Genomic DNA, 72,089 nt, shown 5'->3' on the forward strand with positions numbered 1-72,089 from the left:
CAACAATCGAAACCACTGTTTTCAAAATACATTTGAACTAAACTCAATGTACTAAGACTTGATTTCACAGGGAGCCCCATTTAGGCATTCTGGGGTTTTCTCTCATGTAATTTTTACAAATGGTGAGACGTTTGTTCTGGATTCAGTGGGTGACATGGAGTAACAGTGGCATTCAATGGAATGCATATGTAAAATGATGTTAAAGACATTCGAGTGTGGGGAGCGTATCTGGGTGTCTCTGTTTCCGTCTGGAGCATGGCAGAGGAAAGCAAATCCCTTTGACTTTGCTCTTTTAGGAACCACAGTGACAGGGTCACGTCCAGCACATCCCCTTGTGTCCTTCCCTGGCCGTCAGAAACAACACCGTCCATACACCTTTCTGTGGTGTTCTACATCTGCACTTCCCGATATAGCATTGCCACCAGTGCCTGGCAGCCATGGAGTGTTGAAATACGACCAGTGAGACTGAGCAGCTGAGGTTTCTATTTTATTTAATATTTTAAATTTAAATTCGAATTCTAATATCCATGTACAACTAGTGGCTATCTGTCTTAATTCATTCTCATGCTGCTAATAATTACCTGAGCCTGGGTAATTTATAAAGGAAAGAGGTTTAACTGACTCACAGTTCACCATGGCTGGGGAAGCCTCAGGAAACTTACAATCATGCTGGAAGAGGAGCAAACATGTCCTTCTTCAAATGGTGGCAGCAAGGAGAAGGAGTGCCCAGGGAAGGGGGAAGCCCCTTATAAAACCTTCAGATCTTGTGAGAACTAACTCACTGTAACAGGAGTAGGATGAGAGAAACCACTACCACTATTCAGTTTTCTCCATCTGGTCCCTCCCCTGACACTTGGGGTTTATAATAACTACAATTCAAGATGAGATTTGGGTGGGGACACAGCCAAACCATATTACTCTTATTTTGGGCAGTGGAGTCTAGACGCATCAGCCACTCTGAGCCCAGTCATTCTTTGCTGTGTCTCCATTGAACACTCTCTGATTTCTCCAGACCACTAATGTCTCTCTCTCTCTTTTTTTTTTTTTTTTTGAGACGGGGTTTCACTCTTGTTACCCAGGCTGGAGTGCAATGGCGCCATCTTGGCTCACCACAACTTCCGCCTCCTGGGTTCAAGCAATTCTCCTGCCTCAGCCTCCCGAGTAGCTGGGACTACAGGTGCGTGCCACCATGCCCAACTACTTTTTGTATTTTTAGTAGAGACGGGGTTTCACCTTGTTGACCAGGATGGTCTCGATCTCTTGACCTCATGATCCACCCACCTCGGCCTCCCAAAGTGCTGGGATTATAGGCGTGAGCCACTGCGCCCAGCCTAATGTCTCTTATCTACACACTCCTTCAACAGAACAAATTACACCACTGGCCCCAAACTATTGACTGCTGTGCCCAGTCCATAGTGTGTTTCGGGAATCATGGTGCTCAAGTTCAACGGCCACTACATGTTTTCGGGCACACTTGAGGTTTACAGAGAGTACTTAATCAGAACTTTCTTGCCTGCAAGTTTTGCGTCAATTGAGACACGCTCCAGCGAGGTAGGAAGATATCGACTAAACTGTGGGAGAACATAGCTTGCATCTGCAGCCAAAGTCAGCATTCTGATACATTCCCCTCAAGCTGACAACCTGCGAGTGCTTATCCAGCCTACTGCATGGAGAATTGTGACCTATTTTTCAAGAGAGGCTGGTTACAGAGAGCACATAAGGGCAGTTTCTTTAACACATGAATCCTACCTGAGAGAAAAATACTGACCAGTGAGAGTCCAACTCTTCCTGTTCCTATCAGACAGGCCTCGCTCCTTTATGAAGGGGAGAGGAGGACGAAGATCCCCTGAATTTCGTGAGTACAGGATTCTTTTTTGTCTCCATCCCGTTGCTAAACTGCCTTCTCCTTTATTTTTTTCATCTCTTCTCCAACATCCAGTGAACGATGTCTCCTCTTTCGCCTGTGACCACCAGAAAAATAAAAATATTTATTGCCTTGAAAGTTACATCCAATCTGATCCTGAGTTACTGTTATACCTTAAAGGAATTCTTGTAAAATATGTTGAAGAAATTCTTCCATATTTCATTAGTAAAAACAAAAAATATAATTTATACACACACACACACACACACACACACAGATATAATTTTAACCAAAAAGCCTATTGTATTTCTTTATTCTGGTGCATAAAAACACCTTTCTAAAAAAGATGCAACAAAGATGAAAAAACTTATAAAAATGACTCTAGTGCAAAAATAAACCCCAAAGATTCAGGGTATGAGAAAGGCGCAAGTGAACTACTGATAATATTCCGTAAGTGAGACTTTGTGTAAGAGACAAATTAAAATAACAGACTAAAGGACAAAAACCACTCTGTTCTAACTTCCCTAAAATAATAGAAGAATATTTTAAAACAAAATTAATAGAGAATAAGTACATATGGACAGTGCAAAACAAGAAAATGTGGATCAGCAGACCAGAACATGTGAGGAATTCCTAGAAGACAGAAACCAGATGGGATTAGAGTGACAAGAGTAGATGAATCTATAGCCAAAAATCATATGCAGCATGCAGGATGAATCCCCACATGGCCTTGGCTCACCCAGCTCTTCCCCCTTTCTCACTTGTAGTTCTCAAAAATAACTATAGAATGTGCCGGGAATGTAACATCCTGAGATAACGAGGAACTGGCTAGAACGGAGCCCGGGCTGTTCCTGCTCGTCCTAGAACACGATGTCCTTCAGTGCGTTAGCCCAGAAACTCAACTCTGCCTAGGCATAAAATCCAGGCAGAGTGGCCTTTTGGGGTCCATCAGTTCCAGGGCAATGTAATGTGAGACACTGAGATAAGACTACATTTGCCCCAGGAGCAAGCCCTGGGGCACTGGCTCACCTTGATATCTATAGGTAATAAAGTTGCTTTGCTTGATTTGCTATGTTAGCCTTCTGCCTCCCTAGACTTATACAAGTGATAGAATAACCAGTGACTTGCGAATGTGCTAGAGAAACCAGGGCTCACATGGTGAACCCTGCTTCACACACCCCACAGTGACTTTGAAGCTAAAAACGAATGCTAGGCGTGGTGGCGCACACCTGTAGTCCCAGCTACTCAGGAGGCTGAGGCAAGAATATCACTTGAACCCAGGGGGCAGAGGTTGCAGTGAGCTGCGATCGTGCCACTGTACTCCAAAAGAATAAGACTTCATCTCAAAAAACAGTTAGAAAAAGCAATAAATACTATTAATGTCAAAACATGTGGGATATAACCAAAATAGGACTCAGAAAAACAGTTATAACTGAATTTTTTAGAACCTGAAACAAAAATTAAACAAAGGCTAGGTATATACAACAAAGTGTTTTAAAAAAAGAACAGCAAGGTAAGCTCTAAGAAAGTAATTTAAAAAAAAAGAAAAATGGAGGAAAATAATTAAATAGAACAGCAATATGAAAAGCACACCCTATCAGTGAATCCAAAAGCCAGATCTTTCTAGGACAACACTGAGGACAACAGTAGGAAAGTGGACGGGACCTGGACTGTTCCTCCAAAGGCCCCTGGAGTGATTTCCTTGATGTAACTCATGTCACCATTTTCACTATCAATGTGGGTGCCTCATGATGTGTGCCATTTATGCGAAACTAATTCTGTGTCCTTATCATGTTGCTCTCCTCCATTGAATTACCTTAGCACCTTTGCCAAAAAATCGACTTCACATATGTTACGTGTGGCTCTATTTTTGGCTATTTCCTATTTTGAAACTCTGTTATCAATTTAAAATTACTTCTTCTTGGTGAATTCACTCCTTTATGATTTTGCAGTGTCTTTCTTTGCCACTGACAGAAGTACTCTTTGTTTCAAATTCTGCTGTATCTGCTATTAAGGTACTCACACCAGTTTTCTTATGATGAATGTGGGCATGGCAAAGCCTTTTCCCATTCTTTTATTTTTAATCATCTATGCCTTTCTATTTGAAGTAGTTCTCTTGTAGACAGCATGTATCTGTTTTTAGTAGTAGTGCTTTTTATATAATCTGACAGTTTATTCTGCCTTTTAATTGGGGTATTTAAGTCCATTATATTTATTGCAATTATAGATAAGGTTGGATTTAATAGTACCATTTTGTTAGCTCTGTTCTTTTTGTTTCATCTGGTTTTTTTCTTCATTATGTCTACTTTTGAATTCAGTAATTTTATGATTTCATTTTATCTTCACTATTTGCATATTAGTTATGCATTTTCTTAAAATTTTTACTCTATGGTTTCAATATACATCTTGAATTTCTCACCTTCAAAAAATGTTATACCATCTCATGTATAATGTAAGACACTTATGATAATATTTTCATAATTGCTTTTTCCTTCTTTGTGCTGTTATTGTGGTGCATTTTCCTTTTACATAAATTCCATAATACATTGTTACTATTTTTGCTTTAGATAGATAATTATATTTTAGAGTGATGAAAATAAGAAAAAAATATGCCATTTTTATATTTACTTCATGTTTACTGTTTCTAGAAATCTTCATTTATATGTAGATCCAAGTTTCTATCTGATACTACATTTCTTTTGCCTGAAGAACATTAACATATTTTGTACTGGCTCCTGTTGGTTAACTGTGCATTCTCTCAGGTTTGTTTCTTTCTTTCCTGTCTAGAAAGTGTTTATCTCACTTTTATTTTTGAAAGATATTTTAGCTGGATATAGAATTTTGAGTTAATAGTATTGTTTCCAGTACTTTAAAAATGCCTTCCCATTGTCTTCTAGCGTCCATAGTTACTGAAAAGAATGCTGCTATAGTTTTCTTCTTCTCTTTCTTTCTCTTTGAAAAGAGTCTTTTCTTTCTTTGCTGCCTTCAACATTTCTCTCTCTCTCTTTTTTTTTTTTTTTTTTTTTTGCAGTTTTATAGTGATGTATGTAGAAGGGCATTTTTGTCCTTATCTTTTGTAATTTATACTGATTCTCTGAAATTCTTGGGGTTTTGATTTGGTGTTCACCACTAATCTTTAAAAAAGTGACCATTATTTCAATAAACACTTTTTTTAGTGCACCTTCTGTCTTCTGTGGCATTCCAACGACATTCCATTCAAATGTTTATTTAACAGTTTGATATTGTCCCACAGCCTTTGGATGCTTCGTTCTGGTTTACTTTTCACTCTTTTCTCTTTCTTTTTGTGTTTTGGTTTGTCTAATTTTATTGAATTATCTTCAAATTCACTGATTCTTCTTTCAGTTGTGTTGAGTCTACCGATGTTCATTAAAGGACTTTGTTTCTGGTATCATGTATTTAAAAAAAAACATCTAGTATATCCATTTGACTTTTTCTTTTTTTTTTTTTTTTTTTGTTTGAGACGGAGTTTCGCTGTTGTTACCCAGGTTGGAGTGCAATGGCGCGACGCTGGCTCACCGCAACCTCCGCCTCCTGGGTTCAGGCAATTCTCCCACCTCAGCCTCCTGAGCAGCTGGGATTATAGGCACACGCCACCATGCCCAGCTAAGTTTTATATTTTTAGTAGAGATGGGGTTTCACCATGTTGACCAGGATGGTCTCGATCGCTTGACCTCGTGATCCACCCGCCTCTGCCTCCCAAAGTGCTGGGATTACAGGCTTGAGCCACTGCACCCGGCCCCCATTTGACTTTTTCTTATGGCTTCCCCTGACTGTGGAAATTTCTCCATATAATTATAGATATGTTCATTTTCTCCCACTGGATCTTTTACAAGTTAATCATTGTTATTGGTAAATTGTTATTTGATGGTTTCTACACTGGTTTTTTATGGCTCTGACGAGGAGTTGTATTTTTGTTTTCTATTGTGTTTTTTTGGGACTGTGTGTGTGTGTGTGTGTGTGTGTTGATCTTTTACATATCTTGTAATTTTTGACTGAATGCTAGCATCGTGTGTAGACCAGAACTGCTGAGATATATAGCATTTATTCCTCAATATTTACATTTTTCTTTTTTTGTTTGGCTGCTAGTATGGTTTGAGTCAATCTAGTCAGAAATTGGTTTTATTGTTGCCATGGTTACTCTCCATGCAGAGTCTTTAACTTCCATTAGTAATGGGTTGTTATTATTTTGTGCTTGGGTGCAGGCTGATGAGCCTAAATATACTTCTCAGAATTACTGCTACAGCCTCAGATTTTAAATGATCTTTGCTCATCTGCACTGCAGGAGGAGTCTCTCACCATGCTTTTGCCTGTTCTCCAGTGGTAGAGTGCTGTTGCTTCTTTTGGTGCTTGATAGATAAGTAGTAATTGTCAACAAGGCTTCTCTCTTGTCCTTTTCCAGCCATAATCTTATAAAGGACTTGGGACAAAATGGCAAAAAAAGATGTAAAACTACACCCAACTTTATTAGTCATTAGAGAAATGCAATTTAAAACCACAATGCGATACCATTACATGCATGACTAAAATTTAAAAGCCTGAAAATACCGAAAGTTGACCAGTATGCAGAGTTACTGGAACCCTCGCACACTGATGCTGACGATACAAAATGGTACATTCACTCTGAAAAAACAGTTTGGGACTTCCTTATAAAGCTAAACACAAAATGACCATATACTGGAAAAGTCTCTTTTAGATATTTTACTGAGAGAAATGAAAATATACTTTCACACAAAGACTTGTTTCATGTATGTTCATAGTAGCATTATTCCTAATAGCCCCAAACTGGAAACAACTCAAATGTCAAATGGGTGAACAAATTGTAGGATAGTCATACAAGAGGATATTACTCATCAATAAAAAAGAAATTACTACTCCCCATAATATGGATGAATCTCAGAAGTATTATGTGGAATGAAATAAGTCAGACCAATAAAACTTCTTCATATGATATAATTCAGTTGATACAAAATTACAGAAGAAATAAAAACGAATGAAGGCTGTTGTTTTTGTGATCACGGTAGGAAAAGAGGACTGACTATAAAGGAGCCTGAAGACATTTTTGGAGTCATGGAAATATTCCACATCTTGATAGTGGTGGTAGTTACAAACCATGTGCATTTGTCAAAGTGTATCAAACTGATATTCTTGGAATTGGTGAATTTCATTGTATATAAATTACACCCAGTGATTAAAAGTAAAAGGTGAATAATTGTTCCAGTTAAGTAAGATAAGCAAGTATAGGCTAGGGGAAGTTCTATGCCCTTGAACCCTTCTTCAGCTGAAGCACTTCTCAGGAACCACTAAACTTCCACACATCTCAGTCTGAAAACCAGTGGCTTAGTTTTCCCAATTTGTGTGCACTTGAAAATTAGAGCCAGAGGTGATGTGAATTTCCCAGATCATATAGTTTAATAATCTCAGCTCTAGGATTTTAACCAGAATTATATAAGGAACCAACAGATTTTTAAGGAAATAATCAATTATCTTTTATTCATTGCTTTCATCTTCCAAATAATTTTTGACGACCAACTATATATATGACATAAAGCTGCTATTGGAGTGATATACCAAGAGAGTTCACAAATCTGGCACTCTGCATACCTTCCTTTGAGAAATGAAATTCACATAGGATTTATTTCTCTTTCTCAGGACTGATCCAGACTGCCTACAAAAGTACATCTTTTACTGCAATTATAACAGAAAAAACACATAGAATTTCAGTTATGAATTTGACCAGCTTCCCACCGGTCAAACCTCCTCTGTGCACAACACATTCAGATCGTCACTGATGAAGCTCCCTGGGTGATGTGCTTTCCTAAGAGCTGCTGTGAAAAGAAAGGGTCCAGGGAGGTTCTGGGATGCAGGCAATCCTTTGGGACCGGTAGGTGGGTAAGTCCAGTGGAATTTGAGACTAGGGAAGCCCATTCACTGCTTCTTCCAGGAGGGACCACCTCTTTTCTGGAGCTTCAAGTTTACCCAGGAAGAATATCACAGGTTTCAGAAAATTGATTTTAAAAAACGGCTATTTTGGGATCTACTTGCCTTTTCCTCTTTCCAAAGAGGAATCATTCTTGGAGGCTCTGACATCAACACCACTCCCACTGCTCCAGCATGGCCATTAATCACCCATCAAATTCCTGCCTTATTTCCTTTTGGCCTTGAAAATTATATGTCTTTCCTTTTGGCCTTGGAGATTATATGTCTCAAACTCTCTTGGTTGCTCCTTTTTTTCCCCCCATTTTTTTTTGCCTTTTTTTTTTCTTTTATGCTTTTATTTTTTCTTTCTGAGGGATGAGGACTGAGGAGGAGAAAGCCATTGTCAATTAATAGAGAGACATTTTCTCCAGGTGTTTCTCAATTATCACACTGGCAGCAAGCCCCTTCTGTGTAAATTGTATTGAGAAAAAAAAGAAAAAATACCTCTCTGTGCAGACATCCTCCCTGGGATTGTAACCAGCTCCGTGCCTTCTTTCCTCAGAAGGACAGTCCTCCTCTGGGAACAGCCCTGCTTAGAGCTATAAGCAAAGCCAAGGTTGCTGTCTCCTGAAATATCATGATTTGAATGTGTTAAAGTGTGTGATTATTATTAGATCTTAAACACTCTAGATTTGCTCCCTCATTCCACACAAGTTTCAGAAATAAACCCGCGACCAGTCTTCAGGAGAGATTGATGCTTATTCTGTGTCAGAGGCCTGGTCCCCAGACGTCTCCATAAATTTGTCTGCTGGAAGACCATAAACATAATTCTGAGCATGGAAGTTATTTAGATTTGAATTAATTGCTTTTTCAGTTGTTTTCAAATATGCAAATCGAAATAGCCAAAAAGAAAAAAAAAACCACATCTATATATAAAACGGAAAAAAAAAGCAGTCCATTCTCTTGGAGAGATTCTAGAATGTCCTTTGCCAAGGTGATCTGCTTTTTGTCAACAAAATGGCAAAGGTGCATTTTTTGTTAAAATGACCCGTGTCTGTGTGGGTATTTCCTCTTTCTCTGACATTTTCTTAGTGGAGTGATCAAGTATTTCCTGTTGGTCAGAGCCTCTTTGACTTCAGCAAGCTACCACACAAAAAAAGAAGGTTATTAAATCAACTGTGGATAGTAAAAGTGCCTTGGCCAGTCCTTAGAATCTGTAGGAAAATGATTTTGTAGAGAAGGCTGAAGGCGAATGTAGGAAGACGCATTTTATTGTCATTAAAAGTCACCTAATGACACAAGCTAGGCAGTCGGTGTTCATCTCATCAGTTAGGTCAGAAGCGTCTCTGCTTACCGCTGTTATGACCCAGCATGTTGACTTCGATGGAGACCTTGAGAGACCTCTTGGGGGGAAACATGGTGGTTTATCTGGGGACACAACTTGTAAACATCTCTCATCTAGGAATTTCCATGAATCCTCCTGAGCTTGGAGAGATGCCCAGCTCGTGCCAACTCCTGTATAACAAGCTCCAGATGCTTTCTCTACTCCGTGCCAGGTGGGATTCCCCAAGGTTTGCCCTTAACCCATCTCCTCAAAGCCCAAAGTCAGAGACGGGGCAGTTCTGGGGTCAGACACTTGCACACAGCTGGATTGCCTTCACCTTTACTGGTTCTCAAGAACCACTAAACATCCATGCATTTCAGTCTGAAAACCAGTGGCTTAGTTTTCCCCACTTGTGTGCACTTGAAAATGAGAGTCAGAGGGGATGTGAGTTTCCCATGTCCCATGCCCTGCTCCAGTGAGCGTTCAGCCTTTAGTTATGTCCATTCATAGTCTGCCCAGACAAGGTCAAGTTCAGCCAGGAGGTAAAACTCCCTCTCTCTCCATGACATCACTGGTCAGTAGTCACAGGTCAGCTAGTCACATGAAGACTCAGTTTTCGAGCAGATTTGAGTACAAGTCCTGAGCTAGGAAATACAGAAGTCAGAGAAAAATGTAATCTTAAGCTCCTCTCTTTGCCTTAGGCCAGTTCCACAGAAGCACAGCTTAAGATGGAATTCTGGGGCTAATGACTTACTAGGGAGGTTCTCTCAGGAGAAGCCAGTGAGAGGTGCAGTTTGGGGCAAAAGAAGAGTCAGGCCAAGGACTGGTCGTAGCTGAAGCCTAGCCTCAACTTGAGTGCACTGGAAATTCCGGGAGGGTGCACAGTCCCAGGTTACTCTGGGTTGTAGGGGGAGAGTGAGCTTCACAGGTTTATTTCTGACTGTCACGGGCTACAGATGGCCTGCAGCAAGGAGAGCATGATCTCCCTGTGTCTCTGCTCAAGGTAGCTCCTGAGGGCAGGTCTCCTGGAGGTGGAGTGCATCTGGGGAGCACCTACGCTTTTAGCACTGAACTGTGGGTGCTTAGGCTCATCGATGGGCATCTGGGCAAAACATTAAGATTGTGCAGATGCAGCTGTAGTGGAAAACAATATGAATGCATGGTCACATGGACTTCCTAATATACTCCCAGGTCTCAGCCTTCGACCATGCAAGGAGGGAAGAGGTGTTGCCCACACAGCAGGTGTTGTCCACAGAGCAAGTGTTTCCCCAGCCATGGGACATAGGGTCAGGGCTACAGCCAGGCTCATCCCAGTGTCAAGGATGTCTGTCCCGCATCCCTGCCATGAAGCAGTAAAACAGCAACTCTTCTCGCACAGAGGGAAAAAGCCAGGATCAAGGTCCCACCTTTCAGCACCACTTACCTGCTAGGGTCTTTGGGCATCATGCCAAGCCCTCCCTGAAGGCTGGCTGTGACTTTCTCATAGGGTGTTTACTCTCTAGTTTGTCGGCTTCCTGGCCCCTGAAAGTGTCTGTGAATGTAACCTCAGAAAATATGTGTGGAGACTCGAGATTGACAGAGGGGCCAGGCGTGGTGGCTCATGCCTGTAATCCCAGCACTTTGGGAGGCCAAAGTGGGTGGATTAATTGAGGTCAAGAGTTTGAGATCAGCCTGTCCAACATGGTGAAATCCATGTTGCTCACCTGTAATCCCAGTTCCTTGGGAGGCTGAGGCAGGAGAATAGCTTGAACCTGGGAAGCAGACATTGCAGTGAGCCGAGATTGTGTCACTGTACTTCAGCCTGGGCTCTGTCAAAAAAAAAAAAAAAAAAAGATTGAAAGTGGGACACACACTGACTCTTGCAAGGGCAGATCATCAGAGAAATGAAGAGCAGCCCAGGCATCAGGGCCTTAGGGTCACAGGCAGAGGTGGGCCTCCCCAGGAGAAGGCATAGCCAAAAGGTAAGGCTTGGTTCCAGATTAGATGGTCAAAATCCAGAATACAGGCCCATGTCCTCAAGTTGTCCTTGTTACTCTGACCCTTTGACACGTGGTTCTTGTGCTGGGCCAGGACCATTGGGTTTGTCTTCCACAGAGTCACTCACTGTGTGACCTCAAGTCCCTGCCAACTGTTTTTCCTTGCTCTTGTCCCATTGGGACCAATGCTCTTGCTCCATCTGCCCTCAGCAGCCCACTTCTTCCCACCTCCGGCATCTACCCCTGAACTATCCTAACCTCCACAGCAATATGGTTTCAGCTGAGATCATATTCCTTCCTTAAACATTTTTTAGGTGCCCCCAAAGCCTGGGGTGGGTCCTCTGGCCATCACCAGGGGAATGTGGCCCATGGGTCATCCATGTGAAAGGGCAGTCCTGAGGTATCGGGAGGCTGCTTCTTAGAAAACTTCGGGTTCAGAGTTATCACAGCAAAGTAAAAGCTGTCAGCCCAGCCAACGCTCTGCTCAGGACCTGTCTAAGGACACCAGAAGCTCTGGAAGGAAGAAGGCTCAAGGGCCCCTCATGGAGGAAGTGCATCCTTGGCCCACATACTCTGCACCAGAGCTGTCAAGCAGGGAAGGCAGGCAGCTGGAGAAGCTGGGGAAGATGCTGGAGACCCATCCTGGGAAGGCCCTCCATCCCTCTACCCAAATGGCCTGCACTAGAATTGACTTGTGCTCTACTGGGGCACCCGAGCCCAGACTGCACCTGCACATACTCAGTCAAAGACAGTGAAGCAAGAGGAACACACGTTTGAGCTCTGACACACACCTAAGGAGACATTTCCTCCAAGCACATATCCATTATGGTGACTGCAACAGTGATATCATCCAAAGAACAGAATACTAAAAGGCACATTATGCAAATGTGGGTTCCCAGTTATGGATTGATCTGGAAGCTTTCAAAACTTCCAAGACCTCATTCCAGGCTTAGCCAACAACCAGTACTACCTCAGTGATTGAGTGAACATTATTTCCGGGATAAATTATATTTCCGGGAACATTATATGCCAGGTCCCTCTCTCGTCAAATGAGGGACCCTAAGGTACACGCCCTGCCCAAGGTCATGTTGCCAGTTGGGCTGAAGGGCAGAGAGAACCTCTCTGTGAGGTATGGTTTCTTCCTGGAAGCTCTCTGGGGAGCCCTGAAACTCAGGTGGCCCAGGGACAACACTTTTGAATCTGGGGTACTGGCAAGTACTTACATTGATGATTGATAGATGATGAAGCTGAAGATCAGGGATTTTTCAGAAATCTGTGCAGGTTCAGGAAGCTAAACTTCAATGTATCCATTCAATCTATTCTAAGAAAGAAATTTTTTTTGGAAACTGATTATTATAAAGTCTGCTTGCAAGAATAAACATCAGAAGCTGTAATGACAATCACAAAATTAACCAAACCTACAGTAATAGCAGAGGAAACAAAAAAGAAAAGAACGACAAGCTTGCTGTTTCAATCAGTAAATTACAAGATAAAGCTGCAGTCATTAAACAGGGTGAAGTGCATTTCACAGGTTAACACAGTGCTTTCGATTGTAGGTTGGAGTCACCCGAGAGTTTAAGAAAAATACAAATTCACAGGCCTCTCTCAGAGATGCTGATCTCATTGGTGTAGATGAAGTGTGGCCTGTAGATGAAGTAAGTGCTCTTTAGATTATTATAACCAGCAGCCAACAGTTAAGAACCACTGGATTAATGGAAGGAAATCAACTGGAGAGATTGTTAAAAATGCAGGTTCCTGTATCTGGATTCAGGCTCTAAGAAGGGGTCTATGAGAAACAAGGTATGCCAACACATATCAACGTTTTGGAAGCTTTGGAAAAGAGAGTTCTTACACAGTTCCACATACAGGCGGGCATTCAGTAGATTCTAAAGGTGACATCTCAAAACACCGAAGGAGCGTTGTAGCAAGGGCGTTGGTGGAATCCACTGGCCATTTGAAGATCAAGTTGGATCTCGAGTTCACTTCTTCCAACTAAAACCATAAGGAAATAGGATTAACTAACTAACTTCTAAGATTGTGCTGGAGAAAGGCTTTCTAAGGAAGACAGAAACTTTATATAAAGAAAAAATGTAATAGATTTCACTTCCTAAAAATGAAACTAAGTCATGAACCGCAAGATACATAAACTAGAAGCCGCAAACTGCAAAAAAGGAAAGTCGCCACACGTATTACAGATAAAAGCTTAGTAATCTTAATTTGCCAAAAAATAAAATGTTAAATGAACTTTCATAAGCCGAAAGAAAAACCAGTATTCAGTAAAAAATTAAGCAGTAAACACAAAGAGGTGAATTACAAAACAAAATATTCAGTCAATACATACTAAAAAAGATGTTCTACCTCATAAGTAATCAAAAGTGCTAAATAAAAATCAAAATGACTCATTTTTTTTCACCCATCGTATTGGAAAGGATTAAAAGTTTGACAAAAATCAAAAATAGCAGGGATGTGGGAAAATTGACATTCTCATGCACTGTTGTTGGAAATGTAAATTGGTATTCCTTTCTGGAAGGCAGTTTGTCAACTGAAATTAACTTTTTTAAAAAATAAGAAGCATGCCTTTAGCCTAGTAATCACATGCTCGGGAATTTATCCTAAGGAGATAATTGCTAAGTGAGGCAAAGATATAGATACAATAGCATTCATTAATGATTTTAATAGTGAAATTTTAGGAGCAACATAAATATCTGTAAATAAATGATTGGTTAAATAATCTATTATATATATATATACATAAAACAAAAGCCCCCCACATTTGAAATAGTGTATTTCTGTAGATTTCCTTTTTTTTTTTTTTGAGATGGAGTTTCACTCTGATTACCCGGGCTGGAGTGCAATGGCGCAATCTCGGCTCATCGCAACCTCTGCCTCCTGGGTTCAGGCAATTCTCCTGCCTCAGCCTCCTGAATAGCTGGGATTACAGGCACAAGCCACCATGCCCAGCTAATTTTTTGTATTTTTAGTAGAGATGGGGTTTCACCATATTGACCAGGATGGTCTCGATCTCTTGACCTCATGATCCACCCTCCTTGGCCTCCCAAAGTGCTGGGATTACAGGCGTGAGCCACCGTGCCCGGCCTCTGTAGATTTCTAGTTACTGAAATGATGTGGCTCTTTTACACCTCCTCCTTTTGTACACATTTTTTCTTTTCCCTGGGCCGACCATTCCCCCATGCCTTCATAAGTGGTTCTCTCCTGGGAGTGCCCAACCAGCTCAAATTGCCCCTTCTTCTGTGAAGTTGTCCCTCCCTTCTGAGCCACATAAGAAGTCACCACTCTTACTACCCAAAACATTCCTTTACCATTCCCATGGCAGTATTTGTTCACTCATTTATTCAATACATGTTTTTACTGAACACCTATTATGTATCAGGCTCTCTACAGGGCTCTTACCACCCTCTAAAGTAGTTGACTTTTTTGTGGCCATCTTTCCCACTGGATTGCAAACCTCTGCAGAGTAATAAAGTGCATGATTTATTCTGTTATCCCAGATTTCAACTTGGTACTTGGCATATGAGCAATACTAGCTTATTGAATAAAAGGAAGAATTAATGAAAGGGTGAGTGGATGAATGGATGGGTGAATGGATAGGTGGATGAATGAAGGAAGGATGGGTAGATAAATAAATAAGTGGGTGGTTTAATAAACAGAAAAAAATTATGGGTGGATGAATGGGTGGGTGGATGGATGAGTGAACAGAAGAACACATGGATGGATGTTTGAATGGATGGATGGATGAAGGAACAGAAGGAAAGATGAACAGATGAATGGATGGATAGACGGTTGATTGGTAGGTGAATGGATGAATGAGTGAATATAAGGAAGGATGGATAGATGAAAAGATGGGTGAGTATATGAATAGATGGATGGGTGAATGGATGTATGGATGAATGAATAGAAGAAAGGATAGCTATAGGAATTGGTGGATAGGTGGATGGATGAGTGAATGGATGGTGGATAGATGGAGACTAGATAGATGAATGAGTAAGTGAGTGATTGAGTGGTAGGGAAGACAGACAGATGAATGTGAAAGGATTGGGTGGTTGAGGAGATGGAGTAGATGCATAGGTTAGTAGAAGGATAATCAGATAAGTAGGTGAGCAAATGGAAAGGATGCCATGTTCCTCAGTCCATCTTATTGCCATCTTGCCTCAGGAAGGACATTCAGAGAACTTAATCATTAAACATTCTTTCCAAAGCTATGTATGGGATCTGCAAAGTGTTAAAAATTATCAAAGCTATGGAACTGTTTGAGAAAATGGGCTCTACTATGACAAAATAGAACAGAAAAAAAAAACCTATGTAAAACAAAAAGCAACAAGTTTGTTTCACAGACATTGGACATGTTGAGAAACCAACAGAGGAGAGAGAAGCAACTTAGAGATTATTGACAGTAGGAACCCACTTCCATGCCCAGGCCTGAGTGAGAAATCAGTTACCAGATCCAGGAGCAGCCCATGTGTTGGCATCTGAGACTATCCCGATAGTCTCCGCCAGTGGGAGGCAGTTGCAGAGAAAGTGGAATCAGTACCCAAGTGAGAGGGCAACACCCTTGCTTCTCTTTTCCTCCTCCCCTAACTCACCCATCTGTGCCACCCACTGGCCAAACCCAATGGGGAAGCAGCTGGCAGGGGAACCTGGAATCGTGGGGTCCAGGTATCAGCAGAGCAGGGCGGAGTGATAAATGCATTTGAGGACAAACGGGCCAACAATTGCACACCCGACAAAATTGAAATCAATAAATATTTAAATGTGTCCACAATGTCACATTATTTGTCAGCCAAGCAACTGCAAATGAACTCTTACATATGTTATGAATAAATTATGTTGGGTGTGTGTACATTTTAATACAGCTGATGTGGAGGGGAGGAGCGCCTGAGGACAATGAGGCCTTCAAGTGACCCTCCGGACACTCTTCTTGTGGTGCGAGTCTCAAGGCTCAGCTTCCTGTTCTCTAATAGAGTAACTTTGGGCAAATCACTCAGTTTCCCCCTCTTTAAAGTCTATGTCAATTTTTCAAGATCCCTGTGAAGTGAAAGTAAAATCATGTTTGTAAAAGTACCCAGGACCCCATCTGACCTGATGGAAGCCATCATTATCATTGCTTCTAAGAGGCACTCAGCCAACCAGAGGAGACAGGCACAGGTGCCCTTCAGCAGAGCACTTTGTCATGACGACATAACAAAAACCTGAAGAAGTGCAACTTCCTAAAATGAAAAATCTCACGTCCATCAACTCAGGCGAGGACACCATGGTGGACGTGGGCAACGATTTAATGACAAGGACACATCCCAGCCTATTTATATTAGTGCACATATTATATTCCTAAATGTTGAGCAGGAAGGGGTAAATTAAATGAGAGGGTATCAACACAGTGGAACATGGAGAACATATGTGTTCATGTATGCAAATGTCTACAAATTTGCTTTCAGCTATAGTCTCTGAAATGAAATTATGGGTATTGTTTTCTTTGCTTAAAAAAATTATCAATGATAGCTGAGCCAGTTCAGCTGACCCAGTGCCACAGTTCGGAAAAGACCGATATTGACAGAGCAGGAACTAAGGACAAATTACTTGACTGAGGTCCTTCTCAGTGACGTCACTCTGCTTGCTGATGAACTGGCCACTCATGGTGGCCCTCAGGCAGCTAGCGCTTACAGGCTGGAAAAGTGCATCTTCTAAGGTGTGCCTCCAGGGTCCTCTGTGCTCTGCCACATGCATGGCCACCACCTATAGTCACAGGTACAAATCACAAAAAAAAACCTCCCTTCCTGGTCTGCAAGGACTTAAGCCCTAGCTTCAGGACCATTCAATGGAGTTATATGTAGCCATAGCTAACACACCTGCTTGTAAAAACTTTGCATTTTCGATTTGCTTTTATTTTTCCCCAAAAATGTTGAGACAGCTTCAGTGCATTCCTGGGAATCAGTACCTGCTAAAAAACGCGGAAGCAGAAGGTAGAGGTGAAACCCAGGGAGCTTCAATCAAGTGGCTTTCTGCAGGCAGTGCGTGTGGCTGTGGAGTAGCCCCTGGGAGCCCCTTCACCTCTCGGGTCTCAAGCATCTTCTCCGTGAAAGGCAGGATGGCCATGATGACCCTGGAAATCCTGCCATGCTCTAAGGCGAAATATCTCCTCTGACTCAATTTTTGGTTTTAATCTGACATAGTGAAGCAAGGATTTAAAGCTCTAAAGCCAACATGAGCAAATTTTTTCTGATAAGGGTCAGACTGCACATCTCTTAGGCACCATGGCCCCAGTGCTCTGTCTTGCAACTGCTCAGCTTTGGAGTTGAGCACAAAACCCAGCCACGGACAACAAGTGCATAAATTAGAGCATTCGTGTTCTGAGGAAATGTTATTGACGAGACCATGTGGTAAGCTGGATTTTGCCTGTGGGTCCTCTTGTGCAGACCCTTGCTCTAAAGTAAACCCCTGTTTCCCAAGACTTAACTAGTGACTGAGGGAGTTAATAAAAAATGTAGACGATGGTAACGATGATGAAGATAAAAATAATATAAGCCTCTTCCGTTTATGTAAGAGCATGTGTGTGTTCTAAAAATTAAAATAGCACCAAAGATGGTTAGCGAAACAACGTCTCCTCCACCCCCCAATACGTCCATTGCTTAGCCCCAGAACCCACTTCACCTGACACACACCCAAGGAGATTTTGCATACGTGCTCAAGGTCATCAACATTGTCATGGAGAGATGATGATCCTGATGATCTTGGTGGACCCAGTGAAAACATAGGAGTCCTTAAAAGCAGAGAACCTTTCTGGCTGGATCAGAGAGAGATCTGAGCATGGACAAAGGGTTCAAAAAGAACTCACTCTTCTGTTGCTGGGTTTGGACATTGAGAAAAGATACCAAGAGAGCCAAGGAATTCAGGCAGCCAGGAGGAGAAAGAAAGGGCAAGGAAACAGATTCTCCCCTAGAGCCTCCAGAGAGGAATACAGGCCTGCTAAGACCTCAAGCTCAGCCCCAGGAGACCAAGAGAACTGTAAGGTAATAAATATGTATCACTTAAACCACTACATTTGTGATAACTAGAAATAGTATATACATTATATATTGTATACATTATGTGCTATTATATATTACATATACTACAAATATACACACATTACATATAGTGTATATATATACTCCACGCTTGTATACTATGTAATATAAAATTGCCATATACATTACATATGTGTGTGTGCATACATATATATACATTCTATATACATTCATATATATCCATATAGGGAGAGAGATATAAATGTAAACTATTATATCAGTTTACATTGGCTGTAATTTAGATTCATTTTATTTCATTTAACATTTCTAAAGAATTTTTTGGTGCCAACAAGCTTTCTTCAAAAACGTGTTTTATAGTACAGATGAGTTATAATTTCTTCCCTTCCCTCGTTTTGTTTCTGATCTCTTCATTAGTATAAAAATGGCCAAGGAGAAAATTCACACACATATCAAACTGTTAGGATGTAATAAGGTTACTATTCTCCTTTTGCCATAAAAGTATTTTTTTCCTGGTTTTGTTTGCCTTTAATTCATTCGGGGTCCCTTTTGATGTGTGGAAGTTTTGCATTTTGTTTTATTCCAGGAGATGAATGCTTCTCCACTTTTTTTTTTTTTTGAGACGGAGTTTCGCTCTTGTTACCCAGGCTGGAGTGCAATGGTGCAATCTCGGCTCACCGCAACTTCCCCCTCCTGGGTTCAGGCAATTCTCCTGCCTCAGCCTCCTGAGTAGCTGGGATTACAGGCACACACCACCATGCCCAGCTAATTTTTTGTATTTTTAGTAAAGACGGGGTTTCACCATGTTGATCAGGATGGTCTCGATCTCTTGACTTCATGATCCACCCACCTTGGCCTTCCAAAGTGCTGGGATTACAGGTGTGAGCCACCGCGCCCAGCCGGTTCTCCACTATTTTTTTTTCTTCCATGTCTGGAAAGGTGATTCTCAGTCTCAGATTTGTGTTTTCTTCTAGTGCTCATAAGGGTTCTTGTTTTCAGTTCTATCCTTGTGCTAGGTGGTAGTTGTTTAATTTCCCGAGTTGCTAAGCTGTGTTTCCATCCTCATTTATTGAATGATTCTTCATCTTTGGCCACAAATATTGAATGCTATTACCATACTCCACAGCTTCTAAAATGAAAAATTTTCCATGTTAGCATCTCTGAGATCTGGGTCAATTTTCAGTCTCCAGCACCTAAAGGTCTTTGTTGGCTTGGCGTGGAGGCCACTTCTTCCTGGGAAGCTTTGGATTTGCTTATGCTATCATCTGGGGACACTGTGGACGTGAGACCACTTCAAGCTTCCAGCCCGAAGTTCCTTCGGACTTCACACTGCAACACTGTGTGGGCATTGGCTCCGATTCCAATTCTAAGGGGAGACATATTTTCTTCCCTCCTCCCAGTGTAAAGATTAGAACGCAAGAGCATTTCTTTGTGATCTGTTTCTGCGTGGTGCTTGCCTTTCTCACAGACCCTTAGACCGAGGATATAGCCCTTGTCGTAGTGGTTCTATTAAATTCCATCTTCGGAGTTTTTCCTCTGTTATTGGTGCATGGGATAATACTGAATCATACAATCAATAACGTATCTTATATTCAACAAAATATATCACATATAAAATAAAATGTATCCCAAGTTCAGTTTCTGGATTGTCTAGTATATTTTCCCTATTTCTTGTTAATTTCACTAGTATGACAGTGTTTTGAGATTTTAACTTTAATGTTTCTTTTAGTATCTGGTAGGACAATTTCTTCCTAATTATTCATTCTTTCTAAAGTGTTCCAGGTTTTTTTTCTTTTTTTCTTTTTGAGATGTAATCTTGCTCTGTCACCCAGGCTGGAGTGCAGTGGCGTGATCTTGGATCACTGCAACCTTTGCCTCTTGGGTTCAAACAATTCTTCTCCCTCAGCCTCCCAAGCAGCCAGGATTACAGGCATGGTACACCACATTCGGCTAATTTTTTTTGTATTTTTAGTAGGGACGGAATGTCGCCATATTAGCCAGGCTGGTCTCGAACTCTAGACCTTTTGATCCACCTGCCTCAGCTTCCCAAAGTGATGGGATTACAGGCGTGAGCCACCACGCCAAGCTCCAGGCTATTTTTTTCATTCCAGATTAATATTAGAATTAATGTTTCAAGTTCTCACACATCACTCTAATCAGTAAATGAATAATTTTTTTTAAACTCTGGTGAGATTTTTATAGAATCGTCATTAAACCTATGAATAAATGTGGGACAAATTGATAAGTTTGCAATATTAAAAGTTAATATATTTTATAATCAAAACCATTTGATCATCTTAAAGACCTTTTTATATTTTTCTACCATTAAAATTTTATAATTATAATTTTTTAATATTTCTGGTTAATGACATCCTTTCCCAGGATGTCATTCTAATACATTCTAATGTTACTGAGAATGGAATTATGTTTTTGTTAATTTTCTATTTGATTATTTTTAACATGCAAGACAGTTAATGGTTTTTGCATTTTGACTTTGTAACTAACCACCTTTCTAAACTTGCTTAATCATTTTCAAATTATATTTTCATAATTTTAAGATATCATCAACTTTTATATTGATCAACATTCTAAATACTTCAGGAAAACCAGAGAAACCGTGCTACATTAAATACACACACTGACTGTACAATGGATTCTGATGTTTTAAAACTTCAGCATCTTAGAATGAAGACATACAGGCTTTATAAGCAGAACAATCATCTTATTGATATATAATGTTAATACTATTCTGTCCTCACAGTTTCTCCTCCTAGTTCTCTTATTTCTACTGGCTATCATTGATATTATTTTTGATTTTAATGAGAAAACTTCTAGTGTAGTGCTCTTCAATTAGCCTTTTGAAATCTGATGAAGGATGTTCATTCCATCCTCCAGATAAAAGCAAATGTGCACTCACAACCTGACTTCCTGAGCCTTCAAAATTCTCTCAACCCTCTTTACACAGGCTTCCACCAATCGCCGAAGTTCGTGAAAGCTGATTCAGGACTCCTCTGTGGTGTTACTTCTTAGATGAATGTTAAAAGTTAATGTAGATTACATTTGCTTAGTCAGGACAACCTCTTTATTCATCCTCTTTATTTCCGTCTTTTTTTTTCTACATAACGTTAGTAATTAGTGTTGGATTCTATTAAATACTGTTCAGGTATTGCAGTAGATGGTATCATTTCTCCCATTTCTTCAGCCCTTTCTGTACCCATGATTTGCTGTGAGACCTTGCAGTTTCTTCTGTGAGAGAAAGAGTGGATTTTTCTGCCCTGCTACTATTGGGAACAGATATGCAACTTGCTTAAGTGGCCTGAATTGCAAGTTGAAGCCAAGCTGAGATGACTGCAGCTTAGATCCGCTGACCTCCAGCTGACCCACAGACGGGCAGTATACATTTTGTTGTTTAAAACATCTGTATTAGTCAGGGTTCTCCAGAAAAGCAGAACTGATAGGAGATAAATGATAGATGATGATAGATATAGATAGATAGATGATAGATAGATGATAGATAGATAGATAGATAGATAGATGATAGATAGACCAACCAACAAGAATAGGGAATTGGCTTATGCTATTATGGAGGCCAAAAAGTTCTATTACAGGTTATCTGCAAGTTAGAGAATGAGGGGAGCTGGTAGCATAGCTCCGTTCAAGTCTAAAGGCAGAAGAACCTGGAGGTCTGATGTCCAAAAGCAGGAGAAGTGTCTAGGCTCCAGAAGAGAGAGGGGGCAAATTTTCTGTTTCCCTTTGCTTGATCAGGTCTTCAGGAGATTGATGGAGCCTGCCCTAACTGAGTGAGGGTGATCTTCCTTACTCAGTCCACTGATTCAAATGCCAATCTATTCCAGAAACACCTTCGCAGACATTCCCAGAAGCAATGGTTTATCAGCTATTTGGGTATCCCTAAGCCCAGTCAAGTGAGTACATAAAGTTGGCCATCACAAGCACTGAATCTGGGGACTGGTTTTTGTAAACCAAATTTTGTAGCTAAAAGATACAGGTATCTATTTAATCAGTGTATTTTCATTCCCTTGCCACATAACGGATTATCATCATCTCAGTGACTCGGAACAGCACATGTTTTCCGTGAGTCTGTGTCCAGAAGGGCTTAGCTAGACCCTTTGCTCAGGGTCTCATAAGGCTGCCATCAAGGTAGGAGCTGGGTTGTTTTCCTATCTGGACATCTGAGTTAAGAAATAATCCACTTCTGAGCTGAGTAAGGTTGCTGGCAGAACTCATGCCCTTACAGCTGTATTGCCAAGGTCCTCTTTTTGTTGTTGTTTGTTTGTTTATTTGTTTGTTTTGTAAGCTGTAGACCAAGAACCAGCCTCAACTCCTAGAAATTACCCTCGGGTCCTTGCCATATAGCCTCCTCTGTAGAGCCACATGTCACAACAAGGCAGTTTATTTTTTCAAAGCCAGAGAGAAAGAGAGAGTTCACCTCTGTTGAAGAGTGTTTCCTAGTCCGGACCTCCTGATTATGTCAAGATAATCTCTTGATTTATTAAAACTCAACTGATTAGTAGCTGTAATTACCTCTGCAAAACCTTTCATCTTTGCCACAAGATTCTATTGATGGGCCGGGCGCAGTGGCTCACGCCTGTAATCCCAGCACTTTGGGAGGCCGAGGCAGGTGGATCACGAGGTCAAGAGATCGAGACCATACTGGTCAACATGGTGAAACCCCGTCTCTACTAAAAATACAAAAAATTATCTGGGCATGGTGGTGTGTGCCTATAATCCCAGCTACTCAGGAAGCTGAGGTGGGAGAATTGCCTGAACCCAGGAGGGGGAAGTTGCGGTGAGCCGAGATTGCGCCATTGCACTCCAGTCTGGGTAACATGAGCGAAACTCTGTCTCAAAAAAAAAAAAAAAAAAAAAAAAAGATTCTATTGATTAGAAGAAAGTTACACTTCCCAACGATAGTAAAAAAAAAAAAACAGGGATTATGTAATTACATCGAGGGTCATCTTAGAATTCTGCCTACCACAATCTTGTATTTAATATGCTGAATTATATTAATATGTTAATGTAATATTTGCATGTGAAATCACTTTGCATTCCTAGAACAAATTATGTTTGGTTATAATTTATAATCCTTTAAAGTCCTGCTAGTTTTCTTTCATGGGTAATTTAATTTGTACTTTTGTTCTCCTACTCAAATAAGAGATTGATCTGGAATTTCTTTGCCATTCTGGTGAGTCTTGATAGCAAAAAGTGAAACTAAGATCGTTAAACACATTTGAAAGTCTACTGTATCTATCGGTGTTCAGTCAGGAAAACAGAACCACCTCAAATACTGTAAGAATAAGAATGACGTGTAGCTGTCTTCTTGTCTTGGGTTTCACAGGGGTGTTTGTTAGGGAGGTATTTTTGGTGTTGAAACTTTGGGATGTAATCTGGTGGGTGGTGCTTACGTGTACTGATCATCTAGTAGGCTCTTGCTCAGTCGTGTAGCTCCCCTATATTTCCTCATAGTGGTAGCCATGCTCTCTTCCATCCTCTGAAAGTGTGGGTTCCTCTCCCACTTCAGTGCTGGCTGAAGACATGGCACTCCTAAGCTGCCCACTGCAGCTTTGGGGTGATCTCAGGGTTTTCGGTTCTTCCCCACCTTGGAGGCAGGAAAGGGAGGGATCTTAATAGTCATTGTGACCAAGGGTCTTTGCTTGTCTCCTGAGGACTTCACCCCAGAGAGATGCAGGTTAGCAACTGCTCAATGCAATCAGCATTCGAGAAATGCAAATCAAAACCATAATGAGATACTATCTCATGCCAGTCAGAATGGCTACTACTAAAGAGCCAAAAAACAAAAAGCAAATGCTGGTGAGGTTGAGGAGAAAATGGAATGCTTGTGCACTGTCAGTGGAAGTGCAAATCAGCGCAACCATTGTGAAAAGCAGCATGGTGATTCCTCAAAGAGCCAAAAACAGAACTGCCATTCGACCTAGCAATCCTATCACTGGGCATATGCCCAAAGGAATAGAAATCTTTTTACCACGAAGACACATGCATGTGAATGCTCACTGCAGTGCTATTCACAATAGCAAAGACAAGGAATCAACTTAAATGCCCATCAGTGTTAGATTGGATAAAGAAAATATGGTACCTATACATTATGGAACACTATGCAGCCATGAAAAGAATGAGATCAAGTCCTTTGCAGAAAAATGGATAGAACTGGAGGCCATTTACCCTTAGCAAACTAACACAAGAACAGGAAACCAAATACCGCATTTTCTCATGTATAAGTGGGAGCTAAATGATGAGAACACATGGGCAGATAGAAGGGAACAACACCCACTGGGTCCTACTCGAGGGTGGAGAGTGGGAGGAGGGAGAGGATCGGGAAAAATAACTACTGGGTACTAGGCTTAATAGCGGGGGGAGGAAATAATCTGTACAACAAACCCCCATGACACAAGTTTATATAACAAACCTGCACATGTACCCCCAATCCTAAAATAAAAGTTTAAAAAAAAAAAAGAGTAAGAGCATACATGGACAGGAAAAGATCCAGTAATGTAAAGGGTGAGGAGAGGTGGAAAAAGTTGGAGGATCAAGGAAGTCTTTGTTGACCTCTTGAGCCCAGCTGCCTGGCTGGATAAGCCTGAACTTCTGGGAAATCTGAAAAGCACACACACCCAGTCACTGAAGTGGGACCCTGCAGGAGTAGCCCACTGGAGTGGACCCGCAATGGAAACTCTTCCCTCTGTAGGAGCCACTGCCTCTGCAGACCTATAGATAGCCAAGCACTTGGGGGTGGTCCTGGGGGTGCTATGGGAAAATGACTGGCCACAGAGCAAGAGCAAGGTGAGGCCATGCTGGGGTCCACCAGGCAGCTCAGCATCTCTCTGTCCACGTGTCTGCCCACCCCAACCTTTGATAATGCCCTCTGCCTCCCTCCCACCCTGGGAAGCTCACGTGGATTCCTCCTTGGTCATTCTGGAAAACACCATTTGGGGCCTTTGACCAGAGCTGCCGTGCCAAGTTGACAAGGCACAAGTCAGGCTTCCCCAAGACAAGCTAGGTGTTTGCCTAACAAGGCAAGACTGGAGAGAGTATACGAAGAAGGGAAGGAACTCTGATTAAACATTTGCTGTCCCACATTTCTCCCATTCATCTGTTTGCTCATTTGAATGCATTATTAAGGTCACGCTACACGCCATGTACTGTTCTTGGTGCTGCTGATAGACAAATCAGTGTGATCCGGTGCCTTCCCTTGCAGAGCTTACTATTCAATGTGGAGGACAGACAGGTGGCCAGGTCACTACGTCCAAGGGTGATACGTGCTAAAGGAGAAGGCTGCAGATATTTCCCTGGAATGCCCTTGGAGCCTGCCAGGGTTGGGACAAGGGATGTTAGGCAGAGGATGCCAGGCACAGCACCCTATACCAGGCACATGAGATGCCAGGGAAGGGAGTGAGCATGAGGACTGAGAGCGAAGAGTAACCCAGGCAAAAGAAGGGCGTGTGTGGAGGTCCAAGGCTCAGGGTGCAGGGGAGCGTTACTTACTCAGGAATTGTCAGATTCAGCATGGATACCACTTAGGCCGCTGCTGGTGTGTCAGGTTAATGCCTTCATCCCTGGACAACTGAAGCCAGGAGAGCTTTCAGCAGGACAGCCTCACGGTCAGGTTTATGCTTCAAGGAGATCGCAGGGACAATTATATAGGAAATGCATTGGTGTATATAAGACTGGAAGCACGAAGGCCAGCTGACAACCCCAGGCAGAAGTGACAGAGGCTCAAATTAGGACTAATGGTGAAGAAGGAGAGAAATGGAAGGGCTGAACACATGTTAAGAAGGTAAAATGACAGCACTTATGGCCCATTTGATTGGGGACATGAGAGAAAGGAACACAACTGCATGATCCAGGTCTAGATTATAAGGGATGGAGCGATGGGTGGTTCTGTGTATGAGGAGCAAGGAGGAACTTTGTATGAGGAGCAAGGAATTTTTGAGGGCATAGAGAAGATGACAACTGTAGTTTTGGGTGTGTTGATGAGACTTCCAGTTGGATGTATCCAAATTTGGAATTGAGGAGAGATCTAAACTTGGAAGTTGTCATAAGCTAGATGAAGAGATTTGAAGCAGACCCTGTCATTGCCCCACCAGTACTCCCTGGCCCACCCAGAAGTTGCTCACATGTGGTTGCCATTCAGACCTGTGGTTTTCTGTGTCTCTCTGCCTGAGACATTCTCTGGTTTGGGCACTGCCTGGCACCTGCACAGAAGATACAGAATGTTCTGGGAGGTAACCCCTCAGAAACAACCCTCAGTCATTGAGAGAGGGACACTGTTAGATAAATACCCATTTCCTGGCCCCTTGAGGAGCCCATCTGTGGGCATTCCATGCCATTGTTCCTCAAAGTTGAGCCCAACCTTTTCCCCCGGGGAGATTGTTAAAACTCAGATTCCCAGGCCTATTCCAGAGACTCTGAGTTATTAGACCTGGTCAGGAGGGAAATAAGATTCGCATTTCTATGCACATCAAAACCACAGTGAAATAACATCTCACCCTAGTGAGAATGACTATTAATAAAAAGACAAAAAATAACAGATGCTGGTGAGAATGTAGAGAAAAGAGAACTCTTATACACTGTTGGTGGGAATGCAAATTAGTACAGCCATTATGGAAAACAGTATGAAGATTCTCAAAAAACTAAAAATAGATTTACCATTTGATCCAGCAATCCCACTACTGGGTATTTATCCAGAGGCAAAGAAATCTGTGTATCAGAGAGATACCTGCACTCACATGTTTATCCAAGCACCATTCACAAGAGCAAAGACCTCAAATCAATCTGAGAGTCCATCGGTGGATCCATGGACAAAGAACATGTGGTATATATACACAATAGAATACCTTTCAGCCAAAGAAATAAAAATAAAAGAATGAAATCTTGTTATTTGTAGCAACGTGGATGGAACTGGAGGTCATTACATTAAGTGAAATAAACCAGGTACAGAAAGATAAATACCACATGCTCTCACTCATACATACAGGCTAACAAAATTATCTCATGGAGATAGAGAATAAAATGATAAATACCAGAGGCTAGAAGGGTGTGAGTGGGGGAGGAAAAAATGAAGAGATGTGGGTGAATGGATACTGACATTTAGTTAGATAGAAGAAAAAAGTGCTAATTATTAATACTAGTCTAGGGTGATAGCCTAGTATTTTCAAGTCCTCCAGACATTTCAAGTCCTCTCCTCTGGCTATGTTGAAATATATAATATATTTAAATGTTATGTATTTCAATATACAATATATATTTAAATATTGTATATTTAAATGTGCAATATATATTTAAATATACAATACATTGAAATATACAATATATTTAAGTATATTGTATATTTCATCATAGCCAGAGGAGAGGACTTATGTTCCCAACACAAAGATATTCAAAGTGATGGATACCGCAAAAACCATGACTTGATCATTACACATTACATCCAGGTAACAAATACATGTATTCCATAAACATGTAAAATATGATGTATCAAGAAAAGAATTCCTTTAAAGATTTGCATTTCTCACAAGCTTTGTGTTGCTGTACCTCTCAACACGAACCCAAGGGGTCATTTCCAGTCTGCAGGAAGGTAATCCCTGTTTAACCCTCCCTTTGTTGACTTTCTTCTTCCCTGTCTCCCCTCTCTCTCATCAGCTTTTTGGGATCATACTCCAAATGAGCTACAGGAACCCAAATCCTTGTCTGAGGTCTGCTTTCGGCAAATTCTAATTATGATAGCCACTGAGGCCCATGTATAATAAGGGGATACTTGGGAAAATTCTCTCAGAATTGTCATCCCAGTTGGGACACATGGAATACATGAGGGACATTCAGGGTAACACAGCAGCTTGGGAGTTGTGCCTGATTCCTGCCCCCCTTAGAAATATTTCTATCCCAGAGAGGTTGACGCTAAAGGAGGGAAGTGGGACGGTGGGGAGGGGGAATAGTTTTCAAATGATGGAAATAAAAACAACCATGGACCAGAATGTTTAAAAAAAAAACATTTCTTCAACTCTGTGTTAAATATGGAAAATGAGTCTCAAGGATGTAAAAAAGAAATCTGTTTGGTTTCACTTAACCCATAGATATGGTTTGGCTGTGTCCCCACCCAAATCTCATATTGAATTGTAGCTCCCATAATTCCCACATGGTTGTGGGAGGGACTCTTGAGATCTCATCGTTTTATAAGGGGTTTCCCCTTTCACTTGGTTCTTACTCTGCTCTTCCCTGTCACCATGTAAGTAAGGCGTGCCTTCCACCTTCTGCCATGATTGCAAAACCTCCATAGCCAAGTGGAACTGTGAACCCACTAAACATCTTTTTCTTTATAAACTACCCAGTCTCAGGTATGTCTTTATCAACAGCGTGAAAATGGACTAACACACCCACTCACCACAGAACTGGAAACTGGCTTCAGTCTTTCTCTCTTTAGAGTAAGCTGTCCATTCCATAATATTTCTTAATAGTGTTTGTAGTCACAAATATTCATCTTTCCATGACTACAATGCTAGATTAAATTCTTCCATAGGGGTTCTTTCCACCGTTTCATTGCAGCCCTTTCTCAAGATCACTTTTCTGAGTGCAAAGATCCCAGGAAGGGGTAATTGCAATCAAAGTGTGTGGATGGGTCTGCCATCAGATGTCTCTCTCTGACCTGAGGCAGGAAGCTGAGGGCACTGGGCACCTGGCATAAGGCAGAGGAAGGGCTCAAAGTGGACAAGACAGACCGTCACGAAAGACATAGTGCCACTGGCGTTCTACCTACATGGGAACTGCAATAATGACCTCTACGTCTTGGTTCCTTCTTTTATTGTTTGATGCCTTAGTGAAGTTGGGTCAGTGCAATACCAGCAGCCTTCTCCAGAGGTCAGGGGACCTGCCAGGATGGGAATAGAGAGTGAGCATCAGGTTCAGGCAAAGCCACACAGTGGGCTGGGCTGTGACCTGCATGTCTGTCTGTGGCTCTGGGGACAGCAGTGGTTCACGTGCAAATGGGAATGTTGCAATCCTCACATCTTGCAGAAGACGCCGAGTCCATCCTCTACTTGTTCCCCACACTGACTCAGGCTAGAAGGAGCTTGTCACCAAGACATGGCAAGATCGCGCAAGAGAGGAAACAGAAAGACCGTGAAGCTCAAACAAAAGCAGCCAAAGTTCGACCACAGCAGAAGATGAACTGCTAAGCTCTAAGAAAGGCTAGATCCCAGTGTGTGCTCATTATCTCTGGAAGAATTTATCCTTTCCCTGGTTGAGAATGCCCTGCCTCCCTGACTCTCTCCTACAATTAACTGTACTGAAGAGGCAGTGGAGTGAGGGATGAAGTGATAGGGCGGACCGAGAGGCAAGACTGTAAACTGAATAAATGTGTGATGCCGCCGATACAAGGTGGAAAGGGTGGCTCTATGATGGCGAGGCGATGTAGCAAGCCCAGAAGGCACCAGACCGGCTTCATCCAGCAGCAATCAAACTGGTATCCGCCACACACACACAAAAAAAAAAGTAGGAAAGAAAATCAGGACTTTATCCAAACAAATCTATCAAGTATCAAGTTTGGCAAGAATAAAAATGCACCTAGTATATCACTGACTTTTGTATATCTGAACTCCAAACCTAACCAGCTGGAAGATCCTATTTTAAGTAGCATCCCATTCAACCTTCCAAAAGCAAGGCACGTAGTCTTCTCAGGATGGAAGTCAGTGCTTTAAACACTATCTTCTCTGGATGCAAATGAGTGAAGTACTGATCTACACCATGGACGAAAAAGAATCTGAACTAAGCCCCAAAAGCCAGACTCATGAAAAATCAGTGTGATGCTTTCACCATCCAAAGGGTTATTGGCAAGTTAGTGGCCTATGTCCTGTGACAACATCAGTTCTGCTTTACAGAGAATGTGTCAGTCCTACAGTCTTGAGAGCTAGGAAATACTGGGTGGATATAGACCATCAGAGCACACGTGAGCTTGGGGAGTGGACTTGGTTTCTGTCCAGGTTTTGGAGCTCAGAATGAATGATGGTTGCCAATATGGGCTCAGACAGACCTGAGTCAGATTCTACGCTGGGGCTTGGAGGCTGTCGGTAACATGCGCAGTCCCCTCCCCTCCCACCACAGGCCTGTGACTGCCCTGGCTTGCAGGACTTGGTTAGAGGCAGATGATAACAACTGCAGACCTCTTCGCTCAGTGTCTCTTCCCTCTTAGGTGCTCTGTAGCTAAGTAGATACAGGTGCTATTTTCCTCTAAATTTTCCTTACCGTGTAATCATTAGTACAGGTCTCTCCAAAGAGCAATTTATGTTAAAGAATAATTTTGAGGCATTCAATTTGATTCTAATAGTCATAGCTGGGCTGTGTCTAGTTTGTGATTTTCAAACAAAACAAAACAGAAACACATCATTTAAAATGAGTTAAGCTGAAATGAACCAATGAGTTAAGCTAAGTTGGATAAATTCTGCATGTCATAGAAATGACGGGAGGGAACCAAGCTGAGATAGGTTAGGGATGAGGTTAGAGACTAGAAAAGAAAGGGGAGTGAAGGAAGGGGTTCCGGTTTGGGAGAGAAGAAGGCTGTTTTCAATGCAGCCAAAAGGCAATAATAAGGAAATAAGACCATCTCCCTACTGTGCCCCAGGCCATCTTCCTCTGCCCGTCAGCCCACCTTGGGCTGGGTGGGCAGGATGAGGGGCCTCTGCTCATCCATGGAGCCACTGTGGTCTCTCCAGGGGAGCTCTTCTACCCCACTCAGCTTCTCTTAAAACTACCACTTGAGACAAAAGGAAAACATGATTTTCATCCAGATGAATGTGGTATGTGTGTGTTTTCTTAACTGTTGCTGAATGCCCCATCAGAAATTAGAAGCCCTAAAAATTAATTTTAACCAAACATACTTTGTACTTTCTCACTGCGTTCATCTTTTCTGTCTGATTCTGCTCTCACTTCCTGAACAAGAGGACAAATCTTAGATCCTTCAGTTTTCAAAAGTAAAAAACCATGGTCGGAAGCATGCCCTTCTCCTGTAGTTCTTAGCATTCTGGAATGCACCTGTGTTAAAATACGAAGAAATAAAACAAATATAAATTATGCATTTTCCAACTTAATTTAAAATGCATTATGCTCTGCTTTGTTCTCCGGAATTAGTCTTATTAAGGGGACAGATCTGTATGGATTAATTTTGAGTCAGTTTGTTCACTCTTTGTAATTCAGTGGCAAGGATTTTTGTCCCCAGGCATCAAATTAAATTTTTTTTTTTTTACTGTAAGTAACACATACAAAATATAGACCTCTTTGTGTTATTTCTTTGTTTACCTGGCACGCAACATATTCTCATATCATGTCCCCATTGAATCTTAAATCTTCTCCCTTTAAAGAACAAAACTTTCCCCACAATTTTTAAAGCAAGGTAACCTTTGTCACAATATTGGAGTTCAACACAATAATAGCATTATTCTCTGGCTGGTATTCATTTCTGTTAGAGATCGTCATGGCCTCCTCCAACCCAAACTCAAGGCGACCAGCCCCCAAGCCCCTGTCTCCCCAGTAATTTTGGCAACATGTGAACTGGCATTTTATGGCTATTTAAAATAGGTACCAAATCATCATTCTTAAGCATTGTTTTAGTACAGTAATTCTTTGTTCTGCTTCGACATTTTAAATCTTTATATTTTCCCCCCTACACGGAGCAAGAAAATCGTCTGCATTCTTAATTAGTCTTCTTTAAACAAAATATCCTTTCATATGCACTAATAAAGACTAAGGAGCCTTCCCCTCTTGTTTAAATAACTGCCTGCTGTAGTATAAAATTGTAAGAGACACGATGCAGATCAAGTTGCGGGCTTGAAGTGGGGAAGAGGAACAAGCCGTGCCATAATAAGCAGATTTTAATGATTTACTATAAATCAGCATTTTTGCCCTGTCAGTGAGATTGAAGAGGCAGACAGCTCCTCACATGTCTGCCGAGCAAATGCCTTCCTGATGAATCATGTGCACTGAATCACTGATCACAACATTCAAACGGCACATCCAAATAATGAGGGAAACATATACACAGGCTCCCGATGGCTGCTCCAAGGCAGCAGGAATATATGCTTTTCCGTTGTGTGGTCGTTAAACCCCTCGCATTGATCCTCCGAGGACTGCAAGGAGGGTAATAGAAGTGTATATTACCCGGTTAACCGCTGATGCCCGAAACACAGACTGATCTCCATAAATGCTCTCCCCAACCCCCTAGACTTTTGATGAGAATCTAATCTGGTCTTGAGGAGAAGGGAGGAAAGCAAAAGAAAAAATAATAAAATAAAAGACAGGCTGTAATAATGAACCTGAACATCAAGAATCTGGCTGTAAAACCCAATAGAAATTGGAGCTAATTTCTGGGGGCTGCTCTTCTAATGCCCCACCACCCCCCAGCCTCTGCCCCGTGGTTGGCTTTCTCTGCCAGTGCCTAATATTCCTCAGTGGTAGTGCTTCCAATGGGCAGGATCATCCTGGGGAGAGGAGTGTCACTCTTGTTGCTGGAAGGACGCATTTGGAAACCGAGTATGGGGGACCCCCAACAGGAGAGTGGTCCGGAGAGCCAGGCCCCTGGAGCAGCCTCTGAGGCCATGGAGACGGACTTGAACTTGGAGATGTTCAGGAAGCCTTTCCAGCAAACCAGAGGTTTTCCCTGATGGCAGCCTTCAGGACCTCACTCCTTCCCACCACAGCCCAACCGCGGCAGCTTTGTCTAGAGCTGCTTGCTTCTTGCTGTCTTTGTAACACTCATCTTCATGGACTGTGGCTTCCTAAGTTGCAAGATCACTGTCTTAACTTTTTTTGGAAATGCTTAAAATATCTTGCACATAGTACAGGCTTTGTCATCATCCACCCACCTCCATGAGTAATGAATGAATGACTGACAGCCACAGGGGCCAGGTATTGGTCAGCCACACTCAGCTGGCCCTCTAGGACACCTCACTCTCAGAGAAAACGAGGACGTACTTGAGCCTAGAATGATCAGTTTCTCTTTGCCAGATCCTAACCTCATCCCCTCTGGCATCCGAAGCCCTGCTTTGGGGCTGGCTGGGAATCTACCAACCCTGATTCCACCTATGGACTTACCTGGCTGTTCAACTGCTGTGGGAAAGATCCCCAAGGGAAGTCTCAGCTCAAGCTGGAGAGGAAAAGAGGGCAGCCTCCAATGCCAGAGCATTTCCCACTGCATTTCTGTACGCACCGCACATTTCTGGAACACAGATGGGGCGCTGCAGCCCCACACTCGCTGCCTCTGGCAGGGATGCCCACTTCTCCCCTATTTAAATCTATGAATTGTTAGAAATAGAGCTCCCCTTTCTCCCTGAAGCCCTGTGTCATCTTGTACAATTAAAGTGATGTCTCCCTTCTCTAAGACCCCAACATGCTTCAAATATTTCCTTTGTTTATTCATTCATTCAATTGATCAATTAATGCTTCGTAGAATATACCCTGAGTCACACCAAGAGATGCCTGGTCTCTTCTGGTAATGGTACAAAGATTGCCACCCTGTGGGTTGGCAGAGGCTGCATCATCCATTCTTCAGTGTGCATTGAGCATTCGCTGTCTGCGGGGCACTGTTCTGGGCACGGTGGTACCCTAGTTGGGTCTGCAGAAGTCCTTTCCAGGAGGTAACCAATCTGTGCTACCTTTGTCCTCAATCAGAATCCTGCACTTAGAAGGGCCTCTCCCTGGTTTAATGCTCTAATGTCACCATCGTGAAATTCATAACAATTTTTGAACAAGAGGGCCTGCATTTTCATTTTGTGAAATAGTGTAACAGTTCCTGGTTTCTATTTTGAAGAACTTGAATTTGGGGTTGGAGGTGGAAGCAAGATGAAAATAAAGAAGTAAATGAATGAACGAGACATTTCTGAACAAGACATTTCAGATGCCTCTGTGTGATGGAACAGAGAGTTCAAGGAGGGCTACTTCACATGGGGAAATCAAGGCAGGCTAGCATGAGGAGGAATTCCAACCATAACCAGCATGCGATCGACCGGTTAATCCCGTGAACAAAATGAGCTAGTCAACCCCATGGGGCGCTTCATTGACTGCTCAACCTTTTATTCTATTCCAGATGCTTGGACTGGTGGGTGCCTTCCTTGTCTCTCCCTAGAGGGAAGTTGTCAGGAGGTACAGGCCCCTGTGGACTCCTCTTCTAGCCAGACAGTCCAGACCATTAATGCCACCAGGAACAAGGAGAAACACCCCAATGTGTTCACTCTGGAACCTGCCGGAGGAACAGAAACCTCACTTTCCTCCTCCTCCCCTGGCAGCCTCAGCCTCTAAGCTTCCTGGGTCTTCTCTGTTCCTCTGTCCACCTGACTGTGCCCAGTAATCTTCCATAGGAGATGCATGGTCCTACAGGCAGCCTGAGGCTCATGCCCAGGAGGAGCTCCGTCTCTGGGTCTAAGGTTTGGGGAAACGGCCCAGGCCATTCAATGCTTGTGAATTTCCTTTTCTCCTTGGGCCTCCAGCCCCAGGCTCCACTCAGAGCACTCAGGTGGGCTTGCATCACAGCCTTTTGCTGCAGCCTTCCTGGGCCAGGTAAGTTAGGTGAATTCTTCTACACAGGATTCGTGATTCCTTTAGGTCTCTGGAGAGGATGGGAGTGTGGGGACTGGGGCCAGGGCTGTGCCCTCCCACAATGGCTGCTCCCTGTCCTGTTCAGGGACCTCTCCTCCTGCCATACGAGCATCAGTCCAGCTGTCCCATGGAGAAGAGAGAGAATCAAACAACCCGTCATCTCACCCGGTGAGGAGGACTTGAGGTGACAAAGTAGTGTGGCACCAAGCAAAGAGGCTGGCACAGAAGACCCTTGTCACCTCCTCCAGGCTGTCTTCCATCAATAACAGTCTCCATTGTGGTGCTTGGTACTCCCACGGCAGTCATTGTTTCTCTGCTGTGGCAAACTCCTGATGAAATTCAACAGTTGGGACAAATGGGCTAGAAAGAAGGCTCTCTGAGGGCAGAGACCTTAGGTGCCACAATGCTTACCTGGATGTGATAACCAGCAGGTGTGCAGGGAAAGGTCTGAGGAAGGGAAGGAAGGGGATGGCGTGGCGTGCATAGCTGCAGCACACAGGCCGTGTGTGGGCAGCGCCCAAGAAGGAGGTTTGTCAATACAAGGGTTGACACCAAGTGCTGTGCAGTTGAAAGCCACAATGTAATTATCCACCCAGGAAAAGAGGGTCCCCTCCCACAGGACTGCCATACACGAGAGAAGATGGAAAATAAACTCATTCGAGGTCAATTTAAAGGTTAAATGGAGGTCAACGGGGCGGGGGGAACTGAGACCCTCCCTGTCGATGGAACAGTCTTGTCCACTCACTTAGGACTTTAACCTTTGGCTCTGACATTCATCTGAAAAAAAAAAAAAAAAAAAAATCATGAAGCAGATAATTGGGTATTAGCAGACATACCATTTTAGCCATCTTAGAAAATAAAAAATAAGAGTGATCGTGGATCCAGTGGCAGTTACTTTAGAAAGATAGTAACGTGTAATTCCCAGTTTCTCAGACTGTAACTTCTGCACTTACCACTAATTTCTCCACTGCTCCAATTGCAGTGTATACATTTAGTTTAGAATTTATCATCACCGTTTCTGTATATTACGGCAGCAGCATAATCCATCCTCATGAAGCTAATGCTCAGCATTAGGAAAATGGACTCCGTATGGAGCCTGCCAGGCTCTGGCCTCAACACAGACCGAGTTGCAGGTTCCTGGGCCCCCACTCCTCCCACCCCAGAGTACATGTGGCATTACGTTTTGTGCACTCCCTCCAAACTGCACAGTCTGATTTCTGCAAGTTGCTGGTGTCCATTGTCTGTGGATGTAAAAATCAATGACCTACATAAGATTTTGATTTTGCTCTGGGAATTGAGAGAGAGAGAGAGAGAGAAACAGTGAGAGAGAGAGAGATGAGATGCAAATGGAAAATAATGAAACAGTCATGTTAAGAAATATATTAGCATGTTGGACTCAAAAAATATATTTCCAAGAGGATACGAGTTTTTTTTTTTCCAACAGGAACATATTTAATTTCACGGTCATTTGATTAAAACAGTTAATTGTATTAATGTGTTATTGAGCTGAAAGTGCTGGTCATTCCGGGGTGGACGCTCACTCGGGCGCAGAGAACAAAACCTCGTAACTCCCGGGCTCTTTGGGAGCTGGTGGAACTAGGACCTGCTAGTGAAACCTCTCAGTGGATGTTCAATCCTTGTTTTTATTTTCTTAAAAGAGAGAGAGAGAGAGAGAGAGAAAAAAGCCTCAAACTGCTGATTTCTGCAGAAAAATCTGCAAATGAACTGTTCTATTAGCACAAACATACCAAAGTCTTTAGAACCCCTCTCTTCAAAAGCATAATTAGGTATTTATTTCAGACATACTAACATCTTTGCAGTAGCTAATAAGATGCAGCCCATTTGAATATTAATATAATAAATGATTAAATTAAACAGCAAGATTCAGACTCAGAAATAGCCTTTATAGGTCCCAGGGGGTCACTAAAACTGTTTCCATTTCTTCCTACAGTTAACATAGTGCAAGGGACAGGAATGCATACAGCAATATTTGTCTTATGAAACGCGGAGTTTTATATGGTGCTATTCAGTTTTATTACTCCACAGTTTGAATCTGGGGCCCAGAGTGAAGTCACCATGCTGTGGTCTGACAGCCCCTCTTCCTGTCTCACGGTTTGCTGGCATTCCAGAGATGCTCCACTGTTTGAACTGTTTGGCAAAGCGTCTTCTCTGATAGTCTCCATACCAATAGGTACTCACGCAGCTGGGCACAAGGTAAACTCATAGCACCACGAAAGGAAACAAAGACAAAACCCCAAATCCAACTGACTCTGCATACCGAACTGCCCAGGGTTTATTTTGTGTGTCTACATGGGTGTGTTTTTGGACTCCAGGGAGCGCAGCATGTGTGGTGAGGGGAGGGGGGCTGGCTGAAAGGCCACACCCAAAGCTGGGGTGTGGGCTGAAGCCAGATGCACCAGGATGTGGATAGGCTCTTCATCTCTCAACTGGGAAGGACCCCCACCCACCCACTCCACCCGCACAGAAAAGAATAGGCAGAGTCCGCAGTTCTAATTGGCCATTATTCCAATAAAGGTGTTTCCCTTTTTAAATTAGTTCATGAAAACTGCACAGTCTCCAAATCCCATGAACCTGAGATGTGTTAATAAACATCTGGCCATGTTTTTTGCTTAATTAGCATTCTCCAGTTTGGACGGAAGTCTGTTTATGTAAAACAAAACACACACACCCCCCCCACACTTTCTGATTTGTAAGCCACAGCCCCTCAGAAACCAGCCTCCCCCAGTGGTCGGAGGGAGATTTGGGTCTTCCCATACTCCTATTTGTCAACTGAGCTGCAGCAAAAGAAAGATACTTGGATCTGCATGTCTGATTTTATTACGCAAGTCTCAGATTCAATATCTAATAACTTGATACAGTCGTGCTGTTTGAAAATATTCGCATTTTTGAAATAGAAGATATTGAAGCTTGCAGGTCAGCTTGCATTAAATAGAAAACAACACAAACCAGCCTCCAGCATGCCCAGAGTCCATATTATTATTTTCCACAGCCAAAAATCTCCCAGCCCTATCTCTCTAAGGAGCGGCGTCGGCAGAGGTAATGGATAAACCGTAACCCAGCTTGCGAGACTCTACTGTCTAAATTAGATAAAAGAAAAGTAGGAAGAAAACTCGAAGATAAGTGGTACAAAGTAAATCAAAACAAATCATCTTACCAAACTTTATTCACATCTGATACCATTTTTAGAAATTAAGGTCAGTTTTGTGGAACTAATAGGAAGTTATACCTATATATCTTGGACACCATGACAAAGCCGGGGTGGAAGATTTATACACCATGGTTGCAGATGCAGAAGAAAGATATGAGAGATCAAATGGAAGTGCATGATAACAAATGAAAAATGGTCCCTGCAGCCCATAAATTAATTGAGAAAAGAAGGTTGTCATTATTTGAACACGCTTTAAAATAAGGTATGGAATCCAGATGGCTGAGGATAGATAAGCTCACAAAGTTTGAGTAATTGATGACTTAAAAATAAAACAAGATCTTGAAGAAATGAATCACATCGGACAAGTTAGAGGAGGAATATTATAAGAGAAAAGAAGAGATTAAAAAAAGCACAGAAAGCAAAAATGAACCCCACATCTCTAGAACCATTAAAGCCCAATGAAAGCATAAAAGAAAAAGTGATTTCATGGGGATTCACAAACGGGGGAGAGGGCAAGAAGCAGGGCAGGTTGGAGGCAGAGCTCTAAGAAGGTGGCTACGTTTCAGATGCTGTTTCATTAATGTATTCAGCTTCGTTTGGGTTTTCTGTTGCAAACATAGGTCTTTTCCTTTTTTTTTTTTTCTTTAAATGATATCTACATAGGGCTTCCCTAAGGTAGACCACCAACGTGGCAAATCATGCTTTTCTGCTGCTGCCTCTGAAGCTAATCCCCCACTAGAAAATTAAAAAACAATTTGTCTCTGGGGTACCTGTGTTGGGGGGGTCGGGGTGGCTGGCAGCTTGGGAATTTTCTCGGGGAGGTGAGGTTTGCCAAATGAGCAAACTCAATTGATTTGCTACAGCTAGAGTAGACCAGAACCTTCCCCGAGGAGAGGATATCACCACCTAGTCAAGCCCATCTCTCTTCCTGCCCACTGCCAATGGGAAGAAGGCTCTGGACTTCAGTACCTTCTCCTGGAAATGGTACTTCTGCTGTATGCAGATGCAAAATGAGTTCTAAAGGAACAGTAAATTCCATCCCTTCTTCCTTCCCTTTTATCTTCCTTTCTTCTTTCCTTTTTCCCTCCTTCCCTTCCTTCTTTGCTCCCCTTTGCTCTTATAATATTCCTCCTCTAACTTGCCGCCATTTCTTCATCTCTTCCTCCCTCTCCCTCTTTCCTTTTTTCCTTCTTCCATTCCTTCCTTCTTTGCCCCTCCCTCTCTTCTTTCTTTCCTCATCTCTTCCTCCCTCTCCCTCTTTCCTTTTTTCCTTCTTCCCTTCCTTCCTTCTTTGCTCCCTCCCTCCCTTCCTCCTTTCTTCCTTCTCTCCCTCCTTCCTTCCTCCCTCCTATCTTCCCCCTTCTTCTCTTCCTCCCTCCCTCCTTCCTTCCTCCCTCTCTTCTGGACTTCTTCCTTCCTTCCCCACTCCTTCCTCATCTCTCCTTCCTTCTCCCTCCCTTCTTCTCCCTTCTTCCCTTCCTTCCTGCCTTCCACCTGCCTTCTCTCTTCCTTTCCTGGCTTCTTTCTTCTGTTTCCTTCCTTTCCTTCTATTTTTTTTAACCAGAAGCTCTTTTTCCCCCTTTTCTGACACTTCTTTCTCCATCTTTCTAATCACTCCTTGTGCTACCATCTGTAATTTCCCCCATATCCCTGAAATACAGGAAATGGAAGCAGTGGTGCAGCGTATTCCATATTTATGACTTCTCAGTACATTAGAGCATCCGCTGGCTCTGGAGAGCCCCCGTCTGAGTGCAGCTCAGTGGAAATGCTCTCTGTGCAGCCAAAAGAGGCCGGCTGGGGCAGGGGAAGCCTCGGAAGTATGCTAATCATGCCTCTCAAAGGCTTCCCATTAGGGCTCTACTTGGTCCTGTTTTGAAAATGCCTTTTTCCCTCTGCTTCTCTCCTTTACACACACATATATATTTGCCCTCAAAGCCAGATACTTGTGGTTCACACTAAGAGAGTATTATGAATATTCCAAGATAGCTCTGGGACAGGACATCAGGCACAGAGGATGGCATGGGTGTACACAGCCCCTTTATTTACCCAGTGAGGAGGCAGCCTGCGTTATCACAGTGCTCCACACCATACCCCAGTCCCTCACATTAAACTCCTTGGCAACTGATTACTGATGACAAAAAATATATGTACAGCTGTAGAATTCCACTGTTGCCACGAGTGTGCAACCGCAGACTACCTTTCCATGCTAAGGAACATGCAAGTGTGTGATGCATGTGTGCACAGGCATTTGTGTGAGTGTGAGTGCATGTGTGCTGGAGCAAAACGTGCTATTGTGGCAATATAAAGGCAAAGTTTAAAAAGTCTCTCATCGCCGTTCCCTCTTGCCTTATTAAGGTGCACTAATCTCCAAAGTGAGACACACACGGGATAAACCAAAATATGACCCTAAGTGCTGAAGGCAAGCCAACGGACTTGGAAATAATCTGAAGACAGAAATATATAGGCAGCAAACATTTCAAGAGAAGGAGACTTGCCAGGAGGATTGATTTGAATACTCTGCCTGGAGATTTATTTTGCCTTATTGTCACAAGAGGCAATGCCCTGCCCCCAGCCGCCCCCTCCCGACAGGCAGTGAAGGAGATGGCATAAAAACCTCTTTGACCGTGTGGCGATGGCTATGTCTTAGTAGAGGCTAAAAATGGATGAGAAGTATCGAAGAAATGAACTTCTGCGGTTTTCAAAAAATGGTTCAGAATAGATGAGCCAACTCCTTTACATGTTCAAAAGAAAGAGGGAACAATTTTGTGAAATGCTAAGGCAGTGCAAAGTGAATGTTAAATAGTTTTTATCCACCAAAAAAAAAAAAAATAGACTTATTCAAATGCATGTCTTGCTTGTCTTTAACTAAAGTGAAATTTCTTAAATCCAGCTGTAGTCTTATGGGTGGTGGGAGGTGGTGGGGGGGACAGCGGAAGCACAGAACGCCTTCCCTGAGCTGAACATGGTGTCATTTTAGAAGCAGAGGCACACACGCTATTGATTTTTTTTAATACAAATTTGGCAGATTTCACATGATCCATTACATTTCTCAGGACGGTTAAGATGCAGCTTGCATGATTTATTCAGAATAAGGTCCATTTTTAGCTATATTTAAGTCTCCTATTTGTTATTTAACATGTGTTTAATGTTTTCTGCCCCTGCTGTGCACAGCTGCAAGCTGCTATTTTTTGGCAATTTTTGTGACTGGGAAGTGATTTGTGTCTTTGCAATCTCACCTTTCTATTCTGTGGCCTGCTGTTTTGATTTGTTCCTAAACTTTGAAAAATAAGTCGCTCTGTGTCGCGACCTCTGCTTCACTTTGCTGGGCAAACAGGAAAGCTTAAAGGGGACAACCAACCATGACAGACCTCTTACAGGGTGTTTAGAACCACATCACTGGGAACTGAAATTTCAGGAAATTTTTCATTTTAAAAAATGCCAAGTTTTCCCATCCCAGCCCCTCAGAACGGACTGAAGCTAGCGATTTGGAAAAACGTCCGTCCTCCAGTGAGAACGTCTGTCGTGATTTCATTTGATGAGGACGTGACTCTGCAGGGCTTAGCCAGGTAGGAACCAATGTGGTCCCTATCACCTATGGAGGGGAAAAGGCAGAGCCCTGCACGCCACCCTCCACAACTGTTTTAGAAAACACTCCAGGATTCTGGAGGCACGTGCCTCAGCAAAACGCTTACTGTAACTGCCTCTCTGAATCCATTCTTCCCTGAAGGAGGGTGTGCCACTCAGGGCTGTCTGTCCGGTGTCAGGTCAAAGATGCTCCATGGGCCCTTTTCTCCCCCTCCACACCTGCCCAGTCCGACACAGGAAATAGGTGACAGACACACATTTGGAAGAACAGAGCATCAGGATTGGACAAAGAGTAGTCCTATGGGCCTGGTTTGGACCTCTCCTATGTAAGTAAAAGGTCTGCACTTACCCGATTCCGTCAAACATGACAATGGTACTGAGTAGCCTGGTGATTTATTTTTCCAAAACCCAAACAATCCTGCTTAATATTGCTCGATATGTGCTAGCCTTCCCTTTACAGGGCCCACAATTGAAAGCCATGTTGCAGTGGTTTAATCCCGGCCTCTTACTTATCTAAAACACACTCTCTGACTGTGCTGTGAAAATTGAATCTTTTCCCCACAATCTTACTGACATGAAAAATATATAATACAGTAAATGATTAATGCAGTTATAAACTACACCTGAGATAAGATTTAAGTATTCATATTTCTATCATGTTAATACAACACGATAAACCCATGAAGCAAACTTGACCGGGGCATTTGTTATTCTGTCCAGCGTTCAATTATTCTTTGTCCAAATACAATTTAGGGGCTTGCTGTAATGCAGTCACTTGGTGAACACATTATGTGCTTCTGGGAGATAATAAGCTACCTCGATGGTCAGCCGAGGAGACCCGCTCCGCAGAGAGCCCTACCAAACACCCAGAAATATGAAGACAGACCTCATGGGCCCTGGGCCGGGACAGGCCTCCCGAAAACCTCATTCACACCAGTATGCTAAGCTCGTTTCATTCACCCTCCCTCCCTTTTATCAGAGTCTCCCGTTAAAGGAAAACTTACTTGCCGTAATCAAAAGGAAGCTTGACAATAAGTGAAACTGCTTAAAAGCTGCCTTCGCCTAATGCTGAATATCGTCTTTTTATCTGTGACTGTAGAGAAGCCATTTCTTTGTTGGCTCTAAATGGCCTCCGTTCCTTCGTTGTGCAAAGTGCTCACACGCGCCAATGTGCCATTTACCACCCACCTCATTATTTTTATACTTCCGATGATGTCGATTTTGATTTTCAAATGCCAGCCATTTATAGCTCATTCTAAAACACATACACACAAAAATTAAGTGATTCACAATCTCTACCATTAGCTGGGCTTTGAGGGCCTCTACGTTGAGGACAAGCAGGATAGCACAGTGACCACATACCTGTGTCAGGCATCCCAGGTCTGTTCCTTATTAGTTAGGAGACCCTGAAGAAGTTTCTTTTCATCTGTAAGTCTTGGTTTCCTGCCTAGGAAGGTAAAATGGTGTTTTCTACCCCTTAGGTTTGAAAGGCAATCACTAACAGTATGTGGCATGCACAACCTTCTCAATAAATGTTAATAATCACTGTATGGTCATTATTTCCTGGCTTCTCACTGCAACAAATGAGCTTTCTGTGGACAACAGGCTCGTTCTCAACACTATCTGTTCAAAGCTGGACAGGAAGGACTCATGGTGCCACATTTTGCTTCATGGGCTCTAGAAATTGCGGCTGCTTTGAGAGATGGTTTCTGCCCTTGGTATTCTGACTTCAGTGCCTGGGAGGAGATGCACCTCTAAGGTCCCTGGGGACAGGCAAATCAGGCTACCTTTCTTAGGAGGCTCACTCAGTACCCAGCACAGGTGGAGCTCAGTGTGAATGTGAACTCTAAGGTATAGGGGTGTTGGAATGCAAATAGGTGTGATATAGTGTGTACACAATCTTCCTGGGAGTGTCTGCACACACGTCCTATGATCCCCTTTTGCTTACTTGATTTCATTTTATGTTTTGGATTTTTCTCTTTTTAGAGACAGGGTCTTGCTCTGTTGCCCAGGTTGGAGTACACTGGTGCAATCAGAGCTCATTGCAGCTTTCACCTCCAGAACTCAAGCAATCCTCCTACCAAAGCTTCCCAAGTAGCTGGGACTACAGGTGTACAACTCCACACCCAGCTAATATTTCACATTTTTATAGAGACGTGGTCTCACTATGTTGCCCAGGCTAATCTCGAACTCCTGGCTCAAGTGATCCTCCAACCTCAGCCTCCCAACTTTCTGGAATTACAGGTGTGAGCCACCACACTAAGCCTAAATCACTTTTAGTTATAACCCATCTGTAACAAAGCCATGTCCCCAAGTACTGACAGAGAGTTCACCTGAGCGGGCATTCAGTGTTCTTCAAAATCAGTACCAGGAGTACAGGAGAATTCACTGTTTTCTGAATCGCTCTCCAAAGTCCAGCCCTCTGGGGTGGGAACTGGGGAATCCATCCCTCACATTTGCCACACAGTGGACAAGTTGTGAGGAGAAAGGGACCTCTGTGCTTGCTTTGGGCCAGGATGAGATGGTCCATTGGACAGGCTCCTAGTGGCCAGAGAGAAACAAGAAATCAGCCAGAGTCTCCTGGTCTAGGGACAGGAAGATATGTTGGGAGAGAAGACAAGAAGGTTATTTGCTAGATTGAATAAGTCCTCTCAGTGCTGGACTGCAATTACCTTAGGGTGGAGATTGGGAGGTGGAGGCTGTCTTCACGCCTACTCTGTAGAAACTGACGTATTAATGCTTGCATTATAAAACTTCATGAAGTCAGGTATTTCCACGACCGCCTTTCTAAAACAAAACAGATTTATGCATGGAGCCCTTGCCCCAAACTACTCTTTGTCCAAGCCTGATCCTCTGTTCTTCCAAATGTGTGTCTGTTGCTGACTTCCTGTGTTGGACTGGGCAGGTGTGCAGGGGGAGAGAAGGGCGCATGGGGCATCTTTGACCTGACACCGGACAGACAGCCCTGAGTGGCACACCCTCCTTCAGGGAAGAATGGATTCAGAGAGGCAGTTACAGTAAGCGTTTTGCTGAGGCACGTGCCTCCAGAATCCTGGAGTGTGTTTTCTAAAACAGTTGTGGAGGGTGGCTTGCGGGGCTCTGCCTTTTCCCCTCCATAGGTGATAGGGACCACATTGGTTCCTACCTGGTTAAGCCCTGCAGAATCATGTCAGTGTCAAACGAAATCACGACAGACATTCTCACTGGAGGACGGACATTTTTCCAAATCACTGAGGGGCTGGGATGGAAAAACATGGCATTTTTTTAAACAAAAAATGTCCTGAAATTTCAGTTCCCAGTGATGGACGCTCTCAGTGAATACGAGCTTTTGTCAGAGTGAATTTCTTTCTTTCAATTGCAGGATCAGAAATGCGTACTTTGGAAAGATTGGGAATGACGGACCTGGCATCACCCTTAAATGTTCAGTATTAAGGAGGGCTCTACAGGGAAGGGTGTACTCAAGGGTCAGAGCCAAGCCCTGCTCCAGCTGCTCACTCACCACTCCTCCAGGCCGGCTCCAGGCCCATCGCCCTCAGTCTGGGGTTCTCTTTTCTCTGCCCAGACCCGGGAAGAAACAGGCCTGTGTTTTCATTCTATGAGGGTGTTTGGCTGTTCCCATAGGAGGCGTGGTCTTGGTGCAGGTTGCTGGCTCGGGCAACAGAAGCCTCCATCCCCCCAACTGCCTCCTTTCTGCTCTTAGGTTTTGAAACATCTTTAACAAGGGAAGATATGTTTTGCTTTGTTGGTGAGATAATTTTAAAATAATGCTAGTTTTGAAAATGGTTCCTTCACCAAAATTGAAGGAGATTTTCTCCTAAGAGTGTTTTTAGGAGGAGAAAGAGGAAGGCTATGAATCCCAGGAAGCTGCCATATTCCCAGCAGCAGTAAATATCTGCTTAATAAATGAATAAATGACTCTGGGTATCTGGCAAGAATGGGCACCACAGGTCCTGAGAAGGACCGTCCCAGAGGCCATTTGTTTCCTTTCCTGCCTCCAGCAATGGGCAGAGCGAAGGCATGGAAAGGAATTAAATGTTTGTTGAATGGAACTGAAGAAAAGGAGAGTCTAGCATGGAAAAGTCCACTTTGCTGACTTCACAAATTGATGCGGGTCTCTTGATGTCAGCCCCCCCAAATACTTCCCCATCCTTGGACACATTGGCTCTGCCTTCATGCAGTGGTCATGATATTGTCCCTGCCCCTTTCTTGTTCTGACTCTTCCGACATGGTTTGCCTTGCTGTCAAGATTCTTCTCATGTTCATTGATTCCTTCCATTCTAATTGCATTCTCTCCTCAGTCCCTCAGTTGATAACTTTTAAACCTGAATATCCATATTTCCCATGGTTATCTCATGGACACAGGCTGGGACCACTCCCCAAAGCCATCTAGAAAGACGACCTTTTCTCCCTTCTCCATCTTTACAGCAAACCATCAACCCAATGTTAAGAAAAGGTACAACCATCAGAACATGTTAGCAAATAACATAAGTGTAAAATTGTCTTGTGACCCAACCATCCTGGCTTGTCCGTGCCTGTCCCAGTTTAGCACTGGGAGTCCCTTGTCCCTGGAAAAGCCTTAGTTCTAGGCAAACCTGCAGGGCTGTTCAGCCTGCACAGCAATACCATGTCCGGCGGTTTACTCCAAAGAAGTGGCCATAGATGTGTGTCAAGACTCAACCACAAGGCTTTTGCCAGAGCATTATTGAAAACACGGAAACACTGCAAATGAGCTAAAACCCAACAACAAAGCAGCAGCTAAGAACTATTATGTCATTGCCATACAGTAGGCCACTCTGCTGCCATGACAAAGGACGTCCTGGAGGAAGGTGGGGAGACTGGAGAAGATGGAGAGGGTGGTATAATATTGAAACATAAAGGATGCAGACTCAGGTGAACGTGCATGGATGCTACATATACTGAGCCTTTGGGCTCTGGAGCCAATCCAGCTAATTAAATCCTGGCTTTGCCATTTACTAGCTGTATAAATTATTTGATTCTTCCATGCCTCGGTTCCTTCATCTGTGAATGTGGTTAGCAACAGCACCTGGCCGGGTGCGGTGCCTCATACCTGTAATCCCAGCACTTTGTAAGGCCGAGACGGGCGGATCACCTGAGGTCAGGAGTTCGAGACCGGCCTGACCAACATGGAGAAACCCCTTCTCTACTAAAAATACACAATTAGCCAGGCATGGTGGCACATGCCTATAATTCCAGCTACTCAGGAGGCTGAGATTGCGGTAAGCAGAGATCATACCGTTTCACTGCAGCCTAGGCAACAAGAGTGAAGTGAAACTCCGTTTCAAAAAAAGAAAAAAAAAACAGCACCTACCTTATCAGGCAATAGTGAGGATTTCATAGGTTCCTATAGGCAAAGCACTGGGAACAAAGACCAGCTGATAGAGTTTGGATATTTGTTGCTGCCTGTATTAGTCTATTCTCACACTGCTATAAAGAAATACCTGGGACTGGGTAATTTATAAGGAAAAGAGGTTAACATGGCTCATGATCCCACAGGCTGTGCAGGAAGCATGATGCTGGCATCTACTCAGCTTCTTGGGAGGCCTCAGGAAATGTACAGTTATGGTGAAAGGCAAGAGGGGAGCGAGCACTTCACATGACCAGGGCAGGAGGAAGAGAGAAAAAAAGGAAGAGCCACACACTTTTAGACAACCGGATCTCACAAGAACTCACTGACAGAATGACAACACGAAGGGGGATGGTGCTAAACCATTCAAGAGAAACCCCTGCCATGCAGGTGGTGGACCACCTGAGGTCAGGAGTTTGAGACCATCTTGGCCAATATGGTGAAACCCCATCTCTACTTAAAATACAAAATTAGCTGGGTGCGATGGTGCATGCCTGTAATCTCAGCTACTCAGGAGGCTGAGGCAGAAGAATAGCTTGAACCCGGGAGGCGGAGGTTGCAGTGAGCCAAGATTGTGCCATTGCACTCTAGCCTGGGCAAAAAGAGCGAGACTCCATCTCAAAAAAAAAAAAAAAAAAAAGGAAAAACTCCTGCCATGATCCAATCACCTCCCAGTAGGCCCCACCTTCAGCAGTGCAGCATTGAAGATTACAATTAAACATGAGATTTGGGTGAGGACACAGATCCAAATCATATCACTGCCCAAGTCTCATGTTGAAATATAACCCCAGTGCTGGAGGTGGGGTCTGGTGGGAAGTATTTGGATTATGGGGGTGGATCTCTCGTAAATGGCTTGAGCCATCCTCTTGATGGTGAGTGAGCTCTTGTTCTGAGTTCACAGAAGAACTGGTGGTCTAAAAGTGTATGACACCTCTCTCACACGCACTCTTTCGTTCCTGCTCTTGCATGTGAGACACATGCTCCGCCTTCACCTTCCACCATGAGTAAGAGCTTCCTGAGTTCTCAACCAAAACTGAGCAGATGCTGGTTTCATGCTTGTATAGCCTACAGAACCATGAGCCAATTAAACCTCTTTCCTTTACAAATTACCCAGACTCAGGTATTTATTTAGAGCAATGCAAGAACAGCCTAACACACCAGCACAGAGTGGACACTCAACAAACAGTTGCTGCTGCTGGTAGTGGTAGTGATGGAGGAGGAAATGGTTACTGAGCCTGTGCCACGTGTCAGGCTTGAGGCTAAGCCCTTGTTCTGACTTTCTTCATTTAATTCTCATGGAGGCCCCATAATCCAGTTTCGAGAGTTGCCAAAGCTCCCACATTGGTAAATTGTGAGCCATGATTCAAGCACCAGCCCTTGAAGTCATTACCGAGAGCACCTGGCTGTGCATTGGTGAGTAACATGTGACGCTGTTGCCATCATCCATGCACAAGCTGACTTAGCCCTGGACAGGAGCATAACTGCTTATCAGAATCTCATCTCTGCTGAGAGTCATTAACTTTAAGGCAGCACAGAAGAGAGCTGCCTTACACTCAGATCTGTGGTTGCCAATTACAATGCCATGATTCACAATGGACCCGAAATGTTCTTGTGGACAAAGAAGACTGAACGTCACACGCTGGACAGAGGTGGTGGAAACTGCCAGATTCCCAGTAATAGGCCAAGGAATTCCACAGTTAGAAGAGCTCCAGGTGTCAAACTCATGAAGGACTTTCTCTCAGGTATTTTTTTTTTTTTTTGAGACGGAGTTTCCCTCTTGTTACCCAGGCTGGAGTGCAATGGCGCAATCTCGGCTCACTGCAACCTCCGCCTCCTGGGTTCAGGCAATTCTCCCACCTCAGCCTCCCGAGTAGCTGGGATTACAGGCGTGCGCCACCATGCCCAGCTAATTTTTGTAGTTTTAGTAGAGACGGGGTTTCACCTTGTTGACCAGGATGGTCTCGAACTCTTGACCTCGTGATCCACCCGCCTCAGCCTCCCAAAGTGCTGGGATTATAGGGGTGAGCCACCGCGCCCTGCTTCTCTCAGGTATTAAACATCTATCTGCCTAAAGCCTCCAACTGACTTTCAAGAGAAGACCCTTATCTTCAAAGAAGAAGGGTCTGAATTAAGGGGAAAAAAGGTTATTCAGAAGTTTAATCAAATAGGAAATGCAGACCAATACCTAACATTCTTTGAAGTGCTTCAAAGATAGCCTGTCAATCATAAAAGTGTTTGAAGATATGGCAATCAAGATTACAAATGTGGGATTTGGAGAGACAGGAGCTCCCGGGGCATCACTGCTCATGGCCAAGAGTAATTGGACATAAAGAAAGCATAGATTCAACTTTTGATAACTTTAATTGTGATTTAGAAAAATCAATCAGAATGAAATTGAATGGATAAATGAACATCTTATTGCGGGCTGAAAACATTTTTCTGTTCAATTCATTAGTGTCACCCCATTCCCAAATAAAGAAGCTATGATGTTCTTACGACTAATGGTGGTGTAATGTTTAGGAAAGAAGGAGTGTGTGTGTGTGTGTGTGTGTGTGTGTGTGTGTGTGTGTAATATTGATAATACTATCTTGTGTTATATATTTCTTAATTATATATTATTCTATCCATTATATATCTCTCTCAAAAGATTCATAATAATAATAATGCCAATTATATTTGGGCAGTGAGGTCATAGATGTTTTTAAATCTTTCCTTGTATCCTTCAACTGAATTTTCTACATTATCCTCAATGACAATGTTCAATTTCAGTAATAAGAAAACTCACACCGAAGAATGCAGAAATACCTGACACCAAACCTATGCAGTCCAAAGCTGCCTGCTTTCTAGTTTCTGTGCTCAGCCTAACTTGCACCTTCAAAACACCATTCCTGTTACATGCATGCAGTAATGTTTCATCAAAATTGCATTTGGAATCACATCCCTGGACAGTGGGTTGTCAGGGATTAAGATGGGTGCCTCTAAATTCTGGGGGATGGGCTACCTATTGAGCCGTAGGTAGTGCCTGCATTTTGTTACCCATGGTGACAGCTGCCAATGTGTGAGTGAATGTGGAATGTCAAGTTCTCTGGCACCATTCCTGGAAGAATCTGTAATTCACTGGCTTCATCATGTCACTGTCTCAAGTATTGCCTGGGAGACAGGCTATGACCCACCCTGGATCTTGCCCCGGCTTTCCTTAGGGTTCTCTGAAGGCCACTTTCCCATGAGGGTCCTTTGGTGGGAGCCCTTCCCACTCATTATCCTTTTGGTTCAAATTTATCCTGGGGAAGTGAATGGGGTCTCTGGCAACTTCTTATTTTTTTTTTTTTCCTGCCTGTATTTCTGGGTGAAGTCCCATGGAGGCACCAAGTGTGGAGCGGGGGATGCTGCTCGCCCCGTCTTATTTTAAACCATGATAAGGTGGCAGGAGCCTTCAGCGATCAGGAAGGAAGAGACAACCGGGGAGTGGCAGGAGTGAGCAGAGCTGACTCCAAAACTGCTTTGGTATTTGCTGGAGGCCTCACAGAGAGGATGCCTGCCAGTTCCGTTTTTATTTTTTATTTTTTAATACCAATTCAGTCAACACAAGCTAGGCAGTGTGTGGATCACTTTTTTTTTAATTGCTGCAAATGAAATGCATAATTAAATGCCATAAATTAAAAACTGACACTGGATGATCTCACTATGTCTGATCCAACAAAACAACTCACCCCAAAATGTGGAGAAAGCAGGAGCCTTCCTTCATCCATGTACATTCTAGCCTCTGTTGAGGACACGCATGCCTGCAAATCTATAGATCAGGAAAGGTCCTCAGTCTTCCCACCCCTGAAAATAGCAATACACTGAACTCCCGAGTGCTCTGTGGCCGGCAGCATGCATGTAGGAAAATTGCTTGCTACGGATATTCTCCTCTTAAGAAAAGATTCACTCTAGTCAGACAAAGTGACTAGTCCACTTGGTCGAACAATGAGACAACGAAATGACAGAAGAATGGAAGATAGAGGTGGGCATGGAGTCGGGTGTGAATTCAAGTCTAGGCAGACACCCCAGTCTGAATCCATGGGATTAATACCGTTTAGTGCAGTTCCAGTTTGAATAATTGGCTAAGCCAAAAGTGGCCAGACTCGTCTCATTGTTAAATAGAACGAAGGACATTGGTGTTGAAGCAACATCACCCGATCTCTCTCTTAAGCGCCAAACTCAAAGTTTCATCAGCTGCAACCCTTTCTTTGCATGCTCAGGCAACACCTTAGTCAACATGGTCATGACGAATACCATTGGTTCCTGGCTTGGTTGAAGGAAGAAAGAAACCACAGTGTCTCCCTGAGCCCTGAGCCCTCTGGTATCTACCCACCCTGCACTACAATCTAGCACCATTCATGGCACTCAGTGGGCCTGCTGTTGTCTGCTCTTTTTGCCATCTTGCCTCTGGTGTTTCTCCCTTCCTGTGTGTCCTCCACCATGACACCACCAGAGACGGCTGTCTAAATGTGGGTTGGCATATTCCACCTTCTTCCTTGGAAATGCTTACTAACTCTCCCCTGGCTGTAGGATAAATTCCAAACATGTCAATGTGCCCTTCAGGACTTTCTCGATCCTTCGACCTAGTAATGGTCAAGTCTGGATGTGACAGCACCCTCCAAAGACCTGACCCCAACCAGGAGACAGAATTTGCCTTTGAATGGGCCATTCTTCTGGGCCTCCCAAAGTACTGGGATTACAGGCGTGAGCCACCGTGCCCAGCCAGGTACTAACATATTCTTAATAAATCATTCCTGACGATTAAGATGATAAGAAAGGTGATCTTTTTCCAGAGAGTAACATCCACAGTTAGCCAACTCAGGAAGTAGCACACATTTACTTCCCCCGTACGATCTTATGAGACCATCGCAGTACATGCTGTCTGCCTTTGACTGAAATGTTGCTATGCTATGCAAAATGTTAATAAATCTAGAACATAATTATATGTGCTAGACTTTAATACAACTGGCAGTGAAGTAGGGTCGTTCAAACCAGCATGGCCACAAACGCAAGTGATGCCTTGTGCTACAACCTTAGGAAGGCTCTGATGTCACCAGGAGATAGGAATTTTTCAGCCCCATTATCACCTTATAAGACTATCATAGTACACGTAGTACATGCTGTCCGGCATTGACTGAAATGCTGCTATGTAGGACATCAGCAACGCAGACCAGAAAAAGTTATAATTCCTGAGAGCAGTACCAAGTAACTGAGGCCATGTTCCAAAATCAAAACAAAGTACCTGGCTATTTTCCTCCCCTCTCTTCCCTGCTTACCTGGCCCAGACAGGCTGCTGCAAACCCTCAGTCTTCAGAGAAACTTAAAGCTATCAGTCTGGTTCTGTCAATCACGAGCCTTTCGAAAAGATTCAAATTCATTAGGAAGGGGAAGAAAAGCCTTTAAGAAAATGTTGTCAGAAAGAATCAATCAGTTTAAACATTTAAAAGTAAAATGTGTGACAGTTAGTCTCTGTAGGAAGGTTTTCATACTGCAGGGCGTTCCCTCCTGGAGACGCACATTCTGAGGTTTCCTTCTGAGGCTCGGCTGCTCTTGGGGTGAAGGCAGGGGAGGCAGCAGCAGCCTGTGAGCTGGGGGTGCCAAGGCTGAGTGAGAAGTGGCAGTGTCATTCTCTAGCACTGCACATCTCATATTGACATAAGAGATGACATGCGTTCAGGTTCTTTATCAGTCATGGTAGAGCATAACGATCATCTAGTCTTGTGTTCTGGCTGGCATTGGAGGATCCCATTCATTCCTCTTCTTGCTTCTTCATTAGAGACAGGGTGTCCCTCTGTTGCCCAGGCTGGAGGACAGTAGTACTATCAGATCATGACTCACTGCAGCCTCAAACTCCCCTACTCAAGGGATCCTTCCACCTCAGCATCCTGATTAGCTGGGACTACAAGTGTGTGAGACCATGCCCATCTAATTTTTTATAGAGAGGAGGGTCTCACTATGTTGCCCAGGCTGGTGTCAAACTCCCGGCCTCAAGTGATTAATCCTCCTGCCTCAGCTTCTCAACTTGCTGGGATTAAAGGTGCGAGTCACTGTGTCCAGTCTCTATGAATTCTTCTTGAAAAGAGGGAAGAAAAAGAGAAAGGAGGAAGGAAAGAAGAAAGGAAGGGAGGGAGGGAAGGAATAAGGAAGGGAACAAGTCAAATAAGAAAGGAGATGGAAGAGAGGGAGGGAGGCAGTGAGGAAGGGAGGAGGAGAGGAGGGAAGGAGGGAGGGAGGAGAGAGGGGAGCGACCTTCATCCATTTGCACTTGATGGCGTTACAGGCTTCCCACTTTGTGCCACCTGCTCCTCACAGTGGCTCTCCAAGCTAGTTACCTTTGGCTTCATTTTTGTGGTGCAGAGGTGTTAAATAACTTGCCTAAGCACATGCGGCTAGAATGAAGGCATACTCAGAATCCACTCTTAACACATTTTTTTAAATGCAAAAAGGGAGAAATAAAGACAAGTAAAAGTGAAAATACTTTCGCCAACCACGAGGTATCATTCCAGATATAATGGGGCACAACAGACCATGTTTGGAATAGAGTTTGGAGGTGGGGGTGGGGATGAAGTGGGTGAGAGAGGGATTTTTGGAGAGAAGAGGGGGGCTGAGGATTCTACCTGACACCTTTGTCACTGGGTCAACATCCAAAGAGTCTCTGGGGTGGCTCTTCTCGAGTGGAAATTAGTTAATAAATCCAATTGCACACAGTTTTAAGTAAAGTGACAATTTCTTGAAACATCAGAGTAAAACCCAACCAACAGAGTTAAAAAAAAAAACACTTTAAGTGGTTTCTTCTGTTGGTCTCTCAGGAACTCAAATCTTCACTCGTTGGCAAACCAAATAGCTGTCTGCATGGGAAACTTTCAAAAGCTTTAGCAAATACCCTGTTCCGGTTTCTCCCTGCCAGTGAGTTTCCTCAAACACCTCCCCTGCCAACCAGCAATTCCACCACTGGATATGATGATGGTCTGGGACTTTTACTTTTGTTCACATGTAAACATCTCAGTAACAAACAACCTACATGTTGTCGGTCACCAGCGTGTCTGTCAATGCAGGAAAGTAGCCTGCATAGGAGAGTATAAGACATAAGAAGGAAAGGGAAACGTAAGCCAATGGCATCAAAGGCTCAAAGACAGTGGAAAGAACCAAAAACTCATCTAACATCCCTCCCTCTCTCCTTCTTACATAATAAAGTACTTTCTTCATGACTCAACACAGAGCAATCTAATATGGCACCCAGGTAAGTCATCTTCAGGGACAGACACAAAGGAAAATAAAATTGTCCACAGAGAAATAGAGAAGGCCTGGACATGCCCTCCTCTCCAGCAGGCTGCTACCCTTAAGAACTGCACCCTTCCCTTGACACAGCTGGTGAGTCCAGGGAACTCCAGGCTTCTGTGGTTACTGCAGCCCCTGCTGATCTCATGCAGCTGTGTCGCAGGGTCTGTTTGCTTTTGGAAGTGAACAGGGGAAGAAAAGGGGTAGTCAGATATCTGTGACTGATATTTAAATTTAAAATTAAAGCTATTTTATTTATTTATTCATTCATTCATTCAATTTCTTTAAAAAATTACCACGATAGCTAGGAATCCCATTGGCTGTCTTGTGCATGCATGCACACATGTTCTGGCACACACGCACACACAGGTTACAATTTTAGGGTACCCAGTTCTTTTCTAAGCATCCCGGAGGCTCTGAATTGAAAAGAAATTTAAAGTTATATAAATATTCTTCGAGCCCTATATAAAGAAAAGGGTCCCCGCCAACTAGTCACTTACTCTTCGCTTGATCACTTCTAATAATAGGGAACTCACTACTTCCACATGCAGCCATGCTTCCTGTTTAGACAGCTGACTGTTAGATTTTGACTTAATGTAAAGATGAACTTTCTGTTTCTCCACTGACTGAATACTTTTGGCATTCCAGGCACTGAGCTAAGCCTTTCACACATTTCATCTCTGTCACTTATATCAACAGCCCTATGAGACAGGGATGGTTTTACAGAGAAGGAAACTGAGGCTCAAAGAGTCAATTTGCTGACGATCTCATTGTTAGTGGTTGGGTTGGGATTTGGTCCTAGGTGTGCTGACTTCCAAATTCTCAGGCTTGAATTGTGAGCTTAAGCTTCCATCCTCTCCACTGCCCTGCCTCATACAGCAAGGCTAATTCCCCTTCCCATGGAAAGCCCAGTAGGAGGGTAAGACGAGCCCTCCCATCTTCTCTTTCTGCTCACCTCCACCCCTACCCTTCCCTGGAACCTCACCTTTCACAGGGAAAATATCCCATTCCCAAAACCACCATCATTGTCCTAAGCATGTTGTAAGTGACCTTTTTGAATGTCACTGCGGAGTAAACAAATGCCATTTGTATATTCTCCATGGTGGTCACTTCCTGCCTATGCTGTCCTCAGGAGTAAATTACAGAGGTGCAGTCCTCAAACAATCACAGCCCCCTTAGCATCTTGCAGCCTCTTCTCATGGACCAGGAGCATGGCCTCTGGGATATACATTTCATCTAGCAAATACTTCCTTGGTGATCTCTCTTGTCAACTGGACTCTGAGGTCCTTAAGGAAAGCTTTATTCACCTTTGTTCTGGCAACAACTTGCAGAGCTCAGGTATGCAACTGGAGCTCAACAACTCTGCAGGAGGAAGGGATGAAAGGAGAAGGAAAGAGAGGGAGGGAGAAAGGGAAGAGACAGAGAGGGAGACTGGAGACTGAGGAAAGAAGGAGAGAGGAAGAAAGAAATGGGAGGGAGGAAGAAAGGAAGGAAAGAAGGAATCAATTAGGGATAAAAATTAATGTATATGAAAGGAAAGCCATTCATATAAATAAAGTCATTCCCTCTTAAAGGAAGAAAACAAAAGGATTTAGGATATAATTATTGGCTGGTTATAGAGATAACCTAGTGATATTCTACCATTTGAAAAACTACCTTTTAGTTGTTACTGGACAAGTAGTAAGTTGGAAGAATCCAAATAGCAGTCATTTGTTTGTTCTCTTTTTTTTTGAGATGGAGTTTTGCTCTTGTTACCCAGGCTGGAGTGCAATGGCACGATCTCGGCTCACCGCAACCTCTGCCTCCTGGGTTCAGACAATTCCCCTGCCTCAGCCTCCTGAGTAGCTGGGATTACAGGCACACGCCACCATGCCCAGCTAGTTTTTTGTATTTTTAGTAGAGACGGTGTTTCACCATGTTGACCAGGATGGTCTCGGTATCTTGACCTCGTGATCCACCCGCCTCGGCCTCCCAAAGTGCTGGGATTACAGGCTTGAGCCACCATGCCCGGCCTGTTTGTTCTTAAAAATCTAAATTAAGGTGGGGCATGGCAGCTCATGCCTGTAATCTGAGCCCTTTGGGAGGATGAGGCAGGAGGACTGCTTGGCCTCGGATGAATCACCTGAGGTCAGGAGTTCGAGACCAGCCTGGTCAACATGATGAAACCCTGTCTCTACTAAAAATACAAAGGATTAGCCAGGCATGGTGGTGAGCACCTGTAATCCCAGCTACTCGGGAGACTGAGGGAGAATTGCTTGAACCCAGCAGGCAGAGGTTTCTATGAGCTGAGATCATACCACTGCACTTGGGCAACAAGAGCCAAACTCCATCTCAAAAAAAAAAAAAAATCGAAATTAGATAAGTTAGAAATGTTTCAAGAAACTGAAAATAAGAGTTTGAATTTCCAGCTGCTTTTGAGCAGTTGGCAGTTTTGACCAGTCATTTCTTCCTGGCTAAGTTGGCTGGAGTTAAGTAGCACATGCTGGTATAGGAGGAGCTCCTGACCTTGGGCTCACAATGGGCCCTGCCCAGCCCTCCGCTTTGTATAATTCCTGTCTGTCCCAGGAGCTGTCTGCATTGGTGGCCTCTGTCTTTAGTCTGTGTGTTATTTTCACACTGAGTGAAAGTGAAACAAGTTCATTCATTCTCATCCATGGATTCTTGCCAAACTCCAGCTCTGAAATCCCTTAATTCTAAGTCTTGCTCTTAGTGGGGGCAGAAACCACCAGCACTGGCCAGCCACACAGAAGTCAGTCCCTGCAACCTTGCTCAATGGCAGTGCTGTGCCCTCACTTACCGCTCCATTTTTGAATGCTAGTATTTTAGGCCAGAGGTCTTATTTTTGAATAAATTGTAGCCCATCAAACTGAGCTTATTTTGAGAATTTATGAGACCGTCTCAAGACTGGCCCCCCTAACGTGGCTAAAGAGCAAGGACAGAAAAACCATCAGGGTTCCACCATCTCCCAGTCCCCCCAAAGCCCTGTACCGTCTGCATATGACAAACTATCTTGTATTCTCAAATGTCCATCCTACACTTCCCCAGCCCCCGCCTCACCTGTCAGGCTCTGTGGATTCTTTTGCAAGGAGCCCAGAATTGCATATAGCATCTAGAAGTGAATAGACTATGTCTTCATGGCATGGCCTTACTGTTGAAACCCCAAGGTCATGAGGCAGGAGAACCTGCAGCACCTCTGCAGCAAGGATGCTTTCCTGAGGCTCAGTTTTGGGGACAGGAAGGCGCTCTATGGGGTCTGTGAGGGGGCACCCTATACATCTGATGACTCAGTCCGCTGTGTTCCTCTCGATGCCACCAAACTGCTTGCAAGACGATTTCTTTGCGCTTCCTTCCCTCCTTCGTCGAGCAGAGGGGGTAAGTCAGGGAACGCTTTTATGTGGCTGCTGCGTTTCCAAATGTTCCTCTATGATTGACAGCTCTGCATTCAGCTTCCCATTATGGCACCTGCAGATAATGAGATATCTTGAAACCGGAATTTCCAGCGCCTGAGCCTGCCAGGAATATTATCATCAGTGTTCTAGCAAGCCATTCCCCCTGTACACATGACCTCTACAAATTTGAAATGTCAAAACACAGCCAGGAGCTGAAACCAAGGCCACTCCAGTCCAAGTGGCTATTGGCTCTTGAACATACAGGAAGGAGTCCTTTATCTTGGGAGAATTATGGATTACCAGAAAATAGTGATCCTTTCATTAACCCATATGTATTTAGAATGTAGATAATGTCCGTCTTTTATCATTCTCATAGCCTGTGTGCGGGGACACCTGAGAAATGAAGCCCTGGGCATTCCCCAGAGAGTCCACAACTCTTTGGGGGCTAATTCAAGCCATCAAATCTCTTCATCCTCTGTGGCAATCTGGGGCCTTAATTTTGCAAACACTGCAGCCACTTACATCTTGTTATGTTACCAAAGAGGATAAAGGCAGAGGAAACTCGGTCCTACCGTGGGAATTTGAATTTTAATCTTCTACTAGTTTATTTTCTTCTGTCTCTTTCACTTGGGCTACAAGCTTAGAGTCCTTAGCACAAGGGGGTTTGGAGCTCACTGTCTACTCAACTGAGCTGGTCTGGGCCATTCACTATGTTGTATGCTCAATACGAATTAGATATTTTAAGAGTTTGCTGCATACAGAGAGTGGCACTTGGTGAAAGATTTTGTTATCACACTCAACATGGAGAAGCAAAGGATCAGGTGACTGATGGTGGATGACAGAAGAAAAGGTATTTGGAGAGCCTGCTCTCGAAGCTGGGCTACAAGGGATGGGTGCATTTTTCTTACAGGCATGAACTGATGCGAGTGAAGGTCATGGACAGACAGGTTTTACATACAGCTGGCTGCTCATGAACAAAGGCCTATCGATGTAAAATATATGGCCCATCTTGAGGGCAGCAAGAGGTTTGAAGGGCCTGTATCACCGAGGGGCTACACACATGGGACACCTGGCTAGAGAGGTCAACCAGGGCCTCCTATGAAAGGGGAGATTGGTTGTTGATGAACCAATCTTCCCTCCCTCTCCCCAATTCTCCATCCATGGCAAAGCTGACCCTAGAGCTAGGTCCTAAGGGCAGACACAGAAGCCACATGCAGACACCTTCAAGAGCTTTTCAACTTTCCATCACGGTGACTGGTTCAGGACGAGCTATGACAAATTGGGCCACTGAGAATCCGCCCTGAGAATTTAGCTGGTGTCTTCATGAGCGAGGTCTGCTATTTCCATGGAAATTTGTAGGCAGGCAAAACAGAAGCTTGGTACGACTGGAGGTCATCTTGCACTGCCTGGAGAAAGATTAACTATGGCTGTGCCAGTGTGGAGGAACACAGAGCAGAGATGGGAAAGATGGAGTTCTCCTGGTATCATTCAGCCATCTCTGAAGCCAACTCCCATCCCTGGATTTTACACTGGGAAATGAAATATTTTTATTTATTTATTACTTTAAACAAGTTTCAGTTGAACTTCTGTCTTTCGAAACCACAGTTATCGTCGTATGTATAACAGCATACATTGGCATAGTGAATAGTCAGTCAGTCAGTCCTGTTCTCACCATAGGGGCTTTGAGGGTAACCCATTGGCACCTGATTGGATATGAGATAAGGTACTGCACAAACAGGTGAAGGCTACACCTGCATATTTTTCTAGACACTTCACTACTTTTCTACTTACTGGGTCTCTCTCTAAGACCTCAGGCTCTGCTGACAGGTGCAAAGACATCCACTCCATCCCCTTAGTGCAGATCTTCCGCAAGAGAAGCCCACTAGGACCCCAAAACTCACAGCTACCAAAGCAGAAAACTCAGGCCAGCTACTCCAAGTGAAGCTACATCACTCAGGAGATCTCCATGGAAAATTTCAGAATCCCGCAGAAGACCCAGTCTAGCCCAAGTCAGCATGCTCAGACTCTGGAAGGGGAACGTGCTCTGGGTAGAAGCCCAAGCCGTCCAGAGGTGACGCCCTGCAGGGGATCTCCAGCTAAGGTGGGTGGGGCCTCTTCCTCCTTCCTATTGGAGGCTTTGGCTACATGGGGGTGTGAACAACAGGCCTCCTACTCCTCTGGGAAGCAGATATTGGATCCCTGCCCTCCTCCAATGGGGCCTGAACAGCAGGCCTTTTCTCAGCACGTGAAGACAAATTCAGCCAGAAAGTTTCTCTCCTGTTAAGCCAAGAAGATGCAGTTGATCAGGGAGGACCAACTACATTCGTAAAAGGCATCCTGAATACCATGAGTCGATACCCAGAGAAGACTGGAAAATCATATTCTAGTGCTTCAGAACCCCCACCACACATGCACACACATACACGTGTGCATACATACACACATACACACAAACATAGACATATAGATACACACCTATAGACACATATATACGCATACACATGCACACATGCAAACAAACATATAGGCATGCACACACACCCACATGCACATACAGACACACACATACATGTAGACACATAGACATACAGACACATATAGACACATATACACGCATGTACACACATGCATACATTCAGACACATGCGCAATGCTCACGTAGACACACACATATATATACATTGACATATCTACACACAGAGACACATACATGCACACATAGACATACACACATAGATACATATACACACATAGACATACAAACACACACATACACAAATAGACACACATACACATATAGACCCAGACACCAGACACCACAAATAGACGCATAGATACTATATACACATAGATCTATAAACATACACACATAGACACACACAATACAAAGACACACATACACACACATATAAGCATACATGCATACACAAAGGCACAGAGACACACACAGACACAGACACACATAACACATAGATACACACATACGCCACACACAGAAATACATACAGACACAGGCACATAAAACACATGTAAACACAGATACTAACACCAATAACACACACACACACACACACACACACACACACACTACTTTCTAAAGACGCAAAGAAGTCCTATCAGGGAAAATGCACATGACTGGTCTGCCAGGCCAGCTGGCCATGACACCGGAGGCGTGTGTCTCTGCTGAGTAATTGATGTTACCCCAGGATCCCCAGAAAGTTTTTTTTTCCCTTTTCCTCCCAACAGCATCTGAGTACAAAGAGAGACTTGCAGTAGCAGAACAGGCCTCCCCGGGTAAAATTAGAATGATCTCTGGAAAGGTGCATGCATGTGCTCCAACACACAGCCAATAATTTATTGTCAGCTGCAGTTCCCCTGCTGGAAGATCGAGTGGCTCTCTGGCCGTCCATGCCAGACTGGAAAGCAGCATCCCTCGTCCCCGGAGCTTGTCCGGCCAGGCGCAGGCGGCAGTGGCCAGGGGCTGGCAGCACAGGCTGTGCGGCCGGGCAGGGCTGGGAGAGAAAATGGCTGCCCTGTCGCCAGGTCCTTCTGTGTGTGGCCCTGTCAGGAAGGAGCCAGAGCTCCGGCCGGGGCTGGCTGGCTCCCGCTAAGTACTAACACCGCCGTGGCAGTGGGGGACAGGAGATGAGAGACAGAACAGGGCAGCTGCAAATGGAAATCACCCTAGGGAAGGTTACAACTAGATAAAGTTTTCGACAATAAGATTCCAGAGACTGCTGACGGGAGCAAAGCTCCGTATTTTAGTCTCAGTACAAATTTGCTTCAATCTTATACAACTCCCATGCAGCATTGCCCACAGCTGCATGCTGTAAACAACAAACAAATCTATTTCCATCAGCCCTGCTGATGCCAGGAGAAAAGTGCCTGAGCAGAAGACATGCACAGATGCAAACCCTCACCTGAGCCTGGCGCTGCCCTCCATTTGGCCTCTCTAACTTAATATCGTTGTTACAAAGCTATTGGTCTCCTGGTAGCTAGCTGGCTCGACGCAGTGCCTCTTCTTCCAGCTAATCTGACAACTCCGATCCAAGAAGCATCAAGGGCCCAATTAAGAAGACACATCTTATCAAGGAGCTTATTTTGCATAACAGAATACAAATGACGAATAAAAATTTAATGTTTAATAACTTAGTACAAAGAGGGCTGTTGATATAGAATGCCTGGAATTTTTATGGAGGCTGTCAGACTTGTGATAAAACTGTTATATAGGAACACTTGGCAAAAAACAGCGTAGAATTTTTCAGTAATGGTGTGTGCATGATATTGCATTAATTCTTGATAGGGAACTCACTGTAAGCCAGTTTGAGTTTCAATGTAAGATGGTGTGTGTGTGTGTGTGTGTGTGTGTGTGTGCGCGCGCGCGCGTGCGCGCGCACGCACATGTGTGTATCGTGCTCTATCCAGAACGCTCTGAGGGTGTGGCTGGACATGCACACAGGCCTTTATGGAGGAGGATCAAAGTGAATTTTAATGAGGACTTTGCAGAGAAGTTGCTCAGTCCTGCATAAGGCATCTGGGTGTGTCTTATCTTGAACAGAAATGGCAGGAAATGAGTGGGGTCACTTTCTGTACTAAGCAGCCTGATGCCAAGAGTTGGGCAGGATTCTTAAGGCTCTGCTTGGGAACATTGGCAATGCTCCACGACCTCTGTAAGAGGGTGAATGTGTGACACAGAGCAACAGTGTGTGGGAGGGTGCTTTGCTCGTCTCTGGCCTCCAAAATTTCTTCCCTGGAAACAGCTAGTAGAGATATGCACAAAAATTCATTCCTGGGTTGAAGACATCATTTATCGACTCTGCAGCACTTTCCTGTTGCTTTAGCCATACGGGTGTCTTTCAGCGATGCACTCATTCCGGTAATTACTGAGACCCTAAACGTGGCTCGGCTGTGGAAAGAAAGCTACAGTTCTCACGGGCCGCTCTAGAAAGTGGGTGTGTGGCCACAGGCTTGGCTCTTGTCTCTGCCATGCGCTGCCTTGGAAGATACTTGAACAAGTTACCCAACCTCTCCAAACCTCCATTTCTTCAGTGTAAATTGAACTATGAATGATACCTACCTCTCTGACTTAAAGTGTTCATCCAGCTGTGGCATTTAGCACGGAGTCGGTAGCACGGGCAACTCTGGATGGGCGTCGCCTTCTATCAGGTTATCACTGCATTTCAGACCAACTGCACCGCCCAAGCTTCGGCCCAGAGGAGCACTGGTGTCCACACTCTGAACGGCTTTAGGCTGATTGGAAAGATTCTTGACATGATGGCTGTGTCTCCACAAAATTCCAAATGCCCATCAAGAGAATTGAGCCTTCATCTCTAGTAATGCTTTATTTTTAAAGAGGCCATTAACTAGGGCTAAACTCATGCTGAATGAGAGCGGAACCCTTTCAGATAGATGTACATATCACATCTATATGAATGCAAGATGAATTTCGTACTCATCCTGTCCTATTGCATTAGTGTTATTACATTGAATACTAAATGAATTTCTAATGATCGGACACTCGAAGGAAAATGTGACCCCTTCACTGTAGTCATCAAACTCTATAGGCAGATTGGAAATGGTCCGGTGGGGCCTTATCCTAGTGGCAGAAAGAACACACGACCCAAAACACAACTCTAAACATTGTGTGGGCGATTGAAAAACATAATTTACTTGATGAGGCTAATATTCAAATGCAAACTTATATTAGAATCAACACTATAGGAGGGGCTTTTACATGGAGGATTTGTTACAGAAATAAAATCTATCGGTAACACTTTCATAGTTCCATCATTACGAGCTCATTTGGTATTCACTGTAATAGCACCGATCATAATGAATTTGTTTGATATTCATGTGGTTCTCCCACACATTAACAGAGTTTCTGTTATAATTTACCATCCAATAGGCATTAGTTAATGCAGACTTTGGACCAATAAAAATGGTCTATCCCACCCGAGAGTTGCCTGGAGCTGTCTAAGAGTTCAGGGACATTTTGATATTGACTGATCCTTCTGCTTCCTCCCGGTTCTCATGCCATGCCTCAAGCTGGAGAGAGCTTTCTGAATCCCAAACTGGACATAAACAAGAATGGTCCCCATTTAGTTTTTGGAGCCCAGAGGAGAAGTTGGAGCTGCACCCTTTATGCCACCAGTTCAACCCTCACAGATGAGGACTTTAGAATTACTCTCCTTTCTCCCGATCCCACGGGGGCTCAGTGAGGACTCAACTAAACAATGCTCCCAGCAAAATGCATCTCATGCCAGAGTCTATACTCCTGTCCACTCTCCAAAATAACTTTTTACAAAAAAATTTCAGGGCTCTGATTTGGTGTTTGGACAAATGTTTACCCTGCCTTAGATCCCTCAGCCAGGGAGTGGAGCCAGGTCCTCAGCAGCTCCGACTCGTTGGCAAACAAATAGCCCAATCCCAGAGAAAATAAAATCTGACTAATACTGGCCCGGTTACTTCATCACTTGTCAGGGCACTGGGTGAGAACTCTCCATTAAACTCTCCAGTAATTAAACTTGTAAAATGTCCCTGTGATACTTCTTAGTAATGGTTTTACCTGAGTGCACTGCCCGGGAGGGACTTGCCTTGCACTGGGAGGGATGGTTCCATCTCTAACCACCACTCGTTTTGTTTCAATTACCCAAATATTTATTAAAAGAAATGGCAAAAGCGCAATTGCTTTTGCACCAACCTAATAATCCTCGACCAGTACTTCCAGAAAACTTGTGAGCCAGCATCATTTTTTAAGAGCAGGTGCTACCCACGATTATCTCAAAAAGAATGTCTGGTCAGTTTCTCAGTTCTTGGAGAACTCTGACCTCCAGGCTAAAGCCGTAATGTGCAAATCCACACTTTTTAAACCTTCAGTGCCTTTTGAAAAGATAAACTCTTTACTTTTTTTTTTTTCTATTTTTTTTGTACATGGTGTCTCACTCTGTCACCTAGGCTGGAGTGCAGTGGTGGGATCTCGGCTCACTGCCACCTCCATCTCCCAGATTCAAGCAATTCTTCTGCCTCAGCCTCCTGAAGCGCTGGGATTACAGACACACACCGCCACACCCAGCTAATTTTTTGTATTTAGTAGAGACAAGGTTTTACCAAGTTGCCCAGGCTGGTCTTAAACTCCTGAGCTCAGGCAATCCTCCTGCCTTGGCCTCCCAAAGTGCTGGGATTACAGGTGTGAGCATCACGCCTGACCCAAGACACACTCTTTAACCCCAGGCTTGAGATAAGAGGACAGAGAAACAGGTCTTCTAGTGGCTTTGTACAGGATGCTGGTGTGGAGAGCAAGCATGTACACAATCCAAAGAGGTGAGGCCTCCTGTCCTCCCAGAAAGAAGTGAATCCTCAGGAGGATTTCTCCCCTGACTATCTGGGAGTCCTTGGACAAGTTACTTGTCCGCTGGCAATCAAATGAATGGAATGGCCCAGTGCATCTCAAAATAAACTTTTCCATCTATAAAATGAAGATAATACAATGGTTGCAAAGATTTAGGAACCTAGGGAACGTGGAACTAGCACTCATCCCAGCTCCTAACATAAAGTCTGGGCTCAACCTGCACTAGAATTCAAGATTACTGCATCAAGCAGCATGTTAGCATCTTAGCTGGAAACAGATGTTCCTGCTCCGGACTGCCCTTGTAAGTCAGGTTTGCTGGGCCTCTTTCATTGTCCCTGCAACGTGGAGTTTCTTTTGCTTCAGAGTCATTCTCACGGGCTGTAATTCTCCAGCATCTGTAGCTAGAAAGGAGCAATGCTGAATCCAGAGAGGTGGACGGAAGCCATCTCTCCCTGCAGTGTTACACGGTAGACGTTCCTTGGATTGCTTGGGCAAAATGCGATGCTTTCCCTTCTGCCTTAGTCTTTTGTTGTTGCCACTGTTTTTCTCTCCAGTGTAGCAATGATTTCCCATTTTAAAATATTAAGCCACTAAGCTGTAAGAGAAACAAACGCCTTTGGGCATTTTTAACATTAACTCAGCAGATGAAGAAATGTCACATGGTTCTATACTGCACTGTTCTCAAAGGGAATGCATCCCCAGCCCCAGACATAGCTTCCTCCTTTGCAGGGCACAAACAAAGCAGCTAACGCTGCCTTGGAGGTTAAGGCCAATCAACTACTCCAGGTAAGCTGCCCTTGTAGTCCCCGGGATGAATTAGGGTGGGCACCAGAGGCCCTGGGCTGGTCTGCCCTAGTTTTGAGGGTTCCTGTCAGGTCCTCAGAGTTATTTAGCATAGTGTTGGGTGAGATCAGTGCACACAGAGTGCAGTATAAATACCATCTCCAATTTGCCAAGAAGCAGTCCACGGGGTTTGCCCTCAGCACCAGCCCACAAGTTGCGCCGGTGAGCCCCGAGGAACCCTCACCTTGAATTAGTGAACTGCCACTTGACTCCCACCCTTCAAATGCACACATTTTTTTTTTTTCTTTTGAAGAGACACCTACTTGAGAGAATTCCTCTCTGGAATTTGAGAAATAATGAATGTGGACCTCACCAGCCCCTGGCCTTTTCGTAGTTCATAATGAAAACGAATGTTCATTTTTCCTTTAAAACTGTCTCGAGCTAAATGATACTGACGCTTTCAATTTTTAACATCATAATCAATAAAGGCTGCTTATGCACACTTTGCAAAACCATCAGTTTAGAAGTTTGAAAAAAAATCTGCATATGGCTGCAGCTTGCTGGCTGGAACGCTCTCGCACTAAATCTTCTGAGTTAAAGTTTTACTGGTGTGTTATGAGTAAAAATGCCTTGTCAGCCATCTGCCAGTTTTTCTCCTAACATCCATATTTCCAACCCTTGCTAAACATTGGGAGCATGCGGCCACAAGAGGCCACCTCTACAATTAAACAGCCAAGCACAGCAGCAGAAGCAAGGGCATGTCATGAGAGAACTGTCTAGTATTAATTTTAAAAGTCCATAAAGACTAGCTCCGACCCATCCAGGATGATAGACGGGCAGTGAAATGTATTTGAAACTGTTAACCCCAGGAGAGTAACGAGAGAGGAGAAAAGTAGAAAGGGAGAGAGGAAAAAAAGGAAAGAAAGAGGGAATGGAAACAGCCACCAACAATGCGCCAGTGTCAAAAGCTTCAATAAGTGCTAATCATGGCTGATTAATCAGTCTCTAATTCCACTGATCCAAAAAGGTTACCGAGTCAATTGTGTAAAATTAGCTTCTTCTCATGTGTCCCTCTGCATTTCGAGCCTCTGTCTGTTCATTTGCATCTTTTGCCAATGTTTACTAAGAATTCAGTTCATTAGCTCTTGAGCAGAAAGTCAGAAACTGGAGGGGACTCTGCATTTTCTCGCTGAGAGTAGTACTTAAAACAAATAGCATCACTTCCTCAAACATTTATAGATTAAACTAAATGGCATTAATTACCGTAAATCTCCTATTTGTGAGGAGAAAGAGGAGAGAAAGGAAAAAAGATCCTCTTTTTCCATAGCCACAGTTTCATGGCAGGATTGTTCCGTTCTCATCTAATGTCTCATATAGTTGGGGGCAAAATGTTTAATCACAGAATTAACAGGAAGTGAATGGTGAGGAAGCTAACAAGGCGTGCTGCAAGGAGGCTAGCTAACTTTTTATAGAGCCGCGTTTTGTAAAGCTCAGAAGCAGAAGGTTGCTTTTGAAAGCCCTTATTAAGAAGAGATCCCTGCCACATATGTAGAAGCTGTCTTGGGAAATACCTGTTTTACCCATGTTTGAAAATCTTGAAACCTGCCAGAGAGAGGTGGAGGAGCCAGTGTGGGGCCCGGCTTAGGGAGTCAACCCAGGGCCTCACCAAGGAAGCCTGGGATTGACAGGGGAGATCAGGAAGCTCCTGCCTGTTTTCCAGAAGTGCACCTTGTATGTTTCAGAGGAGGGAATGTACAAGTCAAACAAGCGAAGTTATTTGTAGAGCAACGGAGTGATCCTGTAAGTAGCCACATACCTTTCTGGGAAATGTGCAGAATTCCTGGTCCTTGGAAAGGATAAGATGCCACCTGTTCAGACTTTATTATGCCAAAGGTGTTGCACCTGCTCATCTTTGGGAGAAGTGGGAATGGAGCAAGGGTAACACCCCAGAGAGTCGTGTTGGCCTGGGAGGGACTAGAGCCTTCAGGAGCTCCCTGCTATGTGCACAGCCAAGTAGATTTTAAACAACGTGCTGATGCTGATCAAACTCAGGGGGGCTGCTTGCAGGAGGCTGGCCACAGGCATCCTAAATCCCTGGGTGCTCTCCCCTCCTCTAGCTTAAGTATATTCACGTGGTCTGGTCCCTGGGCCTCTGCTTCTATTGTCCTATATATTTTCTGCCTGAAATGCCCCTCGCTCTACACCCTGCAGACCTCTTCTTTCCCCAAATCTTGGCAAGGCATCAAGGATGGAGGGATAGGCATTCCAAATGGTAACCTTAGACATTGACCCTGCCCTCCCAGAGCTCACATGGAGCAAAGGAACTCTAGCTGCATAAGGAAGTAATAACAATCAGATTACATGATGACAGCATCACCTCCTCCAGGAAGCCTCCCCAATTTCTTCAGCGTGCATTACTGTTCCTCTATCCTGTGTGTCCCTTAGCAAGGGACTTGCTGTTTTCTAATGATGGCTTCTGTTTCTATCTTCCCTTCTGAGTGTGAGCCTCTTTAAAAATTGTTTTGCTTTGTTTTGTTTTGTTTTTGAGACAGGATCTCTCTCTGTCACTTAGGCAGGCCGGAGTGTCATGGCACAATCACGACTAACTGCACCCTCATCCTCCTGGACTTAAGTGATCCTCCCAATGCAGCTTCCTGAGTAGCTGAGACTACAGGCATGAACCACCATGCCTGGCTGATAGCTTAATTTTTTTGTAGAGATAGGGTGTTGCTATGTTGCCCAGGCTGGTCTTGAACACCTGGGTTCAAGTGATCCTCCCTCCTCAGCCTCCCAAAGTGTTGAGATTACAGGTATGAGCCACTATACCCAGTAGTGAGCTTCTTAAGAATAGGACAATATATCTTCACCTTCTCATCCCCATATCAAGCTTAGTGCTGGGGAAAAAATAGGTGCTGAATACACACTTGTTGAATGAATGTGCCTCAGCACCCAGCCCCTCATTTTGCAATGTGCTGTGTAGACATAGGTCCTTTCCTTCCAGCCATAAAATGTCATGACTCAGGACTGGGCCTCTGACCCCTCTGGTCCCAGGTATTAACAGGTTTGCAGAGGGTGTGGAGCGTGTATCAATAAGATATGCAGATATTAATCCAGCTCAAGATGAGACTATTGAAGTGGAACCCACAGCAATGTCCAGATTTGGTGGATAATGTGATGGAAAATTATTTATTACCTCTACCTTCCTTTATGTCTGCTGTATCAGCCTATTGCTAAACATAAGCGTCTTGAGAGCAGGACGATCTTACTTTCTTTCTGCCTCTAAAATCCAGGACAAGCCCAACTTGTAGTAAATACCCAGAAAATATTTGCCAGGGAATCAGTGGGTGGGCTTGGGGCCTACAGCACAAAGCCCCTTTCTTACATTATAGCAAAGAAAGGATTTAGAGTGTCTAAGACTCCTGATGCCTCTGTGCCCATGCAAACATACCTGTATGCCTGAAGGTGAAAGTCATTTATGTCAAAGTTATTCTCAGAAATCCTTTCGGATGGTATTTTGTTTGAGATCCACAGGGGCCTCTCAGTTGGGTGAGTGAGCCATTTTTCCCTCCAATGTAGGGTACATCATTGACTCTTGGGAGGAATACAGAAGTGCTAGCTTGCCTTTACAATCCACATTGTATTTTTAAAAATATGTCTTTTATTTGGTAAAATTTAATGCAATGTAGTGAGACACTTCCATCACAAGGACTGAGAACAACTGAGGCTGTATCTCCAAGTTCACATTGCCCATCATCCTCACCCTGGGTGAGGTGAATGCAAGATCCAAATTCCCTGCACTGCTAAAGCTAGGATCCCTTATAGTGTCAGTAAATCCCCTCCCACTGCCCAGCACTCACTCAGAGAAACCACAGAGGCGCAGGTCAGCATTAAAGACCCACGTGTGTGGCTTCTGAGCCCAGCCTGCTGTTTCTGGAGCATCCTTAGGCTCACACCGGGTGGGTGCCTAAGCAGAGGCGGCGGGGGCTCCCGGGAAGGAAGGGCGGGAGGCTCCTTACAGCGAGCTTCTCGGCTCACCTTTGCTTCCTGATTCATCATGTTTTTTTATTAGCTCTCTTTTCTCCGATAAACCTTTGCAGAAGAGGAGCTCTTGGAAACAGCTGGAACAAGTCCCTTCAGCAGGTGGAGCTTGGCAGGCAGGTTCCCAGATCCAGGCGCCAAATTGCTCAAGCTCCCAATTCAATGAGGGGAAAAGAGATGGAACATAAAGCAGGCTTAGCTTTCCCACCTCCTAGTTAACTCACCCAAGAATAAATGCAGCAAGTGGAACATGGGAGAGCCTTCTGCTCCTCAACAATGCATTGGGTCCCAGACACCCCATTTCTACCAAGGAGATTACTGTATTTATTTATTTAGGCAAAAATGCTTTGTGAGCTCTCTGGTTCTTTTCTTTTCTTCTTTTTCTCTCTTTTTTTTTTTTTTTTTTTTTTTTTGAGATGGAGTCTCGCTCTGTTGCCCAGGCTGGGGGAGTACAGCGGCATGATCTCAGCTCATTGCAACCTCCACCTCCTGGATTTGAGTGATTCTCCCACCTCAGCTTCCCTAGTAGCTGCAATTACAGGTATGCACCACCATGACCAACTAATTTTTTTATTATTAGTAGAGACGGGGTTTCACCATGTTGGGCCAGGCTGGTCTCGAACTCCTGATCTCAGGTGGTCCACCCGTCTTGGCCTCCCAAAGTGCTGTGATTACAGGCATGAGCCACATCGCCCAGCCCTCTCTCTTCCTTTCTTTGCTGTCTTTTTTATGTTTTATCTGTTCAATGGGAGAGTGCAGAGAAGGCTTTGCTTGGAGTAGACACCCCCATACAACCTTCTTTCTCTCCTGAACTTTCTCCTGCTTTCTGCACTCACTCTGTCCTCCTCCTCGTTGCCTTCAGCCTGTAATCCAATGCAAAAGAAAATGGGAAAATCAAGGGCTTTCTTTTCCATTATTTAATGCCATGTTTTTAGATTTTTTTAATTCTGACCTGAAATTTGAGAAGACATTAATACAGTACCAGTCATATTTGGTTTTAAATTCTCTTAAGAATTCGGACTCACGTTGGGGCAAAGCTATGAGGAGATGGTCAGGGAGCAGCGCCCTGTGCTCCCAACCCCAGCTTTTCTTCTCCAAGACAAAGTTTAGGCTCCATTCCCTTATTTCTCTCCATCTTTGTTTTTGCTTTTACATGATGATCGTGGGAAGTGGCTCCAATCAATGGCGACCAGCAAGATAGAATGCCACTGCCCAAAGCCACAGCTGATCCAGAAGGACACTTGATTCGACAATGATTGGCAGTGGCAGGATTTTAAGAATTTCTAGAGTGGAGGTGAAAAGGGCTGTCTACACTATAAAGTGGGCAAGTTGGTCTCATTCTGGGATGGGAAATATATTTCAATTTGCACCCCCATTCTGAGGGATTGGTAGTAATGGCCTGGAATGTTGAATTCAGGAGGGTTCTGTGGCTATGCCTAGGCTGAGCAGAACAGTGGCCTCCGCAGGCCAGTGACTTTAACCACTGAGCTAATAGGAGGGAAAGTCGCCCCCCACATTTTCTTTCTGGAACTAGAATCTCTAAGCTTATTTTCCTTTTATTATTAGTAGTATTATTTTTATAGTTTAAGTTCTGGGGCACATGTGCAGAACATGCAGGTTTGTTACACAGGTATACACGCACCATGGTGGTTTGCTGCATCCATCCCCCGCCTCATCTACATTAGACATTTCTCCTAATGTTATCCCTCCCCAATCCCCCCATCCCTGCTATCCCTCTCCTAGCCCTCCCACCCACTGACAGGTGTATGATGTTCCCCTCCCTGTGTCCATGTGTTCTCATTGTTCAACACCCACTTATGGGTAAGAATATGTGGTTTTTGGTTTTCTTTTCTTGTGTCAGTTTGCTGAGAAAGATGCTTTCCGGCTTCATCCATGTCCCTGCAAAGGATATGAACTCATCCTTTTTTATGGCTGCATAGTATTCCATGGTGTATATGTGTCACATTTTCTTTATCCAGTCTATCATTGATGGGCATCTGTGTTGGTTCCAAGTCTTTGCTATTGTAAATGGTGTCACAATAAACATACATGTGCATGTGTCTTTATAGTAGAATGATTCATATTCCTTTAGGTATATACCCAGTAATGGGATTGCTGGGTCAAATGGAATTTCTATTTCTAGATCCTTGAGGAGTTGCCACACTGTCTTTCACAATGGTTGAACTAATTTACCCTCCCACCAACAGTGTAAAAGGGTTCCTATTTCTCCACATCCTCTCCAGCATCTGTTGTCTCCAGATTTTTTGATGATGGCCATTCTAAGCTTATTTTCAAGTCTAGGTGAGGCATTCCAAACTCAAGAAATACTCAGTAAATCCATACCAGATACATTCATCAACTTAT

At 43.8% G+C, this 72,089-nt stretch overlaps 1 long non-coding RNA gene across 1 annotated transcript; it reads right to left on the reverse strand.

Moving 5' to 3' along the window:
* Positions 1 to 1,271: 1,271 nt before the first annotated feature.
* On the reverse strand, positions 1,272 to 31,410 carry LOC103789884 (uncharacterized). Its single transcript, XR_001908751.4, has 6 exons — positions 31,041 to 31,410; positions 12,954 to 13,093; positions 12,325 to 12,422; positions 10,829 to 10,933; positions 8,306 to 8,428; positions 1,272 to 1,961 (listed from the first exon to the last, which is right to left on the reverse strand). It is a non-coding gene; the product is annotated as an uncharacterized LOC103789884 (long non-coding RNA).
* Between the last annotated feature and the right edge of the window lie 40,679 nt (positions 31,411 to 72,089).

This window comes from Callithrix jacchus, chromosome 22, assembly GCF_049354715.1.
Source record: "Callithrix jacchus isolate 240 chromosome 22, calJac240_pri, whole genome shotgun sequence".
Lineage (NCBI taxonomy): Eukaryota > Metazoa > Chordata > Mammalia > Primates > Cebidae > Callithrix > Callithrix jacchus.